This window comes from Mercenaria mercenaria, unplaced genomic scaffold (assembly GCF_021730395.1).
Source record: "Mercenaria mercenaria strain notata unplaced genomic scaffold, MADL_Memer_1 contig_4982, whole genome shotgun sequence".
In the NCBI taxonomy this organism is placed as follows: domain Eukaryota; kingdom Metazoa; phylum Mollusca; class Bivalvia; order Venerida; family Veneridae; genus Mercenaria; species Mercenaria mercenaria.
The window spans coordinates 1-67,070 of record NW_026463256.1 but is presented as its reverse complement, the minus strand read 5'-3'; the positions used below and the strand labels follow the sequence as shown (position 1 = coordinate 67,070).

General features: G+C 35.5%; 1 protein-coding gene across 2 annotated transcripts; it reads left to right on the top strand.

The window, feature by feature from the left end:
* The first annotated feature begins 21,722 nt into the window (after positions 1-21,722).
* On the top strand, positions 21,723-66,519 carry LOC123566694 (uncharacterized). Of its 2 annotated transcripts, none has more exons than XM_045361004.2 (6): positions 21,723-21,795; positions 41,896-42,470; positions 43,343-43,501; positions 45,858-46,109; positions 58,393-58,462; positions 63,592-66,519. In XM_045361004.2, exons 2-6 carry the CDS (start codon positions 41,907-41,909, stop codon positions 66,195-66,197), a joined length of 3,651 nt encoding a protein of 1,216 aa, XP_045216939.2. In that variant the 5' UTR covers positions 21,723-21,795; positions 41,896-41,906; the 3' UTR covers positions 66,198-66,519. The 2 variants fall into 2 exon arrangements, with proteins under 2 accessions (XP_045216939.2, XP_045216938.2); XM_045361003.2 differs by lacking the exon at positions 21,723-21,795 and adding an exon at positions 35,145-35,490.
* The last annotated feature ends 551 nt before the right edge of the window (positions 66,520-67,070 follow it).

Genomic DNA, 67,070 nt, shown 5'->3' with positions numbered 1-67,070 from the left:
CCGCCCCAAGGGGTTAAATCTTGACCCCCCACAGTCAAATTGACCCAGCCCCAGGGGTTACTTGATCTACATAAGGAAAACTTCATAAATTTGCTACAAATAAACCAGAAGGCCTATGTCTTAGATATTTGATATGTAACATTGCCTAGCAGACTTCTACAAACTTTTTGAAATCATGACCCCCTGGGTAAAATTGGCCCCGCCCCAGGGGTTACTTGATTGTACATCGGAAAATCTTCCAAAAAATTTCTAAAAATCATCAGTTTGACATTTGAAACATGTAGCTCATATTTCTCAGGTGAGCGATCCAGGGTTATCATGACCCTCTTGTTGATTGTGTATACACTTTATTTCTGAAAGAAAAAATACATCCCAAGAGATCTAAGAATACGCAATATTGTATCTTTTTCAAAAACTGTATCAAAGCTATGATAGAACTGTTTTGTTAAACTTGCATTATTAGCTAAAATGTTATACAAAAGGTTAGGTAATATTACCACCTTCCACCGACATAATGTAACTATACATTCACTTATATTTATACATGTCTAGTCACGCTCAGATAGAATTATTACTTGAAATATGTTTGAACTGTCTTGGGACTGTCTGGTAAAAATTGTTATTGTGCCATGCAGATGCCCTTAGGTGCCTTGTATTGAAATAAACTGAACTGACCTGGTACGTAATCGCACGGAAATCGCCGATTGTCACGGGCCAACTGCAGTAAGTAAAAAATTTATAAATAAATCATCATAAGCCCCTTTTCTTGTCAGATGGAGAAATTGTTAACATGAAAACATAATGCTTTAAGCACAGACAAATAGAGGAATAAACGGAAAACTGTTGTCAATAAATTCAGTGAATTACGAAAGTTTTCTGTTCAGCTCTTGAAATGTCAGCCTACATTTGATAAAGTGGTGACTTAAAATTGCATCTCAGTTAATGATGCATTTTGTTAATTTGTTTCTGCATTAAGAATGATTACTAATTGAAATAAAAGTGTTTGTTGCAGTTTAACTGAGATTTTTATTGTCTAAGTTAAATTCAAAAATGCATATTAATTTCAAAAATACAGTACCGTATAGCGGGTTAATTCTGCGGGTTTTTATTTCTGCTAAATTTGCGGGTCGAGGCTGTCACGCTGAAAAAAATTCTGCACATTTAAACTATCAGCAGAACTTTTATATTTCGCTTAATATAATGACCCGTTATCTTTATCTCACGAGTTTTTCGTCTGCTGTCAAGTTATTCATACCGTATTGATTGTGGTTGATTACTTTTGTTATTGTATCAATTTATTGTCCACGAATGAATGGTTGCCGTTTCGGACGTGTAATCTTTACAAGTGAATATCACAAGACACTCTATGAAAAGTTAAACAAACTAATTAATGTGTGTTGTAACTGTTGTAACTGAATGGACTGTGAACGGACTATGTACTAGATTTTGCATTTGTATATATTTGTAAATGAATCGTTTTTTTTTCTACCAGCAGTGTTACATTTTATGAAAATGTCTTGCAAAATGAATTACCGGTACTAGACCTACAGTATTTATTTTTAACTCTGATTTTTGATCATGCACGATAATGAAAAGAAATCAGATTTAAACATAAATCAGCTGCGCCAACTTCACTGTCCTAGACTCCGACCTAGATAATGCCTCTAAGACATAACTGACAAGAACGATATGCATTTGAGTCGTTAATTATGACGTTGTAAATGCGGTAGCTATTTCCCTTGCACAGAATTTACTTCCGGTTTATGCAACCGCAAAAATTTATTCCTGCTTTTCTCGAAGGCCGCAGAAATAAAACACGCAGAAATAAACTAGCCCCAATTTAGGACAAAACCGCAGAATATTTTGCCCGCAGAATTAACCCGCTATACGGTTTAATGAATTAATGTGGGTTTTAAAGTGCCGTCATGGCTATTATATTGCTTTACGGAGACTGGATTATGGTTGAGTACCATAAATGCTATAGATTTTCTAAGTATAAGATAAATTATATTTTAACAGTAATATTTTATAGCTTTGATTGGTACTTTTAGGGCTAATTTTGTACGGTTGAGAATAGAACCGACTTGTTTTTGTTTGTTAGAATTGTTGTTCCTAATTTAAGTATGTCAATAAAAAGTCAATTTTCTAAAATGAATAAAAGCGGATGCTAAGTGCTGTGTTGCGGCCGTAAAAAGTCGCCCCGACTTCATTTCAGTATTGCTATATTTTCTGGTCCTTCGGAATCTTTGATTTTCAATTCATTTAGATTTGAAGATTAAATACTGCTTAAGCCGGTGCCTGGGGGGGGGGGGGGGGGGGGGGGGGGGGGGGGGGGGGAGGGTGTGTGGGCAGTGTTGTATTTTCCATTACTGCTCATCAACAGACTCAGTCAAACCGAGTCTGCAATTTTCACTGTTTGCCTTGTTCTCGGTGCTTCCGAAGGATCTACTTTTCAGATTATATTGATTGAAGCATATTCTTATCTGATAACCAAGTTTATGGGTTTTTTTTATTATTCTTTCACATTTCTACATTAGTTCGAGAAAAGAAAATTTTCTTCCCCTGGAAAGAAAGTGTTGTGTGTTTGTCACTTTGAAAAAAAAAAACAAACAAGAAAACGTTTGTCTTTACGTTCTTGTGGTTGTTATTTTTAATAAGAATCTCCATTGTTATGAAAACCTGACAAGTTTTATTAAAAAACACCCTAAATAAAATCTGGGTCCAAAGGCTTTTGTAATACCTGCATGTTTTTTAAACTGTGTCATTCCAATCTAAATAAATAAGTTTCAATTTGAAGACAATGTATGGAATGGCTGGCAATTATTTGAAAGTGGAGACTACTGACAATGTAAACGTCTGGGAATAAAGTTATGATATTCTCTAAGTATGCATTTTTCCTTCTGATTTAAAGGTATTATTTGAGTAGCTACTCAGGTTTAGATTAACTGCTATGTATGACTGATTATATGTAAAATACCAGAACCAATCTCGTATATTTTGTATGCATGCATTTGTTAAATGTTGGATTTAATTAGTAGTACAATTTTTTATTGTTTGATGCTAATTTAGTTAATAGTATAATAATTGGTTTGCTTGATGCTAGATTTAATCAGTAATACAATGTTAAGTTGTAAGACGCTAGATGCAATTAATAATATAGATTTTGGATTGTTGGTGATGTACGGAAGCCTATTAGGGACATTTTGTCTTAGTTTTTATGCATAACCTCTTATGTATGACATATTATGTGTTACGTATTATCAGTTGCCTCTTACGTGTTACGTATTACCTCTTAGGTGTTATATCTTGTGTGTTACTTATCAAAAGTTAGATTTGCCTAGTTCTCAATAGGAAAACAAAATTTGCGGACGTTTACGTTTACTGCTTGTGGCACTTTACCCCTTTTGGTGACCACTAGAGTTAAAACTAGAAAAAAAGCATTTAACGACTTCTGCTATGAACAGCAAGATGGATCTTGATCAAACCTGGTCTATACCACCATTATAAGATCATTTCCAAATTTGTTTCAAAACGCGCAATGGCCCCCTTGTATAGTCCTCTAGAGCGAAACACAAAAACGCTTTAAACATTTTTTTCATGGAATTGTTTTGCTGAATTTCCATTAAACTTTGTAGTTTAAACACGGGGCATTTGATCCCTTTCTGAAGCCATTAGAGATAGAAATAGAAGTACCTTTAAACAACTTTTTCTGATGACCACTTGTTTACCATCATAGTATACATATGTAGGCAAGACTACATAACTAGGACAAGATTAGTTGTGGCGTTTTCTTTTGGCATAGAAATTAGTTACGTTTCGCATACAATTCCATTTTTTGTCTAAAATGTTTGATATAAAACTTAGAACTTTGAACACTTGCTTACCATCATGGCCACACATTGCCATGTAGTGCAAGATATATCCAGATCCACAAATACAAGTAGATTGTTTGTCTTATCTATTTGTTATCTTTTGCCAGAAAATCTCTGTTAATACTTTGCTCCCATACTTCCATCAGTTCTTCGAATAGTCGAGTGCGCTGTCAACCGACAGCTTTTGTTTCTTGTTGTTTTATGGGAGACCTAACATTGTTCTTGTCAGTACGTCTGTCCGAATATATGTCATGTATATCTCAAGAAGTATTTAACCTAGAGTCACCAGACCTAGGATTGTTAATAAACATGTTACGTTGTACTTCTGGTGTTGTGGTTTGAGTTTATAAAAGCCAAACCATGGCCATGACTTAGTTAAAATATATTTATTGTAAAAGGAAGTCGGTGTTTGGCTGTTCCTAAAAAAAAGAGAATGGCTTAAACTGGCGCAAATGGGCATATACAGTACAATGTATTTCATTACTGCCCATAAACATACCCGATAAAACCCATTTCTTATTTCCTAGTGATTCATTTCAGTTGTTTGTCTTGCAGGATTATATATTTCATTACTGCCCATAGGCAGACTAAATAAACCCAATTCTTATTTTCTGTTGTTTTTGGTCGGTTTGTTGTCCTGCTGCATTATATATTTCATTACAGATCTTGTGCGTCGTCTTTTGTTGTTAACTGCGCAGTAAGTAATCTCTGAACTAACTTACGTCTCTGACTGAACGCTATATTTATACAAACTCTATACTTTATTTATTATAAAGTACGATAGCCACAATAGAGAGTATATAAGTCCTTAGACATAAAATGAAATACCTAATTCCTAATACCTCTGACATAAGATGAAATACCTAATGCCTGATACCTTAGACATAAGATGTAAGACGAAATACCTAATGCAAAATCATGTACATTTTATATATGCAATAGCTGATAAATAAGACTTCAGTAGGAATTCGCAGTTCGCGCCGCACTAAGGACTGAAGTTTTCTTCCAGCGTATACTATGTAAAACTTCACCAGTATTAAAAGGTATTTAACACCTTTCACCAACGTTTAAAAACAAAACATATATCACTTCGGCAGTTTAGTGTCCCTTTTTCAGCTTAGAATTTCGATGAAAATATTCTTAAAGCGTACGTGCGATTTTTGCTACAAATCAGTGTTCTGTGTAAGCCAAAGTTAAATTTACATAATTTTTCCCTGATGCAAAGGAATTGGTTCAAACAACTAAGAAGTGTCCCCTAACCAAATCTGTATCGTATCCAATAGTATCTTTATTTTCACAGATGCAATAAAAACTGATATGATGGAATGAAAGATATCATTATGTTAATAAGTGATTAAATCAAACTTTTCTTCAACAAGTGTTAAAAGCTCTCTTTATAGCATATTGTACATTAATGGAATTTGAACACTATAGGTTTGAGCAGTCTTACTAGACATTCTGGGTCTTGGCTATATATCTCCCTATGGGAACCACACATTTCACAGCATATATTGACATCTTCTTAGCGTACTTTCTTGCCAAAATCATACCGATCAAATACTTTGGTAACGAAGTACATTAGATCAGGCTTTTCGTGTGGAATGTAGATTCCAGTTTACAGAGCTATTCGGTCGAGCTTTGTGAAAGTAAACTTTATACATTCCACATATCAATAAAGGATTCAGTTCATGTTTCCCGCTTCATCTCTACCTTACGTGTATGATCTAAGAGGTAATAAATAATACGTAACGCATAATGCATCACACATAAGAAGTAATGCATAAAAACTAAGACAAAATGTCCCTAATAGGCTTCCGTAGTGATGTATTTGATTATTAGTACAGTTTTTGGATTGATTGATGCTATGTTTAAGTAATAATACAATGGCTGGATTGATTTGATACAAAATTTAATTAGAGATGTAATTTTAGTTGGCTTAATGCTAGATTTGATTATTAATACAATTATTTATAATAATAAAAAAACTTGTTCTAAGGCTGTCAAAGAGTCTGCAATACTTATTTTATACGAGGGGTGTTCAATAAACACCCGGAAAAGTGCTGTCATTTCTTCATGTATCATCAAAAATCAATGCAGCTATAACATAATATAGATAAGGGAACACTTAGTTGATACACACATGTATTTCAAAATCATATTTTCTGTGGACAATTATTCAGTAAATGCTAGTCCCTATGGCACCATCATGTGACTTCATCCAGCCCAATTTTATTTCTTTGAAATTTTGTATTCACTAAAACATATCTTGCCGTTTACCTATTTTTCAAGCTATCTTTCTTTAAAAAACGATGATCCTAACAAGTTAATTAACAGAAAAATTGTGTGTAAGTTTGCGTACTTCAAAGATAAAGAGCTAGTTAAGAGTTACCGCAAAAATCTAGATAAAAAATACACTTTGTTCATGAACAATTCCCGCCGGAAGCTGTAGCAAAACGGCGTCGTTTGATACCAAAATTGAAAGAAGCCCTCAAAGACAATAAAGATGCCTGGATTTCGTACGACACACTGTTCATCAAAGGCAAACCAATTAGAGATAATCTGTAGGATTTTTCGGAGAATGGACCTAAAATTTGTGTTTGGAATTGTAACGGATTGACCCAAACAAAACTTTGTGACCCTGAATTTGTGAATAAGATTGCTAAAAATGATGTCATTATTATGTTCGAATCTTGGACGGTTTCATTTTATTTTGAAATGTAACTTTTATAATGAATATCGTAGCAAATGTATACAAAAGTACTACTATGAAAGACCAAATATGCATAAATTTGTCGAACTATTGCAATGTACTAAAAAATCTGTTCAGTTAGGGTTATGTAGATATATCAGACTAGCAAGCGATAAAAGGAATACTATGTTACTTAGATAATAAGGCAACATGTTCATTATGTCTCCCACCACACAGTGGTGGGGAGACATATTGATCTACTCCGGTCTGTGTGTGTGTGTCTGTCTGTCACAATGCTTGTCCGCACTTTAAGTCAAACATTTCTCAATCGATCTTCATCGAACTTGAAAAAATGTGTTTGACCATAAGACCTCGGCCAAGTTCGATAACTAGCTAAATCGGTCCAGGCATATTGGAGTTACTTTAGAGTAACGGCTATTGATTTACCGAAAAATCGGCCTTGTTGCTCTTGTCCGCAATTTAAGCCGAACATTTCTTATCCGATCTTCACCAAACTTGAACAAAATGTGTTTGACCATAAAGAGCCAAGTTGGATACCTAGCCAAATCGGTTCAGGCATTTTAGAGTTACGACCCTTGAATAACCGAAAAATCGGCTTTTTTGATGTTGTCCGCACTCTAAGTTGAACATTTCCAATACGATCGTCGCCAAAATTGTATAAAATGTGTTTGACTGTAAGACCTCGGACAAGTTCGATAATGAGCCAAAGCGGAGTTTGGGCCCTTGAATTGTTGTGAGTAATCTGTATATAAAGACTGACTAGCAATTTAGATGATTAGGCAGTTGTGGGAGGCATTCCCTTTTCTCAAAAGAATCTCTATTTGTAGTGTTGATGAAATTATTAATTGTGCTCATCCCACATTGCATAAAAGCATTGACAATTATACCTGCATGGAAACATTAATACCAGCAGTACTAACAACTAGTTATTTTTTTGTCATAGTGAATTATACATAGTTCATTCTTTCAGACAGTTTAGGTTACCATATCAATATTGAATAGCAATCACTGATGTTGTTATTGTAACGTTTTTTTGTGTTCCTTCTCAACATCATCATCTTTACTTTTAAGACCGTTACGATTCGCGGGTCTTTTTGCCCCGGGACCTCCCAGTGTACATTTTTAGGTTTGTTTGTCTGTCAAAATCGCACCAATTGAAAGGGAAATAACTGCAACATCTTTATTTACAGTTAAGCGGTTTTGGGTTGTTCCCCTTGGATTATCAATTTATATAGTTAACCACTCACAGTATCAAATAAGTGATTATTTTTTATGCTGGGTGTGATATTGGTTGCTGTGTTTTGGGGTGTTCTGGGGTGTCTTGGGGTAAAAAGACCAGCCCGTTACGGCTTGTTACGATCCGTTCTCCATTTTAAATTTTAAATTTTCAACAACTTTGCCACATGATCATATCTTATATGTCAATGTATATTATGTAATGAGGTACTATATGTACAAATTACTGAATAAACTTTTGTTCTGTTCTGTTCTGTTCTGTTCTGTTCTTTAAATCGGGTGAATATTAACGTCAAATATAATTACGCTAATAACGTTAAATTATGAATGTGACACCATTGAAATGTTTGAGAGTCGGCATATTTCCTTGGTCATCGCTTGCAAATCAGTGTTGAACGGAGACATGAGGTAGCATCTATTGTTTTTTTAAAATAAAAAATCAATGAAAAAGACAAAGCTTAAGATTTAACAGACAATATCCTGAAGAAAATTACATTGTGCTAGTGCTTCGGGAAGTATAAAAGTTGTAAGGAGAATATTGTTGACGATTCGCGGTCCATACGTCAAAAGAAAATAACGTTTTGTCACGTTTTGAAAAATAAAGAGCTACTTAACACAGATCGGTACATCAGAGTTCATTGTCCCATTTTATCAATACGATAGTAATAACATATGAACAGTACTTATTTGTTTGAAGGTGTAAAACAATAATGACAAGAAACACTTGACCACTTGCAAATCACGAGTTGTACGGATTAATTAAATGAGATATTGCAGGGTCATAATGACGTTGGACCTCTTTAGAGGTAGTGACGATGTGCATATCCTGAAAGCTGCCATTTAAATATTCACATTTAATATGTTCTTATCAATTATAATTCCAAATTTTAGCAACATAGGACCCAACATGAAAATACAAGAGCTCTTATCCGGGTATGTCCGCAAATAGTCTCTGAGATTTACACATATAATGACATCTTACCACTATGATACAATGGCAGAAATGGCAGAAAGACTGTTCCATGGGAATCTCACAAACACTTAGGCAGATTATCAAAAATCACTTGAAAAATAAGTCTTCGCAGTGTTGTTATATTTTCTGGTATTTTGTGATTACGGTGTCTATTCAATTGATGTGTAATAGAGTTCCGCTTAAGGCGGTGCTAGGGGCGTGCGTGAGAGGTGTGGCATATTTCACTGCCTCTCATGAACGGACTCAATCAAACCGAGTCTGCTATTATTCTGATTGGATGCATTCTTTGTTTCCAAAGGATCTTTTAACATATTTTATTAACTATCATTCATAAGTGCTGTGTGGCGGCTGTAAAAATCTCCCTGTAATTGGATTCAATCTTGTTATATTTTCAACTGATGTGTAATAGAGTTCCGCTTAAGCCGGTGCTAGGAGGCGTGAGAGGTTTTGCATAATTATTCCATTGCCTCTCATGCACAGACTCAGTCACACCGAGTCTGCTATTATTCTGCTTGTTTGCATTCTTTGTTTCAAAAGGATCTTTTAACAGATTTTATTTGAATGCAATATTGCAATTGGTCAATTTCAAGATTGTGTAAATAATTGTGATGAAACAGCCAATGTTATCTCAAGAGGTTTGAAACTGAAGCTTTGTAAACTTTGAATTAGAATTATAGAGACCATTCCTCATATTATACTTTATTAAGTAGCAGCTGACTTTTATGTATTATAAAAAAGTTTTTGAGACAAGATACTACAAGCTATTTTGGTCCTTTTATAATGAAATAAAGTTACATTATCCATAATGTTGAATAAAGATATATAAAATAGTCCTTTTATAATGCATATAAGATATGGTCCATTTAATGCATTTTCCATATCAAATTGGACATGAGGTATAATTAACTGTGGTAAATTTAGCGTTTCCTGTTTTAAGTACATTTTGTACTTTTTATTGAATGTTTCAGCTCTAGTGTTGCTGTAGCTGTAATGTTGTAGTAGCTGTAGAAGTTTGTTTTTCTATGTTAAAAGGTGCATGCTTCCAGAGCTGAGGTTCTTCCTAACATTAACATTAGCATTAAAAATGATTTGATAGTATTCAAGTTAATAATGTGCGTATATGATATGAAATACAGTGAGAATTTCATATTTTGTCGAACTAATTCTATACTGGATCATACATACACTAATAAAAGATTATTTCTATATTTTACCAAAAAGTATCAAACGGCTTTCTGCAAAAGTAGAAATTAGATAAAAGTCTTGTCTAATTACATTAAAGTCTCCCCAGTTACAAACTCTGTTTAACCATAATGTCTGCATAATAAAACGCTTAAGACTTCCAGTTAGTGTCGTTCTACATAGTGCTGATTTTTAAACATCCGTTTTTACTCTCTAAATGACTGTTAATTGAGGCATGCTCAGTGTGAATAATGTGAGTATAATATTTTTGCTGGCTGTGACAAGTAAAGATGATGTTTAACACAAGGGACAGTATAATGTTAGTTCCAGTTACATGCAACCCAAGAGCTTTCATTAAAATTGTGACCTGTCTTAGCAGTCGGAGGTCAAGGTCAAATACCGGTTTGTATGACAAAGGTTAGTAAATACCTTGATACAGTCTTTAGAGTGTGTAGAATTCTGATGATATAGCATATGATAATATAAGTGTAAAGAAGGAACAATATAAAAGGTTATTCAGTTAGCAGATACTGTGAAGGTCAATCATTAAGGAGTTATAGTGTAAAGAGATCAATGATAAATGTTATGCGTTAAAATAGAAGTTTATAGTTTGAGTGCAAAGAGGTTAATGTCAAAATATATATGTTAAAGGTAAATAGCTGCCTTGACAGTCTTTACAGCGTATAGTGTTATGAGGTGTGACCTTTTCAATTGTTAGTCTGTAAAGAAACTAAAAATTAATGTTTAAAGATTAATGTCCAAGATTAGGCAGTCCAAGATTAGGCAGTACACCATAGCACACCTACTGTCAGGTACTGTTGTTGAAATATGCAGAACTCCGTGGTCAAATCATTTCACAGTTTGAGCATAATGATTTTTTTTTTTGTAAATAAGTGGTAGTCAAAATATGTATGTCAAAATTTAAGTCAGCACTGATACAGTATTTAGATTTCTGAGGTCAGAGCATTTAATAGTTTGAGCGAAAAACATGAGAATGTACAGTGCACGATTCGCAATTTCCATCCTCTGTCTTGGTGAATGTTCCTTCGGACAAGTTAGCAGGAGAAAAAGTGTTTAAAGTATTTTGTTCGCCACTTCTTGTTCAGTTACTTGTGGAGAAAAGTTTGTACCAATATAGAATAAAGGAACATTGATTAGGTTTCATATCTGCCATTTCATAGCTAAAACATCTTTTGCGATTTGTAAAATAGCATCACAGCCAAACAGAATAATATGTCATTAACCCCAAAGGCGGACTTCTATCAAATATAAACATAAATGTGATTTGTACGTTGCTAATTGTACACGAGATCTGTATGATATCATATTTTTCAATAACATTTTTTATTATGTCTATGGAAGAATATGTTTAGTTGTTGAAGCCATACTGTATCAGATGCCAAATTTGGATTACTAAAAGAAGATGGATAAATCATATACTTAATTACGTTGTAATTGAACCAGACCGTTAAAATGTGTATTCAAACTTAGATTAGAAACTGGAGTTTCAGTTGTAACAGCCAAGTGTTTTTCGATATAGTCTTTTGTCACAGAACTTTATGGAAATAATGTTGGAGTTGTGTCTTATTTGACTGATGTTTAGACACTGTCTGACATCAGTCAAACTATCATCAGAAGATTATTGTTATGAAATAAAAATGCAGTGATATAGAGAATATTAGGTTACTGTCTTTCTTCACTTAAGTTTATCCATCGAGTTGGAGAAAGGTTTATCCACCCGAGGCTTGCCGAGGGGGATAAATCTTTCGGAGACGAGGTGGATAAACTTAAGTGAAGAAAGACAGTAACCTAATATTCTATTTAATCTGCAGTCAATAAAATCTGTGTATAACATATATTTACTTTCAAAATGATTTTCTCTACAAAAATAATCCAGAATTTCACTCACTTGTGAATTCCTACGCCCTTCAACCCCCTTGTCTGCTTGATCCAGTTACACACGATTCCTTACAATAAAACATTATTTCATGCCTCATACTTTGCCTTCTGAAGTTCTGTGTATTATAAATCATCGGTGCTAACAGGGCATTCGCGTACAAAACAAGCAGAATGGTTTTGACTCGGATAAAATACAGCCGAAAACCACGCTTGGGATGAATTCAAATGCCCGCAGTCTTAAATTTACTCCATTTCCGTACAAGACAATGTGAGATAATGAAATTCCTTCCACCATGAATAGTTTAGATCCAATAATTACAATAAACGACTGCTTAAATCTGGTTATTTGTGTAAATTTCTAACTAAAAATGAGTGAACGCCAGATAAACAAAGTCAAGGACGATTCACACAGACTTTAAAAACCGTCACCGTACCATTCCGTATGTAGGTTTACTAGATTAGAGTGAACCAATTTTTTAATTTTTTTACCGTGGCTGTCCTCATAAAATGATGAAATGTTTGAGCTTCGAACTCTTAGCCCAGTTTACATTGCCTATAGCACATATAATTGAAAAAGTAGTCCGTCAATTGCATTGACGGTATAAACCTGCATTGACTGAATAAACCTCAAGTTTACACGGCAGGCAGATATCGGCCTGATAAATGCATAGTGGTAGGATAAAACACATACATGTACTTATTTAAATTGTTAAGTATTCTGTACAACAATCTCGACTGCAGACGGAATTTCTAGTGTTCGCACTTTTTTCAGTATTTCTTTTATGTTGTTATTTAAATGTTTTTTATTTAGGGAATGTTAAAGTGGAGGAAGAGAGCAGTGAGACTGATACAAACAGCAGTTTACAGACTGGATTAGTGATTGTTTATTGGTTAAGGTCCTTAGAATCCCTGGGTCAGTGCTTGGAATGAAAGAGATCCAGTCACCCATTCACTGTACACAAGACTTTAGAACAGAGACTAGACGCTCTTCAATTATTAAGGTTAGTTTGTAGGACAATTAAGTGTATGTTTATCAGCTGAGGTCAGTCACCCACTCATTGTACATATATTATTTGAACATAGAATAGATGCTGTCATTGCGGATACGTCAGTATCTAGAACATTTTGATTTGTTTTTATCAATATTGCATCAGTACTGGAAAGTAGAATATGTGTAGATGAAAATTCGGTGTAAAATATTTGAACAGAATTTTGTCGCTCTCTATGCTAAAAGATCAGCATCTAGGACTTGTGTTTTGGGTTGTTTTTTTACACTATGCTCTGTACACTGGAACATAGAGTGGGTGTTCTTCTTTCATAAAAGTCAGAATCTGCAAAGTCTTTACGCACATAAAACAGATTGTAAGAGAACAGTCTCTTAAAGCAAACGTTTGTTAGCATACGTTCTAGAAATCTCTTGGTTGATAGAATATATGTTATCTATTTCATCTTTCAACCTTGCCGATCTTTCCTGCATTCTGTTTTAATAGTTTTGTTATGTTATGATATATATCTGGTTAATATAATTTGAATAGGCATACGTAAAATGTCCATAAATGCAAATTACTGTATTTGTCATATAAGTTTAACTGGGTTCAGCCTCCTTAACATCTGACTATGCTTTGGATAAACGAGGTTCTGTTAATAGTTAAAACAAAGCTGTCAAAGTCGTTCAATATCCAACGATAACTTTTATGTGAATTATTTTAATGTTCTGAATTGTGTCACAAGAGACGCTCTTTGAATGTACATGTGTGCGTACCCGCACAAATACATAATCGCAACCTCTCAATTACAGAAGATTTACAGCCAAACCTGTATTAAGCAGACCTCAAAGGAATGAACACATGTGGCTGTCAAAGGCAGGTGGTTGCCTAAGTAAGGTAACATTGAGAACAAAACATGTGCCTACCGTGACTGCTGATGTAAGGTCCAACTTAAGACCGGTTACAACCAAGGCAGAATATACAGAGAATTTATGATGTTCACTATATCTATGACAGTATAAACTACAAGACGTCAGTATGAATATTCTAAAACTATTTACTTCTTATTAGCCTTAAAAAACAACAAACACAAAGAGCTGGATGGGGAATGGCCGCGACTTTATTGCGTTGATATTATAGCATATAGCTTGTTTGTACGCGAGAATTAATACCTTGTCCTTTCAGCAACTACGTAAATGCGCCTGTGAAGGAGGGAAAACGATTTTACATGTCTGAAATGGTGAATGTATTCCTCGAATAGTCAAACTTATTATTACCACGATATTGCGCCGCATTGTGACAATGTCGCATAACTAAATGATGATTCGTTCTGTCGTTTTGTCGCGTCGCATTGTCGTTATCTTATTTTGTTTGTTGTGACTAACTCTCAAACAATCGCAGATAGAATTTTGGAGAAAGGTACTATACTTAGATGAGCATAATGTCATCAAAGTGACAGCAAGAGTAAAATATTGTAAAAGAGCTAATTTATACAATCTTTGTACTAAATGTTTTTTTTTTAAATGGCTTAAGAATTAGGCCTGCTGTTTTTTGACAAGAAAATTAAAACATTTCTCAATATTTACATATAGGGAAGAGTTGCCACATCTCTGGCGGCCATGTTTTTGATTAATCAAAATAATTTGAACACTTGGTAGAGGGTTTCAAAGTGAGACCTCCCTGAGTTTTACACATTAGGCAAAGTCTTACTTGACTCCATCATACTTTCTTAATCCTCCTTGCGTTTTACACAATAGACAAAGTCTAACAGGACTCATTTATACTAACTTACTTAGTCCTTCTTATGATGTACACATTTGGCCAAGTCAGATGGGACTCCATTATACTTACTTACTTACTTCGTCCTCCTTGCGTTTTACATAATAGGCAAGTCTGACGGGACTCCATTATACTTACTTACTTAGTCCTTCTTATTGTGTACACATCAGGCCAAGTCAGACGGGACTCCCTTATACTTACTTACTTAGTCTTTCTTATTATGTACACATCAGGGCAAATCAGACGGGACTCTATTATAATTACTTACTTAATCCTCATTGTGTTGTACATATCAGGGAAAGTCATGGGAGGAAAGAAAGAAAAAAAAGAAAAATGGGGTAAAAGGTTTTTTTATTAGCCCGAGGTTGTCGAGCCAAAAGCGCTTTTTGGCAACGATATACTCTTCTCCGGGAACTACTACGGCAGTGTAGTATACCTCGTAAGTTTTCAAAAAACATTTAGAATACTTCAAGTTAATTGATCAATTAAATCAAACAAATAGTAGTCTCTGCTTAATTGAGGTAATACAAAGTGAAAGACCGGTCAAACGGAGTCAGCAAACAAACAGGAGACTCTGTTGAATTAAAGAAATGCAAAGTGAAAGACCCGTCAAGCATGGCCAGCAACAACATAGCTGACTCTGTGAGAGGAAAAACAAAGAGAAAGACCAGTCAAGCGTAGTCAGCAACACAATAGTAGATTCTGATAGAGCAAATACAAAGTAAAAGACCCGTCAAGCATAGTCAGCTAACAAGTAGTAAGCTCTGTTTGTTTGAGGAAATGCAAAATGAAAGACCCGTTAAGCGTATTCAGCAAAAGTTAGACTCTTTTGAGAGAGGAAATGAAGAGTAAAAGACTAGTAAAACCAATAGTATGCTCTGTTTGATTAAATACAGATAAAATACAAGGTGAATTACCCGTCAATCGTAGTCGGCAAACAAATTGCAGACTCAGGTTTGATTGAAGAAATGAAAAGTGAAATACCCGTCAGACGTAGTCGGCAAACAAATAGCAGACTCAGGTTTGATTGAAGAAATGAAAAGTGAAATACCCGTCAGACGTAGTCGGCAAACAAATTGCAGACTCAGGTTTGATTGAAGAAATGAAAAGTGAAATACCCGTCAGACGTAGTCGGCAAACAAATTGCAGACTCAGGTTTGATTGAAGAAATGAAAAGTGAAATACCCGTCAGACGTAGTCGGCAAACAAATTGCAGACTCAGGTTTGATTGAAGAAATGAAAAGTGAAATACCCGTCAGACGTAGTCGGCAAACAAATAGCAGACTCAGGTTTGATTGAAGAAATGAAAAGTGAAATACCCGTCAGACGTAGTCGGCAAACAAATAGCAGACTCAGGTTTGATTGAAGAAATGAAAAGTGAAATACCCGTCAGACGTAGTCGGCAAACAAATAGCAGACTCAGGTTTGATTGAAGAAATGAAAAGTGAAATACCCGTCAGACGTAGTCGGCAAACAAATAGAAGACTCAGGTTTGATTGAAGAAATGAAAAGTGAAATACCCGTCAGACGTAGTCGGCAAACAAATAGCAGACTCAGGTTTGATTGAAGAAATGAAAAGTGAAATACCCGTCAGACGTAGTCGGCAAACAAATAGCAGACTCAGGTTTGATTGAAGAAATGAAAAGTGAAATACCCGTCAGACGTAGTCAGCAAAAAATATTGTAAACTCTGTTTAAGGAAATGCAAAGTAAAAGACCCATCGAGCGTAGTCAGCAAAATAAATATACTAGACTCTGTTTGTTTGAGGAAATGCAAAGTGAAAGACCCGTCAAACGCAGTCAGAAAACAAATAGTAAGCTCTGTTTGTTTGGGGAAATGCAAAGTGAAAGACCCGTCAAACGCAGTCAGAAAACAAACGGTAAGCTCTGTTTGTTTGAGGAAATGCAAAGTGAAAGACCCGTCAAACGCAGTCAGAAAACAAATAGTAAGTTCTGTTTGTTTGAGGAAATGCAAAGTAAAAGACCCATCGAGCGTAATCAGCAAAATAAATATACTAGACTCTGTTTGTTTGAGGAAATGCAAAGTGAAAGACCCGTCAAACGCAGTCAGAAAACAAATAGTAAGCTCTGTTTGTTTGAGGAAATGCAAAGTGAAAGACCCGTCAAACGCAGTCAGCAAACAAATAATAAGCTAAGTATGTTTTAGGAAATGCAAAGTGAATGACCCGTCAAGCGTAATCAGCAACAAAAAGTAAGCTATGTTTGTTTTTGTAAACAGGAAAAATCAACAACAACACGTATAGCGTTTGTTCATAGATAATTATTAACTTCCAACGTTTCGGCGTTAAGCCTTCATCAGGGAAGAATAACGATAAAAACAACGTCGCGTAAAAAGGCGGTAAAATGCATACAAAGTTAAGATCTACAATATTTACAATGTTAAATGAATTTAAAATACGTTTCTATAACCGAATTTAACAAACATAGCGAGTAAATCGGATAGTGTTTATACATAATTTCCTATACTTATTTATATACAAAAAACAACGATATACTCGGCATTACATATAGATCAATAAAAATAGTTAATTGGTCAATTAAAATCAATAAAACTTTAGAATTTAAACCATCTGGATAGAGCGTTTTCAGTTTATGTATCCACACTTTTTCTTTGCAGAGACGATCAATGTCATTTATGTTTGTTTTAGGAAATGCAATGTGAAAGACCCATCAAGCGTAGTCAGCAAACAAATAGTAAGCTATGTTTGTTTTAGGAAATGCAAAGTGGATGACCCGTCAAGTGTAGTCAGCAAACAAATAGTAAGCTATGTTTGTTTTAGGAAATGCAAAGTGAAAGACCCATCAAGCGCATCAGCAAACAAATAGTAAGCTCTGTTTGTTTGAGGAACCGCAAAGTGATAGAACCGTCAAGCGTAGTCAGCAAAAAATATAGTAGACTCTGTTTGTTTGTGGAAATGCAAAGTAAAAGACCCACCAAGCGTAATCAGCCAAAAACATATATAGTAGACTCTGTTTGAGAGAGGAAAGGCAAAGCGAAAGATCCGTCAAACGTAGTCAGAAAACAAATAGTAAACTCTGTTTGTTTGAGGAAATACAAAGTGAAAGACCCGTCAAGCGTATCCAGCAAAAAATAATAGTAAGCTATGTATGTTTTAGGAAATGCAAAGTGAATGATACGTCAAGCGTAGTCAGCAAAAAATATAGTAGACTGTTTGTTTGTGGAAATGCAAAGTAAAAGACCCATCGAGCGTAGTCAGCAAAAAATATATACTAGACTCTGTTTGTTTGAGGAAATGCAAAGTGAAAGACCCGTCAAGCGTAGTCAGCAAACAAATAATAAGCTATGTTTGTTTTAAAAAATGCAAAGTGAATGACACGTTAAGCGTAGTCAGCAAACAAAGAGTAAGCTATGTATGTTTTAGGAAATGCAAAGTGAAAGACCCGTCAAGCGTAGTCAGCAAACAAATAGTAAGCTATGTATGTTTTAGGAAATGCAAAGTGAAAGACCCGTCAAGCGTAGTCAGCAAACAAATAGTAAGCTATGTATGTTTTAGGAAATGCAAAGTGAAAGACCCGTCAAGCGTAGTCAGCAAACAAATAGTAAGCTATGTTTGTTTTAGGAAATGCAAAATGAAAGACCTGTCAAGCGTAGTCAGCAAACAAATAGTAAGCTATGTTTGTTTTAGGAAATGCAAAGTGAAAGACCCGTCAAGCGTAGTCAGCAAACAAATAGTAAGCTATGTATGTTTTTAGGAAATGCAAAGTGAAAGACCCGACAAGCGCAGTCAGCAAACAAATAGTAAGCTATGTATGTTTTAGGAAATGCAAAGTGAAAGACCCGTCAAGCGTAGTCAGCAAATAAATAGTAAGCTATGTTTGTTTTTAGAATTAGGAAATGCAAAGTGAAAGACCCGTCAAGCGTAGTCAGCAAACAGATAGTTAGCTATGTATGTTTTAGGAAATGCAAAGTGAAAGACCCGTCAAGCGCAGTCAGCAAACAAATAGTAAGCTATGTATGTTTTAGGCTATGCAAAGTGAAAGACCCGTCAAGCGTAGTCAGCAAATAAATAGTAAGCTATGTTTGTTTTTAGAATTAGGAAATGCAAAGTGAAAGACCCGTCAAGCGTAGTCAGCAAACAGATAGTAAGCTATGTATGTTTTAGGAAATGCAAAGTGAAAGACCCGTCAAGCGTAGTCAGCAAATAAATAGTAAGCTATGTTTGTTTTTAGAATTAGGAAATGCAAAGTGAAAGACCCGTCAAGCGTAGTCAGCAAACAGATAGTTAGCTATGTATGTTTTAGGAAATGCAAAGTGAAAGACCCGTCAAGCGCAGTCAGCAAACAAATAGTAAGCTATGTATGTTTTAGGCTATGCAAAGTGAAAGACCCGTCAAGCGTAGTCAGCAAACAAATAGTAAGCTATGTATGTTTTAGGAAATGCAAAGTGAAAGACCCGTCAAGCGCAGTCAGCAAACAAATAGTAAGCTATGTATGTTTTAGGCTATGCAAAGTGAAAGACCCGTCAAGCGTAGTCAGCAAACAAATAGTAAGCTATGTTTGTTTTAGGAAATGCAAAGTGAAAGACCCGTCAAGCGTAGTCAGCAAACAAATAGTAAGCTATGTATGTTTTAGGAAATGCAAAGTGAAAGACCCGTAAAGCTTAGTCAGCAAACAAATAGTAAGCTATGTATGTTTTAGGAAATGCAAAGTGAAAGACCCTTCAAGCGTAGTCAGCAAACAAATAGTAAGCTATGTTTGTTTTAGGAAATGCAAAGTGAAAGACCCGTCAAGCGTAGTCAGCAAACAAATAGTAAGCTATGTTTGTTTTAGGAAATGCAAAGTGAAAGACCCGTCAAGCGTAGTCAGCAAACAAATAGTAAGCTATGTATGTTTTAGGAAATGCAAAGTGAAAGACCCGTCAAGCGTAGTCAGCAAACAAATAGTAAGCTATGTTTGTTTTAGGAAATGCAAAGTGAAAGACCCGTCAAGCGTAGTCAGCAAACAAATTGTAAGCTATGTATGTTTTAGGAAATGCAAAGTGAAAGACCCGTCAAGCGCAGTCAGCAAACAAATAGTAAGCTATGTATGTTTTAGGAAATACAAAGTGAAAGACCCGTCAAGCGCAGTCAGCAAACAAATAGTAAGCTATGTTTGTTTTAGGAAATGCAAAGTGAAAGACCCGTCAAGCGTAGTCAGCAAACAAATAGTAAGCTATGTATGTTTTAGGAAATGCAAAGTGAATGATACGTCGAGCGTAGTCAGCAAAAAATATAGTAGACTGTTTGTTTTAGGAAATGCAAAGTGAAAGACCCGTCAAACGCAGTCAGCAAACAAATAGTAAGCTATGTTTGTTTTAGGAAATGCAAAGTGAAAGACCCGTCAAGCGTAGTCAGCAAACAAATAGTAAGCTATGTTTGTTTTAGGAAATGCAAAGTGAAAGACCCGTCAAGCGCAGTCAGCAAACAAATAGTAAGCTATGTTTGTTTTAGGAAATGCAAAGTGAATGATACGTCGAGCGTAGTCAGGAAAAAATATAGTAGACTGTTTTGTTTTAGGAAATGCAAAGTGAAAGACCCGTCAAGCGTAGTCAGCAAACAAATAGTAAGCTATGTTTGTTTTAGGAAATGCAAAGTGAAAGTCCCGTCAAGCGTAGTCAGCAAACAAATAGTAAGCTATGTTTGTTTTAGGAAATGCAAAGTGAATGATACGTCGAGCGTAGTCAGCAAAAAATATAGTAGACTGTTTGTTTTAGGAAATGCAAAGTGAAAGACCCGTCAAGCGCAGTCAGCAAACAAATAGTAAGCTATGTTTGTTTTAGGAAATGCAAAGTGAAAGACCCGTCAAGCGTAGTCAGCAAACAAATAGTAAGCTATGTTTGTTTTAGGAAATGCCAAGTGAAAGACCCGTCAAGCGTAGTCAGCAAACAAATAGTAAGCTATGTATGTTTTAGAAAATGCAAAGTGAAAGACCCGTCAAGCGCAGTCAGCAAACAAATAGTAAGCTATGTATGTTTTAGGAAATGCCAAATGAAAGACCCGTCAAGCGCAGTCAGCAAACAAATAGTAAGCTGTGTTCATCGCTTGTTTACTAACTTATTATAAAATGCACCAGAATCGTTAAGCTGCAACTTAAAAAATACTCTCTTTAAAGATTATACAACTAGTGTTTGAGATATTTTATGCAAGAATTGAGACATTGCACGTTTGTATTAATTATTATTAATGTTTGCAGAAGCCCCTGAGATATGTTGATGCCCACGACCTTCTATTATGGTAACCAATAACCTCAGGAGATAAAACACAAAATACATGTATCAACCCTGTAGTGTATGTAGTTGTATTAATTTCAACATGTTAAATGTCACACAGTATCAAATGTTATCAACGACCTGCATATATATTTAGTTTAAATTACTTTCATATTTGCTTTATTATACGTTGTGTTATCATGTCTCCCACCAAACACTGGTGCTGGAGGCATATTGATTTACTCCTGTTTGTGTTTCTTTCACAAAGCTTGTCCGCACTCTTAAGTCAAACATTTCTCAACTGATCTTCACCAAACTTGGACAAAATGTGTTTGCCAATAAGTCCTCGGCCAAGTTCGATAACTAGCCAAATCGGCTTAGGTACTTCGGAATTATGGCTCTTGAAAATAATTACCGATACACAGATGTAGACTGGTTACTCAAGCTCCAATTCCTAAAAATACCATAGGCTGCAAAGACAGACTTTCTATTGAGATGATTAGGCAGTCGTGGGAGACATGCGGTTTTCCCAAAAGCACCTCTAGTTATGAAAATAGTTTACAATTTTCATGCAAAAGTGTCTGTAAATACTATTTAAATCGCGTTTACCGTCAATTAAACATTCGACACGGCAGACAACTAGATTTATTTTCACATTTGTTTTATCCTACATTGTAGTCCCTTACATTGCCAATCTCATATGTCAATGGGTATACACAGTTTATTTAATGTTTATTCCGTCTGTAATAGATATGAAGAGATATGGAAGTTTAAACATTTTTTCAAAGTCAATGATATCAGTGTAAAGCTGTTTTGAAATATTGATCGGATATGCGCAGTGAAACATCAGGGCATGCGTAAAAAGCTACAGAGACTACCAAACATGGCTGAAATGAGCCCTGGAATAAAATAATAAGATAGCACACCAAGGTAAATACGAATTAATCTTACATTTACTTTCAGTTTTAATGTACTGTACTTAACTTATGAATACTGAAATTTTGAGACATTAACCAGCTATTAAAATATGACTTTTGTATCCCAGAAATCGAAACAAGGACGTTTAGTCTTCCTCGGATATCCAATTGGAATTTTCTTTACCAGGCATAATGATTCCCTATGTACAATAAAAATGCTTACTTGAAAATCTAATTGTACATGTTTAATTGTGTTTGACTATGCTTGAGTACATCGATACTAAAGATAACGAGACATACATTAAAAAAAAACTTGTCATAACGAAAAAACAATATCCCATTTGTTCTCAACGATAACCTAATAACCTCATTTTGTCTCTAAATATGTAACTGTGATCAAATATCGTTTAAGCAGATAAGTTGGACATTTTGATAGAAAGTTTATCTTGTCCCAGATGCAGTTACCGATCTTCTCGTTATCTAATGAAGTCAGAGTTTGCTAAACAATATCTCTGTCTCTTAAAGCTGTTTCACGTATTTACATTATAGTATTGAACAAGCTAACGCAAGTGTGAATAAGATAACAATAAAACACACCTCATAATAACTTTTATTATTTCAATGCGATAACTGAAGCCGTCTTGACTTGACTGTACAAAGTATATGGAGAGGTATTCTACTCAAGCGCCCGTCCCCGTCGGCCTCCACATTTTGGATACAGTTTTGATGCGCACGTTCACTTTATCTCTTTAACAGTTGTAACTATATGTATTTGCTTCGAAATTAGAATAGTTGTTCCTCATCATCACCCTCATCAAATGACACAAGGTCCACAACTCGTGTAACAATATTTCATGAATCATATGACTTATGTCATATTTTTACTTAAAATTTCAGGTTAAGGCTTGAAGAACTTTAGCTTTATCTTTGTAAATTCTGAATGGATTTGATTCAAACTGAGAATAGTTACTTAGCATCATCAACTACATCATATGAAGCAATGTGCGTTGATTTTGAAAAAAAAAATGTATCACGAATTATGTCCCTTATATACCTCACTTTGCCCTTCCCCGGTGAGGTTCGAAACTTCGGTTGGAGTGTACAGTTCTTCATATGTTGAAGCCATCCAGCTAACTTAATGGTTAATCGATGGATGTTTCCCACCTGTGGCCTGGCAGAACGTAATTTACAATGACTTGCATTTCACCCTGTTGTTTCTAAGTACATGTAATCCTTTATATTTCACCCCCACCCACAATCACATGAATGCAGAAAATGATGTACACGTTTTCCTTCCGCATTATCTAGTATCCTTTTTACTTCTATTATATGTTGAATATCTTCGAATTTTCAGATGTTTATTATTATGAACAATAGTTTTTAACCATAGAAATCAAATTTATATGTTTTGAAAACATGAATTGCATGAATATGAATAAATCGGAAGATTTTTACATTTTATAAAAAATATTTCCATTCACAAAGAACATGCATTGGCACGGAAACAAAGTATGCCAAAGAATAAGTTTCCAAATATAATAGATTGTACTGTTTTGTATCCAGTTGCAATCATGTGGCACGAGACTTAATGCAAACATTCCACTAATGCGGCTGAGGTGCAAACTTTTAAGTTATATTTCCGAGAAACAGTTTTTACATATTTAATTCCATAGTTACATCCTTAACACTATTTCGTCTACTGCCATTGTTACATGAAATGAATATGCTGTAATGTTCGATCTTTTTTTTTTCTGGAGTTAGGACCATTTTTCGGACATCTTACCTCGTGCGCTCGACATTTAAATTGGAAAATTAGCGTGGCAAACCGACCTTCAGTGAGCTCAGTGTTATATTTTCTGTAAACAGAAACCCGCTCCCCAATTAAAAAAAATGAAGGTAATTCTTTAGAAAATACAAATATTTAGCTGATGACTATGGTGGCTGATATGTTCCATTTCCTTATTACGTTCTGTCACAAAGACACAATGACAAACGTTGTTATAATTATGGCGCCTTGCCGAATGTCAGCCCGTCGAATGTCGTTATGGCGCCCTGCCAAACGTTGCCTCGCTCGAGATACGATGTCGTGCACACGAGATGTAATGTGCTCGAGATAAGCTGTCGTGCGCTCGACATCAGATGTCGTGCACTCGAGATAAGATGTCGGGCGCACGAGATAAGATGACGTGCGCTCGAGATAAGATGCTGTGCGCTCAAGATAACATATCGTTCTCTGGAGATAAGAAGTCGTGCGCACGGGATATATTAATCTTAAAAAAAAAAACATAAATGCATGTCCTGAACATACCGCCTTATCTAACACTGCACAGTTGATAAATGTTTGTCCTTTAATGCATTTAGTATCAGTGTTAATATTTAGAATTTAAAACGAAGCAGTTTTATCTAAATACAGGTTACTCCATCTGATTTAATTGTATTGTTTGTATGTTAACAAACGATCAAGTGATCGAACGTCTCCTTGACTACCTATAACTCTATGATAACATAGCGGAGAGGTTTAAACGTTCGAGCTGTCAAAATTAAGTTATGCTATATGCAGAATATAGCCTCACTCGTTTAACTGTACTGACGCTTATTGTTTCCTACTAACCATTTAGAATAATTTGTCAGTTGTGACACATTTACACAAACATGTTCATACATGTACATTGTTTTGAAATGTTGCCAATGATCTCACCTGTAAGTAAATAAATTAAATGTTATTATGTTCTTGATGAATAATTGGTTCTCAAAAGTGTTTAGATTGGTCGACTCAGCTCACACATTGCCCAAAATGGCGTTAAGTTATTAATAGTATGTATCAGCTACAGTCGTATATACATGTATATAGTTTTTATTTCAAAATAGTAACATATACGTCTTAAATTTGTTAAATTGTAATGAAATGAATTAAAATAACCCTGACGCTTGTTGAATTGTATAACATGCGTACCCGTACAATATCAAATCTCAGCATCTGTAATATAATGTTATTAATCAAGCAATTTCATATTGGCCTTGTTATTTGTCCAAGGGTTGTCGTATTTACGGCCTCGGGCCAATACAACTGCCCGAGGACAAATAACTAGGCCAATACGAAATCGCTTGATTAATGATATTATTATTATTCAACTTTCGACTGTTGGCGGCAACACCATAAGAACTCTGCCAGTTACCTTATGGAAGCTATGCACATTCAGGTCAAAAATCTTGACAAGTTGATTAAACTTCTTTTAGAAATCATAATCATATTAGCCTGTAAAACAGAATGAGTTGTATGTAGGTACTTGAGAATAATTTTGAGAGATATTTTTGACGCGACATAATCAAGAGTAACTAGTACTTACCTCATTTTTTTGGAATTCTTATTCGTTTTCTTTAGTGAGTATCTTATCATTTGAACTGAATAAAAATTGCTTTAAAAGTCATCATATTAGGCTGCAGGCAACGAGACACAAAATTGTACACATATGTGTTGATCAAGATAATACAACCAACCAAACACACATTATACACCCCCCATGTCTCGTTTAATTCTTAACTGAAATCGTTTGCAGTATACAAATGACACTCGTGTCCGCCAATTTATTCATTCACTTTCCAGGATGAGAATCGCTATTTATCATTGCACAAATAGTCCACACTATCAAAATGTCTGTTAAAGATAAGTCTCATCCTTTTAATTAATCTGAATTTCCATGTTTTCTCATTATTTTCCTTGACAACTTCCAGAATTTCTGACAGGAAACACTTGTTTTTACAGAATACCGAATAAGCGAAAGTATCGTTGTAATCTATGAAGACGTACAGCCCGCTCAGACCATAAACATGTTAGAAAAAATTTGAGAAAAAAAATGTAATCTATAACTTTAATGCACAACAAAATGGCGTCATTTAAAATTTTTAAGGAAGTGACTTCTCCGTATTGACCCTGTCTTTTGAACCAATCAAAATGCTTGAATTCCGTATTGGCCCTGTTTTTCTCGTATTGGCCCTGTTTTTCTCATATTGGCTCAGTTATGTTTTGTATTAGCTCTGTCTGTTTCATATGATGTTCGCAGTTGGTCTAATACAGTGGGTAATATTGTAAAGTTGCATAATAATATCGGATACAAGTAACTGGGAAATAAAATGAAATACTAATAATCATAACGTGTGTCATTCAATGGATTTGTTAATGCGTGGCAGCAATATAAGTACCATTTGTATTGTTTTTGAGACTGGTTTTACCACTAGCTATATATATTTTTGAGAATCTTTATTTTATTCCTAAGCACATCATAAAGGTGTCTCTATGCTATCAAAATAGATGAACGTTGCGAATGAAATATCAATGATAAAACATTTCTATAACTTGTCTGTATTCAAGGTGACAATTTCTTTATTTAATATTTAAGTTCTTGCGATGTTAATGGTCATATCACTGCATAAATCCATTTGAATATTGTGTGTCTGAATCCCGTAAGGTCGCTTAAAGTTCAACTTGAATCTGAGGTGCATGTGTATTTGTTTCTCATTCATTCATAAAAAAAGTAGACCTGAGCTCTTACAAATATACTGTTACAAATACATTAATTGTTACAAATAGACTATTTTAAACTGATTCTAATAGCCTGTTACAAACTGTTACAAATACATGTTCACAAATAAACTGTCACAAATAGACTGTAGCATATAGACTGTTACAAATAATCTGTTAAAAAGAAACAGTTACAAACATTTTAAAAGAGAAGGTTACAAATAAACTGTATCAGAACAGAACATAACAGAACATGATTTTTAATACACCCAGTTTATTATACAATATGGGGATAAAACATCATGTGAATACATAAAAAAAATAACATGCACTTCCGACAGGCAAATATTATTTTGTTGGGGGAAATCATGAATGTATCACATAAAAATTAAACATCAACAAGTTAGAAATCAGTATTTCAAATATTACAGAGACTAGAAGTTGTTTTTATAGTTTACAAACATTAATTAGATTGAGGACAAAAAAAATAATAACAGGAATCATTGCAAGTAAGGTAAATTAAGAAGGCATCAACACAAAATAGGACGTCATGAATATCATGCGGACTTTTACAATTCTGTTGGAGTGATGTGGTCAAAGGGGAGTCATTCACACGTGGGATTTATTCTAATTATATTAACATCGCACTATTTTTACTATAATAGCAGTGCGGTTAAAATAATCATGAATGGGATGGATTAAAAGCTAAGGTAGAGGTAGGTCAATAATTCACTTAGAACTGAGATAGTTTTGTTCTTATCACTTTGCACGTTTCTGACGAAATACACGGTGAATTTGAGTTAAGTAAATTTCGGAAGCAACGTTCAATATCTGTAACAATAATATTTGCTAAAAATAGTTTCTTTGTTCCTCAAAAAAGTACATTTGAGTAGATAGTGCTGCTCAGTACCTACAGCTCCGCTATTGCATTTTAAACATGTTCGATCAAGGAAATGTGTGTCATCATACCTCCTGGTTTCAACCGGTAGTCTGTGATGACATGTGTGAAATTTGAAAAAAGTTTCTTCGGAAGAATTCGGAAATAATTTTCATTCTCTAAAAAATCTTTAAAACTATTATATATCATTCCATTATTAGACTGTTGCATCTGGGTGTGCCATTCTTGATTGAATTGGTAAATGAGAGTTTGTTTAACTTGCTTATGCAGATATTTAGTAACAGCAGTATTCTGGTACAATTTAGTATCTTTGCCTAGTAACAGTTTAGCCCAATAATCATTTTTGTTTTATTTATTATGGAAATTGGATATCTACCCAATGTGCCATAGAGCATTTACATTGGAGTATTTTTGCGCGCATTTGTTATTCTTCGGAGGAAGTAATTATGAACTCTCTCAAGCAAAACAATATTTTCAAAACCAAATATTTCTGATCCGTATGTCAGTATAGGTAAAACTGTGTGGTCAAATAATTTTATAATGAGATCGACAGGGAAATCAGCATAGTTTGCCGTTATAAATAAAAGGTACATAGCTTTGTTCGCTTGCTGGACTATATGTTTCCTGGCGTTCAGGAACGAACCATTACTTGAGAAGGTAACGCCTAGGTAGTGATATTTATTCCTAAATCTAACTTTCTGGGTCTCGAGTATAAAGTTAAAGTTATTGGTGGTTCTTGCTCCAAAGACAATTTTTTTTTCTAAATTAACTTTTAATTTCCAGTTATTGTTGTATGAATTGAATTGATTTAAAGAGTTCTGAAAATCAGACGCATTAGTAGAATCAATAACAGTGTCATCAGCATAGAGTAATAGTAAATGTTTAAGCCAGATCTTATCATCGGGACTATGTAGCTCTATGCCCATAGCACCATTTGCCTCCAGAAAGGATTGCAAATCATTAAGATAGAGAAAAAAAGTATGGGACTCAAATTTGCTCCCTGACGCAAGACAGTTTCAGACTAACGATTTATTATTATTGTGGGAATACATGATTTGATATTCTGATGCATATTTTAAAAATATTACTTAAAAAAAACTTCCCCTGTATTAAATTCTGTGACAGTTTGTGCCACAACCCATAGCGCCAAATGTTATCAAAGCACTGGGAAAAATTCACATATGAACAGAAAAGTTTTTACTTCTTTTTCTTTAGAATTTCAATAAGGGCATGAAGTGTATAAATGTGATCTGAACAAGATTAATCTTTTCTAAACCCAGCTTGATTTTCATCTAACAAATTGAATGTTTAGACATATTTTGTAAGACGATTATTAAGAAGTGCGGTAAAAAGTTGGCCTATTAGTAAAGAGCTTAGTATTGTGATGGGCCTGTAATAATTTGGTACCTCCGAGTTTCCTTTATTTTCAAAAATTGGTATAATTGTTCCCTCAAGCCAAGAACAAGGGGCATAGCCATTATCAAGCACGCCATTGAATAAATTGACATAAACTGGCATTAAAATATGTTTCGTACTCTTTATGTATTCATAAATGATATTGTCCGATTCACTAAATGTTTTTCCGGTGTTAAGTTTATTAACACACGCAATTATTTCGATGTTGTTAATCTGTGAGTTAAGAAATTCGAGTTATCGAGAAAAAATTGTTCATCCAACGGATCATATCCTTGAACGTGATGCAAATTGGTATCTATTTTCTTAAAATATTCATAAAACTCTTGAATGGATGGCGTTTTGACTTCTATTCGTTTTGGTTTTAAACTTTTTAGAAAACTCCAGTATTTATTTAGGTTTTTTTTTTTTGATAATCGATCTTAATTTTTGAGCTTTGGAAAATTTGTATTTACCAATATAAAAGTTCATAGTTATTTTATATGCCTTACTTGCGTTTTTAGGCCGTAATTTATTATCTTGTGTTGGGTTATCTCTGTAAGTTGACTTGGCACCATGGTAATTATTTCTTGCTGTATGGCATTTTGGACCAAATCACGGTTTATTTTTATCATTTCTGAAAGATATATTATCCGCGCAATTAAATATAATATTGGCTGAATGTTCAAAAAGTGCCTTTATTTCGTAAGTAATATTTTCTATGGACTGTCCGGTTTGCGTCGTTTGAAACATTTTTAGAATACCGTTTACTTGCTTTGTATCAATATTTTGTATAAATTCATTACATTTATTTGTGTTCCACTTTGGTTTCGAACCAGTAAACGGACTGTTCACCGGAGCACTTTGCTCTTTCATATATATTTTTGTAGATTTTCAAATAGACTGTTACAAATAGACTGTAACAAATAGACTATTACAAATAGACTGTAACATATAGACTGTTACAAGTACATTTATGGCACGCCAATTGTCCAATTATTACGTGAACCCAGGTTTCCGGTCAATAAACTAGGATTAACGATCGATAAACCAGTTTTTTTTTCGAACGCAAAACCAGGTTTTTCGAATACTATCCTATAATTTCGAGCGAAATGTAAGATAACGGGCGTAAATTATAGTTCACGCTCGTGATCCCTAGTTTACGTTCGATAAATTAGATTTCTCGATTGAGCTATGAATTTCGATCGTTATCCTAAGTTCACGAGCGTGAACCTATGATCACGAGCGTGAACCTATGTTCATTGGCGTAATTCAGGGTTCACGAGCGTAAACCATAGTTTACAAACGTGAACCTATGTTATAGAACGTGAATATGGGTTTACGACCGTGAATATGAATTACGACCATAAACATAGGTTCACGATCGTGAACATAGGATAACGACCGAAAATCATAATTTTGTCCGAGAAACCTAGTTTATCTGACGTAAACCTAGATTCACGTTCGTAAACTATGGTTCACGTTTGTAAAAGCAAGTTCACGGTCGTAAACATAGGTTCACGGTCATCAAATAATTATGTTCTTTGTCGAAAAACTAGGATTATTAAATATTAACCTATATTTTCGGGCGAAAACATAAGATAAAGTGCGTAAACTATAGTTTACGCTCTTGAAACCATGTTTACGTTCGATAAACTAGGTTTCTCAATTGAACTATAAATTTCGGTCGTTATCCTAAGTTTACGAGCGTGAATCTATGTTTAAGGGCGTGAACCTGGGTTCACGAGTGTGAACCATAGTTTACGAACGTGAACCAATGTTTACGACCAAAAATCATAGTTTTGTTTGAGAAACCTATTTTATCGAACATAAACCTAGGTTCACGCTCGTCTAATCCTAGTATATCAATTCATGGTTTACGTTCGATAAACTAGGTTTCTCGACTGAACTATGAATATCGGCCGTTACCTTATGTAGTCGAGCGTGAACCTGGGTTCACGAGCATTAACCATGGTTTACGAATGTGAACCTATATTGTCCTACATGTCACGTCCGTAAACGATGGTTCACGATCAAAAACCAAGTGTCACGGTCGTAAACATGGGTTCACGTTTGTAAACATAGGTTCACGGCCATAAACCCATGTTCACGCCCGTAATTCATAGTTTATTTTATAATCCTAATATATCGACCGTAAACCATGGTTTCTCGATTGAACTATGAATTTCGGTCGTTATCCAATGTGTACGGTCGTTATCCTAAGTTTACGGTCGTTATCCTATGTTTACGCTCGTGAACCCCGGTACCATAGTTTACGAACGGGAACCTATGTTTACGATCGTGAACTTGGGTTTACAAGCGTGAACTATGGTTTACGGCGTTATTCTATGTTTTCGCTCGAAAATATAGGTTTGTACATGTATTCGAAAAACCTGGTTTACGTTCGAAAACCTGGTTTATCGATCGTTAATCCTAGATTTTCGACCGTGAACCTAGGTTCACGTAATAACTGAACAATTGGCGTGCCATATACACTGTTAGAAATAAACTGTTACAAATAGACTGTTACAAAATATAACAAACAGACTGTATCAAATACTCTATAACAATTAGACATACCTGAAGTATTACACTCTCAGGGTACTTCATAAGCAATATATATATATATATATATATATATATATATATATATATATATAGATTAGGGGTGCGGATATTTAATATTAACTTTGGGGCATTCACTCTGTTTATCAATTTTGTCTTTGAGATAAAGTCTATGGCCACACAAGATTTATTAAACTGTGTGTTTGTTGAAGTGACATCGCATTTGTTAACAGAAACAATTTTAATTAAGATATACTGGTACTGATGATAAACCCGGAAATATTCAATTGCAATCAGTTATCTATAAAATTGAACACACCATCTAATAGTTTCCACTTACAACACCAACTGATGTAAATAAAAACAAAATTGGTAAATATTCTGTATAAATAAATGACTTACATTTATCTGTATAAAAAATATTATTCTTTGTTTGTCAACACTGAGGCAAGCAGTCTTTGCTATAAAACATAAAATGATATCTACCACAACCTGCCCTTCAAGTCCTCTCAAAGTTTTGATTATTGCACCGTTAAATAAAAACAAAACAACGATTATTATACTCCAGTTAGGATAGTTTGTGAAATACTGACACTACTTTGTTCTATCTTTACATTTGGCGTGCAATGTCAAAGGGTAGGAAAAATTGCAGCCAGACCAGACTCAAAATCGTAGAATTGGAATACCAGCTGAGTGACTTAGGTCACTTATACATTTCCTCCCTAATTTTGTCATTAAGTTCTATATTGTGACATTTTTAATCATTCCATCGTTCCATGGTACTAGATAGATTGTATTTAAATGTTTAATGATAATACAAATAAGTGTCAGTACAATGTACATTCCCACGCTACTGGAGAAAAGACACGTCTAATAATGACAATCATTAACCAACATAGGTTTACATCAAATAAACAGCATAAGCATCATTTTGAAATTCGTAGTTATACAGTAAATGATGACAGCATTTCATAATTACAAACTGCAGGTCAATGGAGAACGACAAATATAATATAATATATATAACAGTCTGATATGCAATACTATAAAGCATATCAAATGGTGACAAGTAAAATTTTGATGCAGTGCATCAAATCGCCGGAAAACTGAATTTACAATAAAATAACAAAAATAAATAAACACGAAATTTAATGATATACATGTACTCCATATCGACAAAATTTATCACGAAACAGGAAAACAGAGAGTTTCCCAGCCAGTGTGTTTATATACAGTCAAACCTGTCCATAAAGACCACCCTTAGGAGAGCCAAAATGTGGTCTTTAGAGCCAGCTAGTCTCTATTCAGAGGTGGTCTTTAACAAAGGCTTATCTGTACATACCACATGTACACATTACAAAGATTTATACTAGTATTATCTTGAACACACAAAAATTAATTAAGTTTCAATTGTTTAAATAAAAGTACACATTTTTTATTTACCCAGCATTACAGCTGCATAGTCCGTCGAGATTTTTTTTATTCTTTTAGACAATCTTAATAGTAATTCATTTTTCCTCTAAATTTGACTACATTTTGCTTTTAGAAGGAATTTATTGTCTATTTTACAAACAGGCGCATCGTGTACATAACTTTCAAAGACTCTGTTTTATTTCCTCCTTCTTTTATGTAATTAGCAATATTTTAGAATTCCATTTAATTTTACTCCTATTCAAAGAACTAGATCTACTAGAAGGCATTTCTTCAATTATCTGTAGAATATTGTAAAGACTGGGATTAAATTAGGATTCTGTGAAGGTTGAGGGTCAAATTGTTTATTTATAAGAAAGTGATAAGAAATAGATTAACTGTGGTTATTACATGTAATCTGACATGGTTGAAAACATATTATAAAGGCATTCTCTCTGCAGTGTAGTGAGAATGTTCACCTGTTTCAGATAACGTGATAGGGCTATTGATACGGAGTATAGGGATAGGGTTCTTTACACATTTTTCCTATTTTCCTTAAAAGCTATCTTTTTGAAATAATAAAAATCTTACGCAATTTTCAGCTCCTAATTCGTTTATATAAGCCTTTCATTAACTGTCTTATTTTTCTTTTATTTATGATATCATTTTTTCATTGTCACATTTTAATAACTTCTCCTATCAGGTGCAGAATTCTAAAGCGTATCAAATATAGTCGCCGGTTTCTTCCGGCGACTAATAACGTAGACCTTTTGTAAAGTATATTCTACTAATTTTCCAATAAATATATTAGTGTAAAAAGTTCTTAATAATTACGTCGACAAATATACCAAGTCTGTTCTGTACAGTTATATTGGTGCTGGAAAACAATTCTTCCAATTTGAAAAACTTCGGATTAACATAGTAATGGCGTTTCAAATACTTTTTGGCATATAAAAAAGAAAAGTGAAATTCATCACCTACATCATTATTACTAAAAGTGCATTTTCCTCAGAATATGGTATATCTACTGCCATTTTTCCATTACTCTAGTAAAAAAGTGTAATCGACAGACTACGTCTAGATGACAAAAGATTGGTGTAAGCACTTTTATGAAAATTAGTTTTAATAGCTTTGTAAATATTAGTGCCTCTAGTTTCTTTTCCAAATGGACTCAATCAACCATTTGTCATTTAAGAAACTCTGACTATACCATACACCTGGAAATTCGGACGAACATAATAAATACTTAATATTGTTGATCCATTGGGACTTTACAGTACCTGAAATATTTATTTCATATATCATTCTGTAAATTTTACGAGATAATTTTTCAGTAGTTTCATTAGAACATTATATAAGTTTTGTCAAAAACTATATAATTCTTCTATAGATATCAAGACATACTAGAAATATACCAAGTACACCATATATCACATATGCCGGTGTTGATGAGCCTTGTTTTTCCAGTATGTGAAAAGCTGGACTAGTTGCGGCCGTTTATCAATTAACAATTTAAAATGTGTTTTATCTTACGTTATAGTCACTTGTAGTTACAGTGTTATACATAAATTTTTTAAACTGTTTATAAATATGAATACACGAAACTGTATATAGAAAGATAAACATTTTTTTTTTATTTTCCTAATAGTACTATTGATAAACATGGCTGAAATGAGTACCAAACGACATAATCATAGATACATACTAACTTCGCATAGATTTTCAACAGATATAAATACAATAGAATGCTTGAGATATAAAACTACTAAATTATGACTCTGTTATCTCCTGAAACCGAAACAAGGACGTTTTAATGTCTTCCGTGTCATTATCTCCTTAACTGAATATATTTTAATGCAATTGATAATAAAAGATCATTAGGTGACTAATACTTCGAATATCTTCCAAATTAATGAATAGTGATAACGGAGTGACTATATTTCAATTGAAAGTCTGGTGTAAAAATATATAATGTTTAATTTTATCCTAAATATGACCTGATATAGCATTTTTGTTTTACATTGTGATCCGTTACAAGGCAAATAAAGTGTAAAATGATATGTAATAATGTATGTTGACGGTGAGCATGCACACGATTAATAATTTGAACTAGTTTATCTTCAGATAGTTTGCTAGTAAGAGTATTGACATTATTCAGTCAAAACGTTTCTATTTTATCAGTAGTATGTTCAGTTATCATATAAGATATTTTATCACCAACAGAAAGATATGTGTCCTATTTTGATGCGAGGTTAATTTTCGCGAAATTGTAAAAATAGTATCATATCAAATTATACTAATTGTGAATATTTACGCGATGATTAATTTTTGCGAGACGTAGGGCCTCGCGAATATAGCGAAAATTGAACCCTCTCGAGGAGTTCTGCTTTTACAGTAAGGAACTTGCGTCTGTTGTTGGTTTAGTAGTTATTTACAGGGTGGTTCTATAAGTGGAGGTCTTTTAAACATGTTTTACTGAATTTATTTTGAAACTTACTATATTGTATCACTTAAACAGTATATACTGTATATTGAAAGAATTATTATTATTTCTGTTTAATGGAAAATATCAAAAACATTATTCACTGTGTATTGAAAAAATGATTGTTATTTTTATTTCATGGAAAATATCCAAAACCAAATTGAAATGGTACGTCGCACTAGAAAACGGAAGCGTGAGGAAGGCCAGGCAGTTGATGCACCGCCTGCTCCCCAGTTGCAACCCCCACTTCCGCAACAAATTGGTCCAATAGTACAGCCTCCAGTTGTACGGCCTCCACCGATTGATAATGTGCTGCCTCAGCCAGCTCCAATACTTGGTGATCCTGCTGTTCCGCCACCAGTTGCTCCACTGGTTGATCATGGGCTGCAGCCAGCTGTGCCTCCAATTGTTGATCAGGCACCAGTCGACCAAAACATAGCAGGTATAAATATTCCTATAAACGTAGAATTTCTACCCAACCAGGTACCAAGTTTTCACTCCGCCTTAGGTAGCCATTTGTCTCAATGCACTAAAGACAAAATTATATCGGGTCAACGTTGCTTTGCTGCTTGAGGCTCCTGTTTGAGAAAACAAAAATCAGCTAATTGTCAATGATGCTGGTTCCTTGGTAATTCAAACAAGTCAAAAACAAAAGATTGACACCATTTCAAAATGGACAGCCGCCTTTTTGATTTATTCCAGTGTCTATTGGAGCAGCCATCCAGAAAAAAGTCCAAGATATGTTAAAATATTTGCAAACAACTAGATTCGGGGCAGCCAGGCACTCTGTTGGCTGGAAATTATATGACCAGCAATTTCTGCTGCGAATGGGGGCAGATCCCTCAAAATCTTAGGCGATGGTTGACCATGAATTATGGCTGCATGGGACCTCACAGGTACGTGGATTTGATACCAGCTGCTGCTCCTAACCGTCCAACAAAAAATGCTATGATTACAATCATTCTAAATGTTTGAGGCAAGATTGTAAGTATAGACATGTCTTCATTATATGTAGTAATGTTCATCCTTCCAGGTTATGTCAGTTCAGGTTTCGTAATGGAATACTTCGCGGAGGAGGGAATGTACAGGGGGCTGCCTCCCAGACCTCTTTCTGGCCCCAGACACCAAGCCCAAACCCTAGGGGTCACAGCTAAATGTTTCAAAATTTTGGTCATAAGGCAACTCTCCAATTATTGTGGAAAATTTGCGCAAATATTTAGAATTATACCCAATTAATCAAGATGCCACAATTTTAAAAGATGGTTTCATGTTTGGCTTCAAGTTTGGATACACTGGCTTACACTGGGATTCTATATGCAATAACGTGTTGTCTGCACGATTGTATGAAACAGAAGTCAGAAAACGAAATGAAAAAAAAAATCACTTGGTAGGATAGCTGGTCCTTTTAAAATACCACCAGTTTCTAATTTGAAAACAAGCCCTATTGGCATTGTGCCAAAAAGTGATGGGGGATGGCGCCTCATAGTTCATCTTTCATATCCGCTTGGCTGTAGCGTAAACGACGGTTTTGAACAAGGTTCTTGCTCAGTGAAATACACTTCATTTGATAAAGTAGCTGACATGGTTTCCAGTTTAGGAAAAAAATGCTCTGATTGCAAAACGAGATATTAAGGGTGCATTCAGATTATTAAGGATTTCTCCAGGGGACTTTCACCTATTTGGCATGCAGTTTGATTACATGTACTACTTAGATAAATGCCTCCCAATGGGCTTGGCAAAATATTCACTTCTTTTTGAAAAATGTTCTTCCTTTATTCATTGGCTGGTTACCTTTAAGACACGCTTGGAGTCACTAGACCACTATTTAGATGAGTTCTTTTTCGCTGGCAAGTCAAAAACATCTCGGTGTGTAACTCTCTTGACCTCTTTGGAAAGCATTTGCATCGAGTTAGGGATTCCAGTTGCTGATCTGTTGGCCCTACCACTGTCTAACTTTCTTGGGCTATACTTAGATTCAAACGAAATGGTCATTCGGGTTCCATTTAGTAAATTCCAAGAGCTGTTGCAATTGTTGTCGAGTTGCCTTGACCGAAAAAAAATGTCACTGAAAGATTTTCAGTCCTTGGTTGGTAAATTATGTTTTTTTTCAATCAGGCAATTAGACCAAGCAGGGCATTCTTGCGACGTATTTATGTGGCAATGTCTAGGCTAAGGAAGCCTTATTATAAGTTGCGTATACATGGGGAAATGAAAGAGGACATAAAATTATGGATTACATTCCTTTAGGAAATGAACGGGGTTGTATACATTCCAGAAACAATTTGGCATGAGAGCTCTGTAATGCAGCTCTATATCGACAGTGCAGGCTGATCTTGGATGTGGTTGCTATTTTGCAGGAAAGTGGACTTTCTTCCCATGGCCTGATCACTGGAAGAACACTGGTATTTTGGCAGACATAACATTTTTAGAAATGGTCCCAGTTGTTCTTTCAATGACTCAAAATGAAATACTCTATAATATTTAGGGAAATTCATATACCTTCTATGGATATTTCAATAGCTAACTCTATTTCTCGGAAACAGTTCAGCAGATTCAAGGTGTTGGTACCTTTGGCCGAGAAGTCTCCCCAGGAAATACCTCAGGAATTCAAGTCCTTGATTTACGGAAGGAGGCTAATAGATTATTAAGTCTCTGGCAGACAATACGAAAATCTCTTACAGTGTAGGTCTACAAAGTTTCAAGCTTTCAAGGTTCAAATCGGTCTTCCTTCCAGATGACTGGCCACCAAATATGGAACAAGTTGTACATTTTCTTGCTTGGCTATCGTTGCAGGGACTTTCAAATTAGTACAGCCAGGCTGTATCTAACTTCAGTAGGTTTCCATTGCAAAATCAACAATGTCCCTGATGTTACAAAACATTTTCTTTTGATAAAATTGGTAAAAGGAATGGGCAGAGATAACAAGCGTCTTAAGGATACAAGGCTTCCAGTTACTAAGCTTTTGGGAACAATTATTGAAAAACTCCCTGCTGCTTGTACAGATATATATGAAACAAAATTGTTCTCAGCAGCCTACCCACTGGCATTCTTTGGGTATTTTAGGGAAGGTGAAATTACAATGCCTAAACAAAGTTCGAATCCATTAGGTTCCTATGTATTATCAGTTTGGGATATTCATCTAGATGGTAGTCGGGGAGAAGTAACTTAAGGCGGTCAAAAACTGATCAGCAAGGCAAGGGAGTGTCAATAAAAATCTGTAGCACAGGTCGGGCACTTTGTCCTATTCGTTCCCTGGGGCTTTATCTTGCTGCAAGACCATCGGGAGACGGGCCTCTTCTCATACACTTCAATAGACTACCCCTTACCAGGTATCAATTTACTGGAGTGCTCGAGAAGGTAGTTCCAAGTATGGGCATTGATTATTCCCGTTTTAAAGCACATTCATTTCGAATTGGAGCTGCAAGAGCAGCTTCTCAGCGGGGCTGCTCAGTTGATACAATTAAACGCGCAGGGCGGTGATCTTCAGACGCATATCAGTCTTATATTCGGTCTTCTGTTATAGTGATTCCAAAACTTTTAGTTTAATTTTCATACAAATATCATAACTGGCTTGTATTATCTTTCAAGGCATGCTTGCAACTGTTCTATGCCTAAATATTGCCGCAATTTAGGTTAAGCTGGCAGCTTCATGTTACATGCAATATGATGTTCCTAACGTTCCCAAAGATATTTTTAGGAAAAACCATTTGGACAGTTGGTTCCTCACAACGTAAGCTTTAATCCCTAGCAAGCGTTGGGCCGGATCCTAATTTCATTTTGTTGCATGTCGGCTGCAACGATTTGGGCCGGTTTACATTGTGGGAACTTAAGTATACTATAGAGGATTTATTTCAGTACATTGCTGCAACATTCCCAGATGCAAAGATAGTATGGTCTGAATTGCTACCGCGCTCTAAATAGAGGTATTCTACTAACATTGAAGCTATGGATAAGGCCCGCAAGCGACTAAATGCTCATGGGGCATCTCGTGCTTTGCAGTAGGGGGCACTATTTAGTCCACAAGAATTTACATAAATTCAACCCCTGCTTTTTGCCGACGATGGTGTCCACTTATCAGAATTAGGCACAGGCATTTTCTTAACAAATATGTCTACAGGACTAGAGGCCTTTTTGTCTGGTGCACCGTACACTGTATATATACTGTTTTAAAGTTAAAGTTACAGTTCATTTGTGCGTATCGCAAAAACTGCTGTTTTCTAATTTCTAAAGAGAATATATATATCATATAAAAAAAGGAAACAAATAAGCACTACCATTTGCCTGTGTAATTTAGACTGCTTCTCTACAGAACGTTTGTCTAATTATTTCTGCTGCTAGCTTACAGATCATTTGTCTGTAAATTACTGCTGCCAGACTATTTGTCCGATTATATTTCTGCTGCTAGAACATTTGTCTGTGTATATTTCTGCTGCCAGACTATTTGTCTGTGTATATTTCTGCTGCCAGACCATTTGTCTGTGTATATTTCTGCTGTTAGACTATTTGTCTGTGTATATTTTTGCTGTCAGTTTACAGATCATTAGTCTGTAAATGTAAATACTGTACGTTAGTTGATCACGGCTCCTTGTTAGTCTGTGCTGCTGCAATGGGCGGGTTTGGCAGTGGCTGCCGGCATGTCAATTCTCATGTGTCTAAAGAAGTTGGTGTTAGGTCCGGTTGAGTATTTTAAGGCATGGGAATTGCCATGTTGGCTGCAATATGGCAAACAGCGTCAGACTATACCAATAATGTCACACTGTGTAATTTGTCAAGTACACATTTGGATTGCTGGTAGTCGACACACTCGTTGTTAGCAACTATACCCAAATATGTACTTCTTTATATGTGCTAAGTGACAGTCAGGGTCAAGCCATCTAGCTGGCGACCCACGCTTAATAATGGAGCCGTGTCAATTTGAAAATCCAAACCTTTAATGAATGATCAAATATAATTAATAAGAATGATCATAATAAATGTTTTGTAACCATGAATATATGTTGGGTTATTGGTTTGATAAATTCAGGTACGTGTAGTACTTATGTCGTCATGGTTACTGGGTCAAGGTCACTCTCCGTAAGTGTTGCATATCGTATGTAAATATAGCAACACTTCCTGGTTGGTCGTACTGAGTCTGTTTCCCTGTCTGTCTGTCTCTCCAATAAAGTATCGATATTATTTACGGTAATGATTAAATGATTGTTTTCCTGCGCACTTAAGACGTTATGAAAAATGAATTGGGTTATCATTGAATGCAAATGAGAGATGTCAAGTTTTCTATGAATATAGTAAGTAAGGAAAGTGTTTATTACAGCGGCATGTGTAAACAGTTTTAAAAAACTAGGTCATACAAATACATACAAAATACACTCGGTAATTTGCAAGTAAAAGGACGCTTAAACCGACCACACATGCATTTATGGTAAATTTTTAGTTCACCTGAGCACGAAGTACTCATGGTGAACTAGTGTGACCACGCTGTGTCCGTCATCCGTCGTGCGTGCTTACATTTATTTTATTCGTCCGTCCGTCGTCAACAATTTCTTGAAACGACATGTCCTCCAAAACCACAGCATGGATTTTGATGATTTTTACAAAGATGATTTCTGGGTAGCCTTTATTCATAGCTGTTAAAATGTTACCGATTAATTGAACATATGGGTGACTATGGTTAAAATTTGTTTTCAGCTATCAAATTTGAAAACTCTTCTCTGAAGGGATAATAGCTAGAACCTTGATATTTGGCTTGCGAAATCAGGGTTTGACTCTCTACAGAAATGTTTTAAATAATTTCCCCAGAGTCAAAAATGGCGACGCCCTGAGTGTGAGATGTATATACTATATGGTTATATATAAGAAAATAAAAATATTCTTCTCTGAATCCACAATAGCAAGAACCTTGATATTTATGATAACTCAAATTTGTTCTTGTTCCATTACGTTATACAAACACACTTGGAAATTTTTACACAGGTGAACGCTTTAGGGTCAATGACCCTGTTGTTACTATATTAGCCTATGTGTTTTTTTAACAAAATCCATATGTAGCCACATTCATCAATATGTAAACATGAAATCAAAACTTTTATACCTGTTTGGAATCACGGAGATACAGCAAAAGTGTTCACATCCAATTAGTCGCCTCTACTTAATTATTGGCAAAAACGTGCGGATGTACCTTTGCGTTACATTTATTGTCCACAAATGATTGTTTCCGACAAGAATACTTCTACTACTATTACGACTGTTACTTTTACGACTACTGTGAAATCATTTAAATTCGCTAGCATGAAATTTCGCGCAAACGTGAAAAAGGACTGTTTCGCGCGGGCTTTAATTCGCGCATTTTCAATTTTAGAAATGAAAAATTAAAATTAAGAAATAATATTAGTGCGGTCTTAAATTCGCGCATCGGTCCTAGCGCAAAATACGCGAAAATTCGTCCTACGCGAATAAAAATGAGTTCACAGTATTGTTCTCAGTATTGTTCTGCTAGTACCACCACGAAAACTATTACCGCGACATCGACTTTCTATATTTCTACTGTGACTACTACTACTTCTACTACGACAACGACGGTTACGACCTCATACAACTACTACTACTACTACAACTACGATTTCTACTACTACGACAACGAAAATTACTACTACAACTACGAAAACAACCATCATCATCTTCACCATCACCACCACTACTACTACTACTACTATTTCTACTGCTGCGAATTAGTGCAGACATATTTGTAATATTAAGAGTTTTTTCAGTATCCATCAACTTGGCAACCTACAACATAATTTACCTAGAAAAAAATAAATCTTTTTTTTTTATAATCCTTGCTTACTTTCAGATAAAACGTACATGATGGCACATCAGCGCCATTTAGAAAAGACAGAATACAGACAGTGGGTGAAGGCCGGACTTGGTCTGTTTTACCTCAGAGAAGGACTGGCGCCATTCTGTGAAGACATTGCAAAACAACAACACAGTGACATCTTAGATAACATTAAACAAGCAAAGAACCTATCGACAGTAACATGTGGTCAATGTAGTTGTACGACACTTAGACCTGACCATGCAAAAGGAGGAAACAGATCATGTATGTTAGGTCAAAGAAAGTGCAACTGCTGCAATCCAGCTGGTAAAATTAGTTGCCCAAACAAAGTTTGTGGCGCCATCTATGATGCAATTGTAACAAGCCATGGATTTACACCACCAGCGCCTTGTTGGAAAAACACTGAGACAGAGCATTGGTGTACAGATCCTTGGACTATCGCTAAATGTTTCATCAATGCACCCGGATACGAAAAGAAAGCATCAGCAGCCGACATCGACTGCATCGGGTTACTACACTTGATACGTAACAACCAGTATTTTCACGATCATATACACTGCACAGTTACACAAACCGACGACGTCTCAAAGGTAAAATACAATTGTTGTAAGAATCTTAACAAGAACGGTTAAGTAATATCTGACAAAAACTTTCCCAGCTAAAACCTGTTGATAAAATTTGGTTAATAACTTTGATTATACTTACTTTGTACAAATCGTTATTTCATTAGTGGACACCAGATCTAATAGTTTCGGTTACGGGTGCGATACTTGTTTGCTTTTTCACTCTTCCACAGAAAGTTCATCTTAGCTTAAGGACAACATGGTGTAATAGCCATATTTCATATCTTGTAACTGGATGGTAAGATTTTAATGAAATTTGGTCACTTTAAAGACATTAAAATTAAAAACGTTTCACCGATAGATTTATCAAACTTTATCATGTTTTGGGGAGATAATCGGTATTGAAGTTAACATTGATGCCTATGGGAAATATATAATTTCTTTGATTATGAGAATCTGAGCTTGAGTTTCGAGAAAATTTTGCGTTAGAAAGCTGCATTATATGATTCTGATAAAAATATCTAAAAGAAATCTAAAATTCCCCGTAGGGAAAAGGAGATTTTTCCCCCAAATTTTCAGGGGAGATAACTCATGAAAACCAAATTATCAAGGGACGTTAACTAGAGGAATTTTCTGTCACTATATAACTTGTCAATATGCACATTATTTCTATCGTTTGACATTTTAAAAGCTTACACTATCAAGTTGTATGTACGCTTTTGGTGAAATTGAGGCCTATTACGGGTAGTCGTCCTTAAAACACATTTTCTTAACCTTATAATGTTTGTAATAAGTTTGTGATAACTAAGCAATAGCCCAATAAAGGAACAGTCGATTATCTTTCTTTTGAAATTAAGCTGAACTTAAAACAGTGTACATTCTAATACTATAAAATACAGGTAATAACGGACAGAAATGAAATATTCCACTCAAGTACAATGCAAATAGAAGAGGCAGGCGCAAATAATTACATAGATGATATGATAGCTGTTCTGCAAGATGGTAAGGAACTGAACAAACGACAAGATGCCCAAGCTGCTGTAAAGAAACTTCTAGAGGTAATGTATTAAACTTTTGTAACTGTTTTAACATGCGACAATATCGCCTACATAAGGTTTGTGCTGCAAATATTGTACTCATATTTAGGACAGTAGGAAATATGATAAACAACAACATAAAGCTGTTACGGTTACAGCATGTCTGAAATCTAGGCCGAATCAGATACTAGAATATCTGTGCTTAGGATAAGGTCAGATGAGGGAGACAGGGCATTCAGGACCTTCTGTGTTTTCATCAACACTGTCCCGAAGGTTAAAAAAACACTCGCCATATTTAGGCAGGCATGTTATTTCATTTTTTTTTTTGCATATAATTTATATTACTGCAACTTTTTCAAAGATACTGTAAATACCTGATGCCTTCATTATTTTACGTCAAACCTATGACGTCAAAGTCGAACGTGTTGCTTTGAAACGATAAGGTAATTCTAGACCTGGATAATAGTGTCTTTCTCCGAAAGGTAGACAAGAAATCATACGTTTATTGAGGTCAAACACTGCACGTAAAACAGTTTGAAGATGCCTACAAATATATGTATGAACCATCTTGTAACATAACAAGTGGTGTTCCTCAAAGCTTTGTCTTAGCAGCTTTATTAATATTAATGTTTGTGATCACATGTCTGACATAGCAAAGAATAAATTACTTCATGCTGATGATCTAGTCACAATTGTTACTTGTTAAAATAAATCTACTGTTGAAACTGAAACTGTAAAACAATATTTTTGAGGTGAATTAAAGATATCCTTAGATTCTTGGAAAAACTGAATCCATACTGTTCGGTTGTAAGCAACGCTAAACATCAAGAAGCATGCAATGAAATAACTATGAATTCAACTTTTTATGTATCTTATGATTGTTTAGCATAAAAATCTTATTATCCCCCCGCCAAAGGCGAAGGGGATATTAGAAATGCTCTCCGTCCGTGCGTGCGTCCGCCCGTCCGTCCGTCCGTGTGTCCGCAACGATCTTTGTCCGGAGCATAACTCCAAAAGTACTGGAGGTAATTTCTTCAAACTTCATACACTGATAGAACACATCGGGAGGAAATGCAATGTGCAAGAACAATAACTCTACCTTGCCTATTTTTTGAGTTATTCTCCTTTATCATATTTTCTTAAAAAATTTGTCCGGAGATTATCTTCTTCATGCATGGAGGAATTTTGATATATATTGGCACAAATGTTTACCACCACGAGGCGGAGTGTCATGCGCAAGAACCAGGTCCCTAGGTCTAAGGTCAAGGTCACACTTAGAGGTCAAAGGATACAAGAATGAAAACCTTGTCCGGAGCATTTCTTCTTCATGCATAGAGGGATTTTGATATAACTTGGCACAAATGTTTACCACCACAAGACGGAGTGTCATGCGCAAGTTCAGGTCCCTAGGTTTAAGGTCAAGGTCACACTTAGAGGCTAAAGGTCAGATACAAGAATGACTTTGTCCGAAGCATTTCTTCTTCATGCATGGAGGGATTTTGATATAACTTGGCACAATTATACACCATCATCAGACGAAGTGTCATGCGCAGTTCCCTTCTTTAGAATTACTTCCCTTTGTTGTTACTTTAAATAGCTTTTATTGTAACTTTTTCATTACTAGTCATAGGGAAAAAACAAGACCACTTTTCTGTGGTACAACATAGATGCTACTTTCCAATTTTAGGTGTATTTTAAGGTATCTCTACCTGGTAAGGAGTTTTTTGTGGACTTAGAAAAACAAAAAGACTTACAATGATTACTAAACAACCACAAAATTAAAATTCCATTTGCAAATACAGCTGCTAGAGTAAAGAAATTTGCTGTGACGGGCGTATATTGTGACATTCTGGCACTCTTGTTCCCTGTTAGCTTTCTATTCCTTCTTTTTACAGTAGCCATATAGAAAAACATCATAGCTATACTGTTCATGAAAAGTAATAAAATTTAGCAGTAAACCACCTCACCACTGACTTATTCTTTCTTTCTTCTTTAAAACCCCTGATGCGAACCAAAACTAAACGGTTCTTCAAAGGTTTCCCCAAAATGAATACTTTCAGACACTTAACTTGCCAGGAACTTTAGCCTTCAATTATAATATGCCCGGCGGGGGGATTAGCCATGTCTAACATGGCTCTTGTTTATTTGATGATGATTTCATATGTAACAATAATATGATTAAGAAAGAAAAAAATCATATGAATGGAACTGATTTTGAATTTATCAATCAACTGCTTTAAAAAAAAAAAACGTGCAATGGGTAATACTATATTTTTACTTGTGTTTTTTTCGTACCAGGTGATTTTAGAATATGTTTGATGTGTGATATTTGTATAAATTATCATTAGTAAGTCTGTACAATTTTAACTATTAACAGTTGAAGAAAGATGATTTCATAATTACAACAAAAAGTGAAGCGAATGTGGTTCATGCGGCCATGAAGTCAATTGATGACAGGATAAAGGAGTTTGAAATAAAATCGAGAGAAAAACTAGAAAACGTACCTACTACAGAAGATGTTGAAAACAAATTACGGGAAAAACTAGCAAACGTACCTACTACGGAAGATGTTGAAAATTTAGGAACGAGAGTCACAATCTTAGAAATGGACAAGGCTGTTCTAAAAGAGGTACTTTTTATTGATTTCTTATTTGAACTTATTTCGCATTTATTTTCACTGCATCATTTTATTATTTACTGATATTTATAATAATATCACATGGAAAATGTCAACGTCAGAGTTTAGCTATTGATTTGAAATTTTCTCTCTGATATGCATTTAACTCTTACTAAGACTAAAGCACAGACATTTTTAAGAAAAACTGTCAAAACAACGTAGGGTAGTTGTGGTATAGAAGTTAAGGTGTCGGTCACTCAACCTGGAGGACATGGGTTCAAGCCCGACTTGGAACACGGCATTGTCTTCTCATAAGGTACCAATACCGTTCCTTCAGGTAGCAGACTCGAGAGCGATTTAGAAAGCGTCCGAGATGTCATCGCATTCCAGCTATATATATTATATATCATGTTATGTATTATAATACTAGTATTAGTATAATCTAAATAAAAACATCTAATAAACGCCGTAGTTTGTTAATGTGTTCATAAGCATAAATATAGGATATTACATGTCTTATATGTCTTTTCATATTGAATTTATAAAACGAGTTTAATAAAAGAGTAAAATGCGAGGTTCTACAGAGCATATTATCAATTTTATTCAACGGGTTTGATAAATTCAATGTGGAAAGTCACAAATGCAAATATTCTTTTTATCTCATGTTAGCTTTTCTAGCCGAATATAATTTTTTTTCTGTAACTATTATAAACAACAAGGATAAATATCAAACAGGAAATATCACGTCCCAAAAACGCAGCCTCTCCAAAACAAAACTCACAGCATGCAGACGTGCACACTGCCAACACACACACTCACATACAAAGAAAACACACGAGGACAAAACGAACAAATAAAGGAACACAGTGGGGCACCACCCTGGAACGGTCAGTGGCAAAAACAACACTGGGGAGCTTAAACCGGTTTATGGTGCGCACCCAACCTCACTCTTACCCCCACATGAGTCAGTTTGACCAACGTCTCCGATACTTTAAACGACGTTGACGTCAAAGCTTTATTACACTAGTGTATTATCAAATTTATGTAATGGTTTACAGGGCAACCTCTGTAGAGCAACACCCTTTGGGAGATATAAATATTGACTGTTATGTAGAGGTTGTTGTTCTGGAGAGGTAAATTTGATAGTATATTTCAGCTTTGGGAAATTTTGACGATGTTGTCATAGAGAGGTTTTTGCTTAAGAGAGGTCCGCTCTGGAGAGGTTGTACTGTATTTCACTCCCGCGACGTCAAACATGCGATAAAGAAATATTTGCAGCGGAACACGTTAATTCATTCGGCTGCTGTAGCTAAATTGTATTATAACATCTAAAATATTGTTATTAAATCAGTTTGCTCAAAGATCAGAGTCAGTTTAAACAAGACACTGTAGCCTGTTAGTTCCTTTGTATTCGTCCCTTTAAAAACAGACGTATTATAAACGTTATGGCGCGTGCGTCTGTTCGTCTGTTTGCATGTCCTTATATTTCATGTCTGGAGCATAACTCAATAACCATTCTAGATACTGACTTTTTACTTGGCATAAAAGTAGGTTGCAATAAGACGATGTGCAGAGCGCACGAACCAGGTCGGTTGATCAAAGGTCAAAGTCTAAAATATAGCTCTAAGGTCAAATTTGTTATTCAGATTTTGTGTCCGGAGTATAACTTAATAACCATTCAAGGTATTGATATTAAACTTAGCATATAGATAGGTGGCGACGAGGAGATGTTCAGAGTGCATGAACTTGTTTGGTAGGTCAAAGGTCAAGGTCACACATTCAGTTCAAATCCTTTAGATTTTGTGTCCGAGCACAACTTCAAAACTATTCAAGGTACTGATTTTAAACTTGGAAAATAGATGGGTGCTGATGAGATGATTAGAGGAGTGCAACAATACGTATTACTCATTTCCCATCCAACACCCTCCAAAAGGACTATTACGGCCCCTAATAGATTTGAAATGTCCGAACTGTCCTCTGTATTTTGTGTCTGGAGCAAAACTTCAAATGTATTCAAGGTATTGACTTTAAACTTGAAATATAGGTATATTGTCATGAGTAGTACCCTCAGCCGCCACCACACACACGGTAATTTACTATGCCCCCACCCAACCAAAACAAATCAATTTTAGTTTCTTGTGTCGTGGCACAACAAACCACCCATCCATTCACCCCACCCTCATATTTTTTTTTAATTTTTACTCACTCCTCCTCTGATCTAGAACCCTCCTGGCGTAATATTGCTCCACTTTTAGGAGCTTTTGTTTCTATCATAAAGGACCTCTATGGCTTTATTCAAGTCACTGACTTCAAGGAATTGCTTTTCATTTCTGTTGGTTGAAAATACCGCTGTAGAGGGAGAATTTTCTAAGGTGAGGAAGTTTTCTAGCTCAAGCATTCAAGTATCTGACTTTGTGTTGCTTCTCATTATACCCTAGATACAAAATATTTCAGGGCCATATTGGATTTTCACATGTCCGTCCGTTGATCTGTCCGTCCGTCCATACTATCCGTTCGTCCATAGTGTCCGCTCGTTATCTTCTGAACCGGTGTGAAGATTTTCATAAAGCTAGCGTCAATACTAAAAACCTCAGCAGGTCGACGTGAGGACTGCACCAAACAGTTTGCTATATCCATGGTCAAGGTCACATAGCGTTCCGTGTCCGCTTCATATTTTTTTAAACCGCTAAGATTTTTATAAATTTAACATCAATTGTTTATCTCACTAAGACAAGGTACAATGTACACGACCCTGGTCACTATGTCAAAGAACAAGGTCACACTTGAGAGTCAATAGTGAAATAGCAAATAGCTTAACTCTTAGTCAGCTCCATATCTTCTTAACCACTGGCAAGTTTTTTATGAAAGAAGCATCAAGTGTTTACCTTATCAAGACAATGTGCAGAGCATACGACCTACGTGATAAAGCTTAAGGTTAAGGTCACAGTTAGAGGTTAAATATCAAACATCTTAAATTTGTGTCCACTCCATATTTTCTTAAACATGGGAAGGAGTTTCATAAAGTTAGCGTAAATTGTAACACTCATCCAGACGACATGCAGAGTACACAACACAAATCATAAAGTCTAAGTTCAAAGCCGCACTCAAAGGATCAAATGAATTTAATTTGTGACTTCTGCATGTAAATCGTAAATCTCATTAAGATGACTTGCAGAGTGTACAACCCAAGTAACTATGTCCAGGTTCAAGGTCACACTTGAAGGTCAAATGTCAAGATCACATCATTTTACTTTCCCAGAAACATAGCGGCATCTAGGGTATTAATCTAGCGATAGCTCTGCTTTCTATAAGTCTAGATGAATAATTCTTTCACATGAGAAGGGTTTTTTTTACCTCAACGACCTCTCTGGTTACATTTAGGTCGCTGCTTCTCATTTCTATGGCCTGGAAATCCTCTGCGAACGGAGAATTCTCTCACGTGAGGAAGCTTTTCGGCTCGAGATCCTCTGTAACCACGTTAAGTAGCAGACTTTGAGCAGTACCATATGCCTCTAATTTCTATTAATTGAAACCTCCCTTTGTACGGAGAATTCTATCACGTAAGAAATGTTTTCACCTGAAGGACCTCTGTGGCTACAGTGAAGCCACTTGCATACAACCACTTGAATCTCATTTCTGTTGCAATGGCTGGAAAGCCCATTTCGGAAGACATCCGACGGCTTAAAGTCATCGACGGCTACATTTAGGTCGCTGAATTGGAGCTATGTCACTTGCTTCTGATTTGTACCTGTTGGAAATCCCGCTGTGGATGGAGAATTGTCTCACGTGAGGAAACATTCCAGACATATGATGCTAAAGTCAAGTCGCTGACTTCAAAACTTGCTTCTAATTTCTGTTGGTTAAAAACCTCGCCGTGGACGGAGAATCCTGTAACACCAGAAAGCTATTCAGCTTGATCGAGAAGGATCGGCGGTTCTACGCAGAATGACGAAAATATTATTGTTGTGCTGACTTAACATATCTACAACGGTAGAAGTCGCAAATATATTAAGGTGTATATTTATTGTAAAGTTCTTTTATTTTATCAATGGACCGTATATGATCAGGTATGACGGCAGCAATAATTTAGGAATACGCAAAATTATCAACCATTATAATTAATTAGGACTTATTATATCATCATTGCTTTGGCACGTGAGTAAGCGTCTGACCCAACACGTCTGTCATACCCGACAGAACTAATTTATCAGTATAAATAAAAAAACTAAAACACAATTACCATAGCGAAAACTGGCAAGCAACAAAATAGATGAATTAATAAATAAATTTAATATCATTTGTATCCCAGCGAAAGAACAGTTATCACCAGCGATGACTGCATGGGGAAAACTTGCCAAGGATACACGTACATTAAACAAATCAGTAATTACTTAATAATCATACTGTTCAAAGAAAAGCCAAAATATCACGGAATCATGATATACAATGCAAGTGTAAACTTTGTGAAGTAACCCAAGCATGCTTAGATATATATCAAACCTACACAGGTTTTGACACTATATTCGAGACTAGTATGTACGAAATAAACAGGGATTCGATAACACGGATACTATAATTCTAACTTAAATATTTTATTTTTTTATGTATGGTATAAATTATAGTTTACAAAAGAAGAAATCCCCGTATAGATAGTCACAGTCACGTGATCTAACTGTTCAAACAAGTTTTGTATATGCGCACCTTGAGACAAGTGTTCTCAGCTTTAAGCTGTAACATTTGATAATATTGCATAACTATCATGGCTATTTCACATTATTACCATGTCTAAATTTGCAAAATGCAGGAGTAGGAGAACACAAAAAAGCATTAGATAAAAACACTTAACATACTGACCTTTTTTTAAATAACAGTGCTCATTATGAACAAAAAAAAAAAACTTCCGACCCAGACGTTAGAGGTTTAGCAAAGACTTTTTGAAATACCATTTATTGTTCAAAGTAATTGATAACTGTTATCAAACTGAATCTCCGCATGCCAAAATCATACAACCTGGCAAAATTAATGCCGTCGAACTATGATGGTGCCAAAACGCATCCAACCAGTGGAATGACTATTTTTGTTTTTAATCAATTATATCGAACTTAAGTAAAACAAGCAAATTCGATGAATTGGTATCCGCCGCCGAATGGGGTTGTTATTTGAGGAATGGCAAAGAAATATATCTGGCCAAAAGTTAATGATGTTACTAAGAAGCAAATAATTTCATTACATTTGAACTTAAAAGAACAGAAGTCCTTAAGACAGCACAATCAAGTAATTAATCTGAAACGTGAGTATTGACGGGGGAGTGTGTGTGTATGTGTGTGTGTGTGGGGGGGGGGGGGGGGGGGGGGGGGTGGGGGGGGGGTGCTTACAATTTTACATGTTGATAAATATTCATGGAAGGTTTGAAAAACTAAAATAAGGAGTGACCGGGTGAGTGTACTTAACTTCACATGTTGATAATAGATACTGATGGGGGAAAATGAAAAAACTAGAAATGTGTCCATGGGACACAGATGCCCCCACTACATGACATTAAAATGACAATTTTTTCCCAGGTCAGATGCCATAACTCCTACAATACTGAATGAATCTGGACGCGAAACCCCAGGTGCACAACTGCACATGCTGACCAACATTCCTGTAAACTTTGGTGACTCTAGGTCAAATACTTTTGGAGCTACGCACGACACAACATTAAAATGACCAATTTTTAACTAAGTCAGGGGCTATAACTCCTACAAGACTGAATGAATCCGGATGCGAAACCCCAGGTGCACAACTGCACATGCTGACCAACATTCCTGTAAACTTGGTGACTCTAGGTCAAATACTTTTGGAGCTATGCGCGACACAACATTAATACCATTTTTGACTAAATCAGGGCCATAACACCTAACATGAAACTGAATGAATTCCAGGGCGAACCAGGTGCACAACTACATGCTGACAACATTCCTGAAAGTTTGGATCTAAGTATATACGGAGGACAACGCGACGGAAGACGACGACGGATAGGGCAAATATACCCCCAAAGTGGGGGCATAAAAAGTTGGGGGTGGTGAGGTGACTGGGTGGAGTAGTAAGGTGGGGAAAGGGACAACTTTGCATGTTGATAAATATTCATGGAAGGTTTAAGATTAAAACAACGAAAAAAATGGGGGGTGGGGGGAGGGGGCGGGGTGTGACCGGGTATGGGTACACAACTTCACATGTGGATAATAAATGTTCATAGAAAACAATAAAAGAAGTTTAATGAAATTCTACCAATTGGTTAGTTTGTTATGTACAAATATGTGGATTTTAAAAAATTAAAGGGCAATAACTCTGAAGTTACTAAGAGATCCTGACGAAATTGAGTATGCATTTCCACATTATGGTGTTCTAAATTTATTTCAAGTTTCATAGTTCTAGGTCAAATATGTCACAGGTTATTAACAGAAATTATTATAGTACCCTATATAGTTAACACTAGAAACTACTAAGGGCCATAACTCTGGTGTTACTTGGGCAATCTGACCTAATCTTTACAGGCCGCATTTCCCTATAGTGGTGAACATGCATATGAAGTTTCATTAAAATATTCCAAACCACTTCCTAGATATGGCTCCGGACGGACAGACGGATAGACGGACGGACGACGCCAAAACTATATATAAAAAATATTTTTCTTAGTTTTGTTTTAAAAAAAATGCCTTGACCAAGTTGTTAGTAATTCCATGCACCGACTTAATTAACACGCACTCCTCGACGATATTTATTGTCTTCTAGCTAAAACCGGCCGAGAGATCGCAAGCATCTTCGAAGGCTATAAATGAGACTACAACGCCGACATACCAGTCAAGGTTCATTTTAAAGCTTACATTATCAAGTTGTCTGTACGCTTTTGGTGAAATTGAGGCCTATTACACCATGTCATCCTTAAACCAATATAAATCATGGTCGGCGGTGCATAGCTAGAAAGGACCAACAACCAACCACGGCTAGACAATTAACTTCACTATACGGATTATATTCTCACGCATGACTATTCAATTTACTAGATAATATACTGAATTAAAATATTACTTTGAAAAATACTATTACTTGAATACATATATATGTTTTGGGTACTCTTATATTCCCACTTCGCAATATCATATTAAAATTAAATTAATAAAATTTAAATTCTGTGAAAACGTTACAATGCCGCGACATAAATGGATGTAAACTTAACATGTTTCTTACAGTTTGAGTTTCTGACAATTTAACAGAACATTTACTAACAGCACTAACACCTACAATGTTTGTCCATTTGGGTATTTCATTTAATTTCCTAGAAAATTCTACCCACAATAATCTCACGGAATCAATGCTATTATTATAACTGGTTGCATTCTACATATTTCATTCCAAAGAATCCTTATAGTCTTATAGATTTTGTAACAGAACAAAATAATTGACCAGTTATTATATATCTTTGTATGTTGTTTGAAGAATCATATTCATTGTTCAGTTGCCTCTAGTACTGACACCACCGCCCCCAGGTTTTGCTAAATAAGTTTGCAGCAGTTACATTTTTTATGTTGAACCTTTTGCTCTCCTTAATATAAGTTTGTACTTCTTTGAACAATATTTCGTTCTGGGATTCTGTTAAAGTATCAATGCCAAATAAGAGTTTCTTTGCGCTAAGAGGATGAAAGGCTCTAGTATTAAAGAATAGTGTCAGCCTCTGAAGGCTTTATCGTTTGCAAGTGAAAAAGTAATGCTCAGCATTTTCATTCTCAGCACCACATTCACAGAACGGGCTCGAAAAGAGATGATTGTTTTACAAATCAGAATTTAGATTACTGCAGTTATTTCTAATACGGGCATGATGAACGGCTGGAAACCTTTCACCTTTAACGATAAAAGTTTGAACGTACTGGCGGTTGATATAATTTTTTCTGTTTACTTTTAAAAGTAGATAGTGATTCTGAGTCTCGAATATTTAACGGAAGATCATTCCAAAGTTGTAATGCTGATGGTAAAACAGACTTAGAATAAATTTCAGTTCTTTTTGTTACTGAAGCGTAGTCGGCATTATTTCTTAACCAGTAGTGATTGTCATAAGTCAACTGTAGGGGGAATAACTGTGTCAAGTACTGTGGTAATAATTGGTTTTTGGCTTTGTATATTAAAAGTAATTTTATTTTTGAATTTTTCTTCTGTCGGAGAGTGTTACCCAACCTATCTCATATAGTAATTCTTGTATTGAAACTAATCTTGTTAGGCCAGTAACTACCCGAACTGCCTCATATTGTAATTTTTCTAAGGTTTCCTTTTCATATTGTGCACAATTATCCCAAACTAAAGAAGCATATTCTAGCTGAGGTCGTAAAGAAGAGATATAGATATAGATGTGATACAGTGTTTTTCTTTGAACTTTAAATTTTAGCATTTTCATCGAACCAAGGATTTTCGATGCTTTAGATACAATATTTGAGATATGCTGATGCCATGACTCGCCCTGACTGAATGATGCTTATGATGTTCGGCAAAGTTAAGCTGTACATTGTCAAAAAATAAAGTTGGCCGATTTTCTATTACAGAACGAGAAAAACATAACTTCCTTTTTAGAAGGATTAAAATTAACTAACTATGATGTAATAGACATAAGATCATTATTAAGCGTTTCTTCCATAAAAGCAATGGCACTGTTGATACAGATAGAGAACTATCATCTGCGAAAAGTCTAGTAATACTTGTAAGTGACTCTGCTATATCATTGACGTAAATAAGGAATAATAAAGGACCTAACACTGAGCCTTGTGGAACACCCCCATCTAAATAACTTGAATTTGAAAAAGTTGAAGCCACTGGTTTTTAAATAATCACTTAACCGTCTGATCAAATTTCCAAGAATTCCATACTGTTGAAGTTTAAAAACAAGACCTTTATGCCAAACCCTATCAAATGCTTTGGATATATCACAGAAAATGATGCAAGTAGAATCTCTGTTGTCTATAGCTTTACAGATTTGATTATAAATGTCAATAAGGTGGTATACCGTGGAATGACCTGGTAGAAATCCAGACTGGTTTTGAAATATTAAAGAATTGTCGTGTAAGTGGTTATATATATATTTTTGAATATAATACGTTCCATTACTTTGTCGACGCAGCTAATTGGAGACATTGGTCCAATCTGTATTTTCTAATTAAAGTATTAAGTTTAACAAAGTCGGCTTTTTTATAATTCCAGACTCTTCTTTTGAAAGGTTTGTTAGACTCGAAATCAACTTTGAGGTAAACATAGGTTCCGAAATAGTCACTAATTTCACTTTTTGTTTCATAAGTACCCGAGTCAAAACCATGGATATTGTTTGTTACTGCTATTGGATCTAGTAATGTTTGAGTATTTTGCGTGATTCTTGACGGTGTACTTAAAATATTCAATTTGGTCATGTTATTTACTAAAAGTACATCTTTAAATTAATGATTATTTATATTTAATTGATCTTCATTTATATATCCAACAATTATTACCTGTTGCCTTAATTCTAATGCCATTTCAAGACAACTGTTCAGTTAATCCCATAATTCGACCTTATAATGAGGTGGTCTATATATTGAACATAATAAATAAATTGTTTTTTATCTCTAATGTCCACCCAAACTGATTCTTGAAGTATAATTTCTAAGTTACATAATCTTTTAGGCCTTATGAATGCGGATATATAAACTAGGCCCTCTGAATGACAAGAATTATCCTTCCTGAACATATATTCAAAGCCCGATGACTGCAGATCTATATCATGTATATTTGAATCCAGTTTAGTTTCAGTGAAGCACAGGATATCCATTTCTAAAACGTTTTCTGTGATGAAGTCAAATTTATTCCGTAAATACGAATATTTTGATGAAATATTGAAAGGCAGTGTTCTTTACTAATAAGAGGACCCGGATTACTTTCAACATCATCAGACATACTTATCAAGTATACACAATATATAACATATAGTTCATATTTAAGAGATCATTCTACATTAAAGACTGATTACTTATGTAACAAGAGCTCGTCGAACACGAAATGCCCCCTTGATGCATTTAGTAATTGCACAAAGAACAGAAATTATATGCTCACTGTAAACAAAAGTTCTGCCATTCTGGTTTAATCTGACCTTCACCTTAACCTATTAACCTAGCAAGAATTACAAAGTGATCTTGGTGCCATCCACTGAACCATTTTTGAATGTTCCAAATTTCAGGACTAGCTCAAGGTCAAAATCAAGGTCAAATTTCATTTCGGTACAAAATAATGTGTATGTGGTCCAAATTTGAAAGCTCTGGCTTGAGAAATGTGAAAGTAGGTCACTGTATCAATATCAAGGTCAAGGTTCATTTCGGTAGACAGAAATATGCATGTGATTCAAATTCGGAGGCTGCAGCTTGAGAAATGTGAAAGTAGGTAGTAGGTAAAAATCAGTGTCAAATTTCAATTCAGAACACAGAAATATACATGCGGTCCAAATCTGTAGTCTGTACAATCAGAAATGTGAAAGTAGGTCACTAGGTCAATCTCAGGATCAAAGTTCATTTCAGTACACAAAACTATGCGTGTGGTCCAAATTTGAAGCCTGTACCTTCAAAAATGTGAAAATAGGTCACAAGGTCAATGTCAAGGTCAAAGTTTATTCGGTACACAAAACTATGCATGTGGTCCAAATTTGAAGGCTGTAGCTTGAGAAATGTGAAAGTAGGTCACTAGGTCAAAATCAAGGTCAAATTTCATTTCAGAACACAAAATTATGCATGTGATCCAAATTTGAAGCCTATACCTTCAAAAAATGTGAAAGTAGGTCACTAGGTCAATGTCAAGGTCAAAAATTTTTTCGGTGCACAGAAGTGTGAAAGTAGGTCAGTAGGTCAAAATCAAGGTCAACTCATGTCAAGGTTCATCTTGCCACTCAAAACCATACGTGTGGGCAAAATCTAAATGTTGTAGGTATTGACAAAAAGATTTTAAAAGCTTTTCCCTATATAAGTCTATATGAACCATGTGACCCCCAGGGCGGGTCCATATTTGACCTTAGGGGGATAATTTGAACAAACTTGGTAGAGAATCACTAGATGATGCTACATTACAAATATCAAAGCCCTAGTCTTTGTGGTTTGGACAAGAAGATCAGAAACCGTTAACTGTTCCTGGCCAATGCGACCTTGACCTTTGACCTCAAAATCAATAGAGGTCATCTGCTGATCATGACCAATCTAACTATCAATTCTCCTGACACTAGGCCCAAGCATTCTAGAGTTACTGTCCGGAAATCTTTTTACTGTTTCTGGTCACTGTGACCTTGACCTTTGACATACCGACCTCAAAATCAATAAGGGTCATCTGCTGGTCATGACCAACCTCCCTATCAAAATTTGTGATACTAGGCCTATGCGTTCTTGAGTTATCATCCGGAAACTGTTTAACTGTTTAGGGTCACTGTAACCTTGACCTTTAAAATACTGACCTCAAAATCAATAAGAATCATTTGCTGGTCATGACCAACCTCCGTATTAACTTTCATGATCCTAGGCCCAAGCGTTCTTGAGTTATCATCCGGAAACCGTTTTACTATTCAGGGTCACTGTGACCTTGACCTTTGACATACTGACCTCAAAATAGATAGGTGTCATCTGCTGATCATGACCAACCTCCCTATCAAGTTTCTTGATCCTAGGCCCAAGCGTTCTTGAGTTATCATCCGGAAACCGTTTTACTATTCAGGGTCACTGTGACCTTGACCTTTGACATACAGACCTCAAAATCAATAGGGGTCATCTGCTGGTGATGACAACCGCCCTATCAACTTTCATCATCCTAGGCCCAAGCGTTCTTGAGTTATCATCCGGAAACGGATTGGTCTACATTCCGACCGACCGACCGACATCTGCAAAACAATATACCCCACCTTCTTCGAAGGGAGGCATAACTAGCATGAGTGATTCAGCGCACGTGTCGAATCCAAAAGACGAATTCACGCTTTTTCCAAAGCATGTCCAAAATACAAAGGGAAACAACCAACGTTCTCAAACAAATAAATACTAAGATATTGCTGTCGTCACGATCTTCCTAAATGGGACAGGGTTTCCGTTCGAAGCAAGATGCTAATAATATTCCGAAAAGTAGAAGTATGCAATTGAAAACACAATAATATTTTGTAAACATTCAGTCTATAGACTTTTTAGACCGGTGATTTTCTGTTCCATATATAGTTTACACTGATAATAACATAACCTTGTGACAGGCAAAACATGTTATAATTCATGTATATTTCCAGGAAATGAAAGAACTCAAAAGAGCACAGTCTTCTCAACGAAATCAGTATGAATACATCAGGTCAAAATTAGGTAATCACTGTTTATATTTGATCCTATAAATTTTCATATTAGTTACAGATAGCAAATTTTTTATATTGTATCCAATACGGAAATATAATGGGCGGTTAAGTGGTACAGATGCAAACTGCTGATTGGAATTAAAAATATGTGTAGAATGATCTTATATGAAGAAAACTGCATATTTCGAGAGGTGGATTATATGCTTATTAGTGTCAAGCTTGCCGGTGTAATGAAGTATTTCGACCCCCATAGAATAATGACCCCCCCCCCCCCCCCCCGGTCATTATTCTATAGAAAAAGTGACCTCCAGGTCATAGTACTATGACTCCCCCACGTGAAGTAAACTGAACCTCACGAAGAATATTGACTCCCATAAAAAAAACGACCCCCGGTCATTTGGTCAAATTTAGTGATAACTCATGTATCTAAGGCCTAATTGCTGCATTTTATGCCCCCACTCGGGGAGGGGGGCATATAGATTTGCCCTTGTCCGTCCGTCCGTCCTTCCGTTTGACCATTAGCCCCAGATACCATCACTTGACACAGAAATCAGAGCATTCCGCAACGGGAAAAGGGATTCTATTTCTAGACGCTGTATCTTGGTGTATACATTTTTTTTCAGGAAAATAACAATTCACAATACGTTCACAATACACACCAGTGTCAATAATCCCTGCAAACTTCAGTATGAAGTTATTCTTCATAAGAAAACTGCACAAGAAACTGCTAGCATAGAACTTAGTATTAATAGAAGTTGCAATACTTAGCAGCGGCAGTAAAGTACGGTAGCGGCAACAATAGAAAGTAGTAGTAGTAGTAGTACATGTAATAGTAGTAGTGGCAGTGGTAGTGGCAGTTGCAGTAGCAGCAGCAGCAGCAGCAGAGGAATAAGTGACAGCAACAACAGCAGCAGGAGAAGAAGAGGTAGATGTACAAGACATATTAGTGGAAGCAGGTATAGCAGTATCAGTAGTAGCAGTTGTAGTAGTAGTAGTAGTAGAAGTAGTAATAGTTAGTAGTAGTAGAAGAAGAAGAAGTACATGTAGTAATAGCAACAGAAGTAGTGGCACCAGTAGTAGTAGTACAATCAAAATGTTAACTATTGGCAATGGAGGGTATTAGAGTTGTAGATTTAGTAAAATTGTCCGTTAGGTTTGGTGGGGATCACTTTTTAATAGATATTATCGTCGCCGGTGTTTTACACGGAAAGAGTAACTTTTTTAAATAGAGTAATGTCCGGGAATCGATATTGTATGAGAGTTCGAATGTAGTAATTTCGGCAGTGAGTATTTTACATGGAAGGAGTCACTTTTTCTATAGAGTAATAACCGGGGTCGTTATTCTATGAGATTCGAAGGGAGTCATCTTTAGGGAGTCAGTATTTTACTTGGAGGGGTCAGTTTTTCTATAGAGTTTTCAAAAGGAGTCAATTTTTTATAAGGGGAGTCAATATTTTACAGGAAAGGAGTCACATTTTCTATAGAATAATGACCGGGGGGTCGTTATTCTATGGGGGTCGAAATACTTCATTACACCTGCCGTAAAATTAGCATCTTAAAATGGCACAATATTACCATCGTTTCAGTATAAATTTTTAAGCGTATATTTTCTTAACTACTTTCGGTGTATCATAAGACTTTACATAAACATTGATCTTGGTACGTCGCATACATATACTTTAAGGTAAGGTTTTATAATAATGGTCAAGGTCATTGGGGTCAAATATTTTAATAGTTCTGGCTTGATGGCGATTTTCTCATATTCACTACATCGTTATAACTACTGTCCCTATAATCATCAAGCCATATTAAGGGACAGACAGACCTCCTTTGCCTTAGGGTTTAATAACTCAAACTATGTTTGCTACAGTTTTACGGCACATTTCTCAATTTGACATATATCTCGTATTGCTTCTTAGTACAATTATGTACCGGTATCCCTCATACGCATACTTCTAACCACTAACCACACTTTTCTACCCCTTCTCCTCACCTCCATTTTACGCCCTCCTGCTTCCCCAAAGCCACATAATTCTCTTTTTACATTACTTACATTAGCTTATATCTCATGTGAGTTCTTAGAATCCCCATCGACCACCCTCACACTCCTACCCCGCCACCTTTCTATTTCTTTTACATTTCTTACACTTATATCTCATATCGATTTTAAGGATCCGCCGAGACACCTCTTCCCCACGCCCCTCCTCCACCCCGCCACCTTCCTAATCAGTTTTAGCTCGTCTGATTTATTTTATCGTCACTTGATCGTCGGCGTCGGCGTTGGTTAAATTTTTTGTCTTAGGTTCACCTTTTCTCAAAAACCATAAGAGCTACAGCTTTGAAACTTTGCACGCTTGTTTGTCATCATTAAGTAATTGTGTAGCTCAAGAACCATAACTAACATTTGCATTTTGTCAAAATGATGGCCCTTTTTGTACTTAGAAAATTTGAGTTTCTTGGTTAAATTTTTTGTTTAGGTCAACCTTTTCTTAAAAACTGTAAAGCTACAGCCTTGAAACTTTGCACACTTGTTTATCATCATTAGTTTACTGTGTAGGTCAAGAACCATAACTCTGATATGCATTTTGTCAGAATTATTACCCTTTTTCTACTTAGAAAATTTGAGTTTCTCGGTTAGAATTTTTGTTTAGGTCCACATTTTCTCAAAATCTATGAGAGCTACGGCTTTGAAACTTAGCACTCTTGTTTATCATCATTAGTTGACTGTATAGGTCAAGAACCAGAACTGTAACCTGCATTGTGTCAGAATTTTGCCCTTTTTATGGAGGGGATGGGTGGGACGGGGGCATATAGACTTGCCCTTGTCCGTCCGTTCGTCCGAGAATGGCGACTAGCTCCAAAAGTATTTGATGCAGAGTCACAAAACTTTACAGGAATGTTGGTCAGCATGTGTAGTTGTGCAGCTGTGGTTTCGCGTCTGGATTTATTCAGTCGTGTAGGAGTTATGTTTCCTGACTTAGTAAAAAATTGGTCATTTTAATGTTTTGTCGCGCGTAGCTCCAAAAGTATTTGACCTAGAGTCACCAAAGTTTACAGGAATGTTGGCCAGCAGGTGCATTTGTGCACCTGCGGTTTCGGGTCTGGATTCATTCAGTCATGTAGGAGTTATGGCCACTGACCTAGTTAAAAATTGGTCATTTTAATGTTGTGTCGCGCGTAGCTCCAAAAGTATTTAATCTAGAGTCACCAAAGTTTACAGAAATGTTGGTCAACATGTGCAGTTGTGCACCCGGGGTTTCGCGTCCCCATTCATTCAGTTGCGGCCCCTGACCTAGGAAAATGTTTATATGTACATTATATTATTATTATTATTATTATCATACCAGATTTATATAGCGCCCTTTTCATGATCAATTTCACGTTCAAAGGCGCTTTACATAGTTCAAATGCAGCCACACAGGGCGCATAATTCAGTACAGACACAGAGCGATCTGACCAGAGGGACAGAGTGAGACAAAGCCCCCACGACAGAGAGATCAGAAATCAGATACAGGCTTGTCCGGCTAACTTAGCCTAGCTCGTTGCGAATAGACAGCCTGGTTCTTTAACGTGCCCAGTGTATAGCACTGATACACGCATTATATATGGTTATTTTTTGCATTTTTTTTTAAATGGCAACAAATTGTTTTCCCAAAGTTGATATGTGTCCTTTGTCATGTAGTGGGGGCATCTGTGTCCCATGGACACATTTCCAGTTGTACTTAGAAATTCTGAGTAGTCAAATCCTATTTGGTTTAATCTGATATGTCCTTTTGTACTTGATTTGTTGTTGTTGTTGAAAATGTTGTCTTAGGTATCTTTATTGTTTTACTTCTTTTTCTCTGTTAAAATGAAAAACAATGCAGACAAACACGATTCCATATTGAAGAACAGTGCGTCAAATGGTACTAGAATTTCATGCGGATACTTTATCGTATGATGGCATTTATCGTTTAGTTAACATGAGAATTCGTACAAATCATTGCATATCCCAATATGGAATATATAGCGCCCATTACGGAAGTTTTTTTAACTAGAGCAAATCAGTGTTAGAGATATATTATTTCAATTCTAACACGTTATCAAGGATTGTTATGGTCATCCTTGATGGCATCCTCCTAATATTTCCCTGTTTTATGATGGTATCTTTTTAAGCACGCCGCCATGACGTTTGATGCTATGACGTAATAATTGCGACGTACAAACAGTGAATTGCTGCATAATAACACACAATTTTTAGTCTTCATTGCCAGTGATTATTTGAATAGGAAAACAATTCGGGTCATATTAGAATGTTGTTTAATGTCGCGTTGTCGCGGCGAATTGGCGTGTATCTACCTTAATGAGTCGATGTACGCCATCATTATGGTCTAAACCGGACTTAAGGAACTGTGTATTAGTCATGAAAGCCGTCAATCTGTTTATTTTTAATCAATGAAAATCAGTTGTGACAAAGAAGCAAGGAAAGTGTATTTTTAAAACAATAAATGAAAACTTGATACAGTACAAATTAATAAAACAAACCTGTAAACATAAAAATTGAATTAACAATAAATAGTACAACCAAAAAAGCAAATAGAGTTCATGTAATTAAATATAAATGAAAATATATGGAATGCAAATACAACAATATACAATATAAATCAAGATTTAATATAGATATGCATATATATAATATACATGTGCGAAGATTGAATACGAAGTTTAATGTTATTTGTTTAATGTTGCAAAGTTTGACCTATCATAGCTTATATTTATTTTTTGTAAAATTTGGATAATTATTGCAAATTCGTAATGTTGTAATGTTGCAGTTACGAAATCAACCCGGTTATTATACGAACAGTCATCAGTGGTGGTACTGCACGGGTACCCGCCCATGTCTGAAATTATGTCCGGAGGGAAACATGCAGCATTTGCTTGACAGTGGCCGTGTTATCTAAATTATGTTGGTCTGATTTCGAACCAACACACTTAAACAAATAACACAAACTAAAGACCGGAGATTTATATAAGAAGTGATATAATAATATGTGATATATAAACTATGAGTCCTTTATATTGTAAATTACACTGTTTTCTTTGTTTTACTATTAATATATATTTTATATCCGCTGCTATAATTTATATATTTTTGTTTAGAATATCAAGAAATACTGATGAGCCTTTACAGAAAGTTTCTGTTACAAGTGTCGGCAATACCATTGAAGCCAGAACGTAAACACTGTAACTTCAGCGAGTCGTATGTTAGACCAAGAATGACGCTTGAAAAAAAGGATGGAAACAGAAGACCAAAGGAAACCGAAATCCAATCTATGTCAGATATCTTCACAATAGCCAGAAACCGTGTGAAATCCATTTACGTTCTTGGGGATGCTGGATCCGGGAAAACTACTTTCTGCGTAAGTATGGTAAACTATTGGTGTATTGCACACAGTGGAGAACAGAGCATTGAAGACGAGTTTGACGGAATCAAGGAAATGAAGAAATTTGAGTTCTTGTTTTATATCTCTCTTCGTCACTCTAAAGATGTTGTCAGTATCCAAGGAATGCTCGAAAAACAATATAAAAGCAAAATACTAAACGAGATTTTAAATAAGGAATCAAGAAATATTGTTATCCTGCTTGATGGTTTAGATGAATGGTCTTCTAAATCTGTGACATCCAATCAGTTCCAGACGGAGGGTCTTCCAGAACGTGATACATCTAAGGACTATACCGTCATAACAACTTCACGACCATGGAAAGTTGAAGCGCTGGGAATAACTGACAAGGAGATAGAACAAAGATTAAAACTTCAAGGATTTGATCGATCGTCTGTTAAAATGATGATTAAGAAAACAGTTCGGGTACTGAATGAAACATTTGCAGAAAATAAAAGTTGTAGTGACTGCGAAGATAAGCTAAACAATGAAGCGATTGTCAGTATGAAAAAAGTACCAATTATGCTGCTACAGTTAATTTGTCTGTGGTTTGACGATAAACTTCAATTTTCATCAAAATGTGCTCTTCACTCGTCGATGCTTGAACTTTTCTTTTCTTGGAACGATAAGAAGAAAAAAGAAGAAGAAGAAGAGCGTTTATTTAGAAAAATGAGGGAAATGTCAAAAGATTTTCCACTTATTGAGCTACCTCAATATCTTATGAATAACAAGTTATGTAAAATATACAAATATCTCATTCACGAATTGTCGCGCTTGGCGTATGAGACACTTTTCACAAAGGAAAAGGAGTCGTCCTTGACATTTGAATGTTCTGTTTTTGAAGACCTGGAAATATCGGATGAAGTAAAAACAAGTTCCTTAAAACTAGGAATCGTATCTGAAGATAGATGCCCAAGTTTGTATGCAAGCACAAGTGACAGTTCGTTATTTTCCTTTGTTCACAAGACAGTACAAGAGTACTTGGCCGCGGTGTATATTACTATTAAGTTAAAAGCTCATATCGGAGTGTCGGCCGATTCAGAAAACTCAGATTTTTCTGGTCATTTTGCACCATTTATTAAGGAGGTTTTCAATAATTGCACGACTTTGGATGAAGTATTTGAACAGGAAAATGTATTCATTATACTATGTGGTCTCGAGCCTCAAGTCTCAGCGCCGATTTCAAAGTATATATACGATATTGTTTCAAGGGACAAACGTGTTCAAGAGTACAGACGAATAATGCATAGATCATCGCCGATTTCAGAGTATATATACGATATCACTCCAAGGAACAAACGTTTTCTAAAGTACAGACGAACAATTCATGGATTAGATGGTAAATTTCTCATATTATATATCCAGAATGTTATTTCAGAATGTATAGAAGAGGCGCAAGCATGTCAAGCCAATATTCTGTGTGACTTTTATATAGGGGACGTTATCGTAGAGAGTAAGACAGATTGCGATCATGTATTTACTGATATCAATGAGCAATACATGTTTCTTGATAGTGTCCGCTCCTTTAGAATTGATATATATCAAGCAGACAATCTCAAGACGGTATTGAAATCTTTGCAGAAGTGTCGGAGACTTGAAGCAATTCGTATTCAAACTGAAATAGGTTTCGAGACAGAGATAGAAAGTAAGTGCAGGGAACAAAATGAAGTTGATTTATCCGAGCATCAACAACTTCAGTACCTGAACTACGACCAACATGTTATTATAACACGCGTTAACACTTCAAACCTAGAAATATATGAATGCATATCATTGAAGAGCACAGACTGCGTGAAAGTACTCGATAATCTTTGTACAGCTAACAAATTAACAGAACTTATTTTGCGGTATGATGTAAATTCTCCAGACAAAAATTCTTCATATCGGGTTGTAACAGACAAATTAACAACATTGTTACCATCATTGCACAAGCTCCGTGAACTTACTTTACATGAGTTTACATTCACTGACAATATGCTAAAATGTCCCTCTGAGATGAATAACATGAAGAGAATTCATTTCACTTTTGTAAAAATGAACTTGACAACATGGCGGCAGTTCGTTAATAGTATTACTGAAATGCCACTATCTGTAGAGGTAAAAGCAGAGCGCATGTTTATAACACGAGATGGAGAGGAATGCAACCCTGATTTAGGTTGGAAGATAATAAGTAGGCATAGCAATGGGTCGTTTAATTCCGCGCAAAGAAGTGCGAACTGCGAGGAGGTAGCTGCATTCCAGTATGTTAGAGAACAGAGGGCGTTGTTAAATGTAGAAAAGGAGGATGGACATAGACATTCAATGTGGTTTTCAACAAAAAAGTAAATATACACTGTAAATATTGAGTTCGGAAATTAAAAATGTGGTCTTTATTCGCAGGTGGTCTTTATTCACAGGCGTCAGAGACAATGCGGTCTCTGTCTTTAACACAAGTTTGACTATAATTAGTGTTTAGTGAAATTACAACATGATGAGATATTTTGAGATATTCATTTTGTAATACTACACGATTGTACTTATATTGCCAGTATATAATTGTGTTTAAAAAGCGCTATCTTAACAGTAAGTATCTGTTTATTTATTGAAGATTACTTTTTTGCTCATGTTATTATATATGTAAGAAATTTTATTGATACTTAGAAAAGAGTATTGGCTTGAAATTCATCCAGCTTTGAAGTCACGGCGAACAAATGCGTCATACTTTATTCAAATTACGGCAAACATCTGCCTTATCCCATATTCAAATAACGGCGAGCATACGCCTCATACGGAAAACAAACGGGTCATCTGGTACTTAGATCTAAGATCTATGGATTGTCAGTATTGTACCTTACCTATTAAACTATGTGAGATGTTCTAGAGGGACATGCCACCAAATTAGCGTTTGAATTTTTATAATTTTCAAAATATATGAAAAGTGTCAGTGAAGTATTTAAAATCAGAATCCAATATTTTTTCTAAATCGATACTTCATGAATATGATGCGCAACTCAAATATTTAGCGTGTTTTCTACATGGCTATTTAATCAAAACATCAATAAAAACTTATTTTATGAGGGAATGAAAGAACAATGAAATTTGACATAACTCTTGTGATTTGACCCTTTACAGCTGTATTTTCTTTATCTGATTGTTTGCTTTTGGTTAAACGCCATGTTTCAACAGTGTTGCAGTTAACCTAACCTATATTCCTGGATT

Excerpts from the sequence above, each read along its gene's own strand:
- LOC123566694 (XM_045361003.2), top strand. The coding sequence starts at position 35,187 with ATGGAAAATATCCAAAACCAAATTGAAATGGTACGTCGCACTAGAAAA. Across the intron at positions 42,471-43,342 it reads AAACCGACGACGTCTCAAAG|GTAATAACGGACAGAAATGA; the intron begins GTAAAATACAAT and ends TATAAAATACAG. Across the intron at positions 46,110-58,392 it reads ACAAGGCTGTTCTAAAAGAG|GAAATGAAAGAACTCAAAAG; the intron begins GTACTTTTTATT and ends GTATATTTCCAG.